General features: G+C 42.6%; 1 protein-coding gene and 1 pseudogene across 2 annotated transcripts; both read left to right on the forward strand.

The window, feature by feature from the left end:
• Positions 1–9,524: 9,524 nt before the first annotated feature.
• LOC118841004 lies at positions 9,525–18,337 on the forward strand (annotated as a pseudogene).
• A 28,359-nt stretch (positions 18,338–46,696) lies between these two features.
• CCDC166 (coiled-coil domain containing 166) lies at positions 46,697–48,902 on the forward strand. Of its 2 annotated transcripts, none has more exons than XM_036751249.1 (3): positions 46,697–46,807; positions 47,186–47,669; positions 47,984–48,902. In XM_036751249.1, the coding sequence occupies exons 2-3, from the start codon at positions 47,196–47,198 to the stop codon at positions 48,716–48,718; spliced, it is 1,209 nt and encodes a 402-aa protein (XP_036607144.1). In that variant the 5' UTR covers positions 46,697–46,807; positions 47,186–47,195; the 3' UTR covers positions 48,719–48,902. The 2 variants fall into 2 exon arrangements, with proteins under 2 accessions (XP_036607144.1, XP_036607154.1); XM_036751259.1 differs by lacking the exon at positions 46,697–46,807 and having other exon boundaries at positions 47,196–47,669; positions 47,984–48,485; positions 48,576–48,718.
• The last annotated feature ends 23,187 nt before the right edge of the window (positions 48,903–72,089 follow it).

Genomic DNA, 72,089 nt, shown 5'->3' on the forward strand with positions numbered 1-72,089 from the left:
TGCAAATACAAAGAGTCTCTACCTTCGAGAATCATATTCTCTAACAAAAGGAGACAACATATGAGTGGAGGGAGGTATCTGAGGAAGAATGTTTTGGACTGGAAAGTCACCAGGATGCTGAGTGAGCCATACAGGCAGTTAGATCCTGTGGTGCTTAGAGCTCTGTTCAATTCCTGCGTCAGATACTCATTTGCTGTGTGACCCTGGGCAAGTCACTCAGACTCTGTCAGCCTCAGTTTCCTCAGCTATAAAATGGGGATAATAATAGCACCTGCCTCCTGGGGTTGCTGTGAGGACAAAATGAAATAATATTTGTAAAGCACTTTGCAAACTTTAAAGAGCTATGTGGGAGCAGCTAGATGGCTCAGTGGATAGAGCACCAGCCCTGGCTTCAGGAGGACATGAGTTCAAATCCAGCCTTAGACACTAGCTATGGGACCTTGGGTGAGTTACTTAACCCCAATTGCCTCCTTTATACAGATATATATGCTAGTTATTATTAAATGTTATCAATTAAATGACTTCCTAAAACAGGTGGAAAGGGGCAGGAGGTGACAGTTTTACTATGACATGGCAAGGTGGAGTATATCTGGGAGTTTAGGGGCTGCTAGATAGAGTGGAATATATGAGTTTGTACTCATGCAGTCACCAATGAGGAGCATAGCCCCAGGGCAAGAGTTCTAAAACAAGTGACTTAGCTCCTCTGGGAGTCTGTGGGTCCAGTGATAGGAAGGCAAGAGACTGGAGAAAGACCAGTGGCTTCAAGACTGTTGTAATAGTCCAGATGAGAAGTGATGATGGCATGAACTAAGGGTGGCTGTGGCAATGAAGAGGAAAAGATAGATCATAGTAATGTAGATGTAAAACTAGTCCAATCCCCTCATTTTATAGTTGAAGAAACTGAGGGTTAGAGAGGTTAGATAACTTGCCTCAAAGTCCCAAGAGTGTTAAATGACTCACTAGAGTTTGAACCAATGTACTTTGACTCTAGAAACAGCATTTGTTCTACTGTACCATGCAATAGCCTTTGAGACAAATTGGTTATAGAGTAGATAGAGAGGACAGAAGAGAGGGAAGAATCAGAGGTGGAAAGAGAGAATAACTGTACCAATGATAGATGATGCACTTGTCACCTCCAGAGGATGGTACAGGCCAAAATGTAAGTAAGGTTAAAAGGGTCTGGATGACAGGTCCTGAGTGACAGAACGGCCCTGAGTCTTCAGCATCAATATGCAGATAAATGTTTAACAGTGAGCTTGGGTGGGGCAGAGTGGGGGGAGGAGAGATGAGGAATGTCTGCACAACACAAGTTTGATCTGAATTATTAACATTTGTTCCATTGCTTAGATTGTCTGGACAATTCACAAAATTCAATTTAATTCAATAAATGTTTATTAAGTGACTACTATGTGCCAGGCACTGAATTAAGCACTGGGGATACAAATAAGAAAAAGAAAGACAATCCTTGACCTCAAGGAGCCTACCATCTAAAAAGGGAAGACAACAAACAAGAGAAAGCTGAAAAATGGTGGGGGGTGAGAGGAGAAAGGACACCAGGTGGTACCAGGGACAGAGGCATCTTGTTTCATGGAGTACAGACCAAGCAGAGCTGCAGATAGAAAATGAAGAGAGCTGCCAAGAGCAGGCCTAGTCTTGTATAAGGAAAGCTTCGGGTAGAGTTTAGTGCACCACCCTCCAGCTCTCCAGTCTGAGGGAAGAGGAAGCTGAGGGATTTGGAAGGTGCTGAGTATCCAAAGTTGAGTTAAACAGCATGATGAGATTTCCAGTGATCGTCTTATCTTGGGAAGGGCATCTTGTTCCACAGAGTTCAAACCAAGAAGAGTTGCAGGTAGAAAGTTAATACAATCCCATAAATCCAGCCCTGATTTGTAGCATGTGCACATTTCTGAGGTTTAAATGCTCACACCAAAAATTTAACAAATGGCTTTCAAAAGGCAGCTTGAGGGGCTCCAGTACATACCTGGTTATGTCACCATGTTCTGTGGGTTGGGAAGAAGCTGAAGGACAAAATCCAAAAGCTGGTGATGCCGAATTTGAGAGCATTCTCTCTAGTAGTGGCTATAGGATTCTGTCACTTGGTTACATTGTGGCCAACATTTTGTCGTTGACTTGGCTAAAGTCATACATGGCATGCTCATGAAATTTACAAATGGAAATTTACCATGATGGATAACAGAATCGAGAATCAAAATAGGTCTTGTCAGACTAGAGTTGTGAGACACTAACAAGATGCAACTTGATAGGAATCACTGTAAAGTCCAGAATTTGGGTTAAAAAAATTAATATATGTGCAGGGTGGAGGAGAGATTGCTTGCCAGCAATTCATGACACTACAGACCTAGAAAAGCTGGTAAACTGGAAGCGCAATGTAAGTCAACAACAGAATCCAAGGAGGCTAATGTAATCTTAGGATGCATTAACAGAGGTAGAGTATGCACAATGAGAGAGGTACTAAACCCATTGTTCTCTGGCCTGGTCAGACAACATGGAACATTGTGTTCAGTTATGGATACCACATTTCAGGAAAATTGTTGACAGTATGGAAAAAAATCATGTACCCTATATTTTAGGCACCAACCAAGTACAATTAGTTTAGATTATTTCTGCAGAGAAAGACAAAGAGACACAGAGAAAGGGAAACAGGATGAGGGAGACAAGGAGGGAGAGAGAGAGAGAGAGAGAGAGTGCCAGACATGGAAGGAGCTGCTCAATGACTTTGAAAATCTCTCACACAAGTCAGTTCAAAACTGGCCTCAGACACTTCCTAGCCCTGTAACCCTGGGCAAGTCATGTTTGCCTCAGTTTCCTTATCTATAAAATTAGCTGAAAGAGGAAATGAAAACTATTTCAGTATCTTTTCCAAGAAAATCCCAAATGGCGTCATGAAGAGTCAGACACTACTGAACAACAACAACAAAACAACAACCTGGATGTTCTTACTTCCTGGTGCTTTTCACATCTATCCCTCTTTGGTCCCTACATTGCCTCTCCAGTCACATCAGGCATCTTATAGCTCCAAGGCCTGGGATTCCTCCTCTGCCTGTTGAGTCTGCCTGTTTCTTGTCCTTGTGAATTCCAGGCCCAGTCAGTGGCATTGAAGGAACCCTGACCTCAGAAAAGATTGTTTCCAAATCAAGATCTTTCTCACTTGTGGATTCTGCATTAGATTCCTGCCTCTACTCCCTGAACTTGAACTTATCAGGAGGACCCAGCCCCTGGGCAGAGAGATGTAAGAAGGCAGTGGCAGCGTCCTCCTCCCCAGGTCCACGCTGAGCTGCCACCATAGCACCCACAGTGGCTGTCCTGCATAGTGAGAACAGTCAGTGCACAGACTGCTGGGTCAGCAAATAAATCATACTTACACAAGGCTTAGTTAGGTTCGGTAAGGTTCACATAATTGAGGAAGGTTTAGGAGGTAATCCTGGTTTCCATTCTCAGCTATCCCCCTGCTTCACATCCACCTTTGTCTCTCCCTGTGTCTCTTTCTATCTTTCTCTCAAGCCCTTAGCCCTGATAGAGCAAGGCTTTTTTCTGACTGGTCATCTAAGCATGGTTCTGAACTTTGACACCAGTATATGTGTAGGTTGTCTTCCAGATAGAACAGAGTATTTATATGCTTAGATCCTACAGAAGGTGCTTATTAATTCATTGCTAAAGGGTTAGGGACTGGGAGATCTTAATCTGGGACTGAGAGTTTTAATCACCTAAATCACCTAAAACACTGATGGGATTAAAGAGGTTAGGGATACTTAGAGGACTGGGGAGGCTGAGGTTCTGGGACTGGGGAAATGGCAGACATCTTGCATATCAACTATCAAGTTATTCTATGTGACCTATCCAGGTTGTCCCTGCAAATCCATCTTCACCCTGTAGCTACAGGAATAGTATAGCCTTTGGACAATGTGGAGAAGCCAGTGAGGGGAGCACTCTCTGGGAGGAGAGATGAGAGAAACCAAGTACACCAAAGGAACAAGTGGGCCAGGGCCTGAGGGTGATGGGAAAGAACAAAGTGTGGTGGGGTTCCCTAGGACCAAGAACCATCTCCAGGGTTTGACAGTTGATCACATTCAGTTGCACAAGAGAAGAATAACGTTGCAAAGTTATGGAGGTATTGGTATATGACCAACCACTTGAGTTCGTCTTTGAGTTTTCTGTGTCTTCTTAGTTCTTCAAAGCCAACACAGCATGGCCTCTTCCTCCCTTATCTCTGAGGACTTCTGCACCCACTCTCCTTCCCTTTAGAGGAAACACAGGTGCACAAAGGTGATAGTGATAGGCCCCTGAGAAAATAAACTGTCACACAGGGAGAAATCAAACATTTGTTTCTATTTCAATTTCTTTTTCTTCACATCAAAAAGAGCTTTCTCTAACACATGCTTTATCTTTTCCACTGTCCCTGACACCATGGACATCATCCTGGCTTGTTCCTGTCACAATCCTTGACACCCCCATCCATGTCCCAGACTCCTGTCACAGTTATTGATTTTCATGTGACCCTCTCAGGTATGATGGAGATCATCAGGCCTGCAGGTTCTTTTCTCTCCTCTTTCCTAAGCCCCTTCCTCCGCCTCTTTCCAAAGCTACTTTGGCCAGAGGAGACACAGAGCAGGAGCAGAGAGCTGTCTGCGTCAGGATCATTGGCCCACAGACCTGCAGCCACAGGGCTCAGAATTAAGCCCAGGATCAAGATGAAAACTTTGTTGCCCAGCCACCCCTTAGGACTTGAAAGTGGGGGCTGAAGCAGCGTTAAGACTTGGACTCTGGAGAAGGAGGCCTTTACTTGGACACTCTGTTTGGACTGAGGGGATTGTAACCTACTATGACCTAGGGGTAGAGTTTAAGGGAAGACCCTGGCCTGGGAATGTGATTGTAGAAACAAGTATTTTGGGACAGTATGTTATATATTGAACGATTTGTTTAAGGCCATGTGACCACCCTGGTAAATAATGTTGCTATCAATGTTATACTTTAGTTTCTTGAATAAAGTTTAGTTTTAAGTAAATAGAGAATTCATTATACTGTGTGATTCGACCCTAAATAAATATATCACAGCAGCAACCCTCAAGTGTGTTGTGTTGCTTGGCATTACAGGGATGTCAGTTAAGTTTTGAGGAAAGCCAGGAGGAACAGATAGGGAGAGAGAACATTCCAGGCATGAGGGACAGTCAGTAAAAATACCTAGAGTGGGGAGATGGTGTTATGATTAAGCTTATGATTAATTGCTTATGATTAAGCAAGGGGCACCATTGGATCACACAGTAGGTAGGGATGGTTAGGGGTGTAAGGTGTGAGAAGACTGGAGAGGTTGGGGGCAGGCCAGGTTGTGGAGGACTTCAAAAGACAGAAGATTTTTTTATTTGATCCTGAAGGTAACAGGCAACTACTGAAGTTTAATGAATAGTACAGGGTGTTCCTAAAGTCTGGACACATAGGCAAAAATGCATATTTTCAAAAGATGAAGCGAAAGAAATTTTCAAGAACATTTTATTTAATTGGAATATTAACAAATAACATCTTCAATATGATTTCCATCATTTGTGATGCAAAGGTTGATGCGCCTTGCAAGATTCACGTGAACTCAATGCAATAACTCCACGTTGCCATCAGTTTTAGCACGTTCACTCTTGATGTGTTCCATCAAGAGTGTTGCATCTATGATTTTCGTTGAGTACACCTTCTCCTTTAGAATACCCCAGAAGTCGCTGAACAACACAGAGTCTTCAGTGAAACGGTTAATGAGATGTTAATGAGATTTCCTATGTGTCCAGACTTTAGGGACGCCCTGTAGATTCCTGCATTTAAGAAGATCAGTTTGGTGGATGAGTGAAGGATGGACAGGAGAGAGAAGAGGTTTGGAGCAGGGAGAACAAGCAGCAGAATGTTGGAACAGTCCAAGCACGAGGTGATGAGGGCCAGTGTCAGAGGACAAGAGAAGATAGAATCAATAGAAATTCACCACTGATATGATATGGGGAGTAAGAGTGAGAGTCAAGATGACACCTAAGTTGTACACTTTGGTGACTAGGAAGATGGTGGTGCCCTCAACAGAAATAGGGAACTTAGGAAGAGGGGAGGTTTGGGAGGTCTCTAGCTTCCAAATTTTTTTTTCTAAGGTTATATCACATTCAGCGTTCATTCCACCAATCCAGAGATATGTCTCCTGCGTACATAGCAGCACGTAAAATGTTCTAGGCTTGGATGAAAGCCAGGTTCCACCTGTTTGGCATTTAAAACCACATTCTGGTTCCAACTCAGCAACAGTATTTCTATGCCAGATTGCACCTCCTCCCTTCCCCCTAGCAACTCTGGCCCTCCACTTGCCTGCCAAAGTGATTTTTTTAAAGCATCAGTCTGACCATGTCACCGCATTGCCTTTCAACTACAAATTCCTCTGCTTGGCATTTAAAGATCATAACCTGGCCCCTTCATTAACTTTCCAGGCCTCTTGTACTTTACTCTTATCTATTCACTCTCTGATCTAATCACACTGGCCTGCTTACACTTCCTTGAACATGACCATCTCTCATCTCTGCCTTTGCATAGGCTGTCCCCCAAATCTGGAATGCTCTAGCCCCTCACTGCTACCTCTAGTTTCCCTGACTTCCTTTAAGACTCAGCTCAGTTCCCGCTTTCTCTAGCAGGCCTTTCCTTATCTCCTTTCCCCTTGCTGCTAATGCCTTCCCCTCTGAGATTACTTTCCATACACTCTGGATGCAGCTCATATGTACCAGGTTTTTCCATGTTGTTTCCTGCAGTAGAATGTAAGTTCCTTGAAGACAGGGTCTGGTTTTGCCTCCCTTTGTATCCCTAGCACTTAGCACAGTGCCTGGTACATAGTAAGCATTCAGTAAATGGTTTTGGGGTACTGACTGACTGATCACCCAAGACCACATCATTTGAGTACCTGCTATGTGTGAGACACAGTGCTAGGCCATTCTGTGGTTGACACCATGAGATGTAACAACTCCCGACTTCTATTTCTTAAGACTTATAAATTGCTTTCCTCATATAAAGTCTATGAAGTAAGATGCGCAGATATAATCACCAGCTTTGGCCCCAGCTTTACCCACCTCTTAGGTCAATCCAATGCAATGCAGTCTAACAGCATCTAGCAATGTGCATGGAACATGGTAGGCATTTAACAAATGCTTGTTGACTCGAATAGACTTATTAAGTTCCTTCTGTGTGCCAGGCACTTTGAGAGGTACTAGGAATACAAAGACAAAACCCCAAACAGTTCCTACCATTAAGGAGTTTACTAAACACTCTCCCAGAGGAAGGCTTGTGTAAACAGGGATATCACCGCTCAGGCCCTAATTTCCACCAATGCCTAGGTCTGGGTCAGGGTGGATTGTATGCATCAGAGGATCCTAGAAGATGCTGCAGCTTTGTTTCAGGTAAGGAGGTTTAGAAGGCTCTGGTGTCAAGCTTCCTCATTAGGGTCATCACCGTAAATTGCCTGGCACATTGTAGGTACTTAAGAAATGTAGGAAGGAAGGAAGGAAGGAAGGAAGGAAGGAAGGAAGGAAGGAAGGAAGGAAGGAAGGAAGGAAGGAAGGGAGAGAGGGAAGAATGGAGGGAGGGAGAGAGGAAGGGAGGGAAGGAGGGAGGGAGGAGGCAGGGAGGAAGGAAGGAAAGAAAGAAGAAAGGGAGAGAGGAAGGGAGGAAAGGAGGGAGGGAGGAAAGGAGGGAAAGGGGTAGGGAGGGGGGAGGGAGGGGGAGGGAGGGAGGAAGTAAAGAAAGGAGGGAGAGAGGGAGGAGGCAGAGAGGAAGGAAGGAAGGAAGGAAGGAGGGAAGGAAGAAAGGAAGGAAGGAAGGAAGGAAGGAAGGAAGGAAGGAAGGAAGGAAGGAAGGAAGGAAAAAAGGAAGGAAGGAATGCTTTTTACAAATATTATTTCATTTAATCTTCATGACAACCTGGGGAGATAGGTAGATTAGATTCAAGATTGAGCATTGCATTGATCAGAGTCCTTAAAGAAATCAAAAGTTCATAGAAAACCTGTTGAACAATGGAACTATGGAAAAAAAAAATTGTCCTGCTTGGGAAAATAAAGACCAAAAAAACAGAACTCACAAGCATTTGATGCAAGACCACTATTAGCACTATCCCAGCAAAGAAATGGGAATTATCTTCTGCTACAGCTGTGGCCTTGAGGATACTTGAGGGATGAAAATATTCAAAAGAGGAAGGTAGAGTCCATGTGTGTGAGGCTAAATTCAAAGGAATCAGCATCAAGCAATGAAGATGGGGCTAGAGGCATAGGTCATTCTAGACACCCCCCCCCACCAACAGTAACAAGATCAATTGTATTAACACAGGACGATGGAAACATGTTTAGACAGCCATTTAGGTTTTAAAAAAAGGAATCTGGTTGGGGGAGAATATCAACTATATATAATAGAGACCCAGAAATTCATACATGATCCTTTTCTGTTCTTTGTATAGGGAAATGTCCATTCATTGATGTTTGTCAAGTTGATTGGAGAAAAAAAGAAGACATTTTAAAAGAGAAAGAGAAAAGATCTGAGGGTGCCAGTGATTGCGAACTCAACAGGAGTCAGCCGAGTGATGAGACAACCAAAACAGCTAACTCTTAAGACTATATTAATAGAAGCCCAGGGTCTAGAATGAGAGACATTCTGTTTCCTCTGTTTCTGCTCTGGTCTGATCACTTCTGGAATATAGTGTTAAATGCAAACCTTCTTTTCAGGAAGGACATTGACTTGACAAGTATGCCCAGAGAGGGGTGACCAGGTTGTTGAGGGTTCTCAAGCATGCCATACAAAGATCAGCTGAAGTAGCTAGAAAATCTTTAGCTCAGAGAAAGAAGGCTTATGGGGAGATTGATTAGAGTTGTCATGTGGGAGAGGGATTAGGCTTTTTCTCTTGTCCCCAGAGAACGAGACTAGGAACAATGGGTGAAAGTTGCAGAGAGGTAGATTTTGGCTCAATATTGGGAAGAATTTTCTCAAAATTGTAGCAGTCTCAAAATGGAACATTTCCCATCTTCAAGTGGTAGCTCGATGACCACTTGTCAGGAATGTGACAGAAGAATTCCTCTTCAGGTATGGATGGATTGGATCAGGAGATCCATGGGGTGCCTTTCATCTTGAGATGCTCTGATGCTCTTAGTCAATATTCTGTCCATTCTGCTTCCCATTGTCCATTATGCTTATCTTTGTCCATTCCCAACACTGTCTCCTTAGCCCATAATATGCACCTCCTAGCTCCCAAGTCCCTCACTTCACACCTCCCATAAGCAATGCCTTCATCCTGCTCCAATGGACTCAGTCCTAAACCTGTTCTTGGTCTGACTGGTAGCATAGACAGGGGGTTTCCACAGAAGACGTTAATTTAATATCAAATTCATTCTTGCTACTGATCTCTGGATTATGTCTCTCTGCTCATGCCATTGGGTTAAGCTTATCAGAAGAACACAGCCCCAGGATGAGGGGTGGGGTTTCAGGGGTGGGGATACAAGCTCCAGAGGAGAACAGAAAACATAACTGTGGCTGTAGAACCAACTTCTGAGACCAGTGGCATCCCCAGAACCACCTTCTGCCACCAGTCCCAGGACAGGAGTGGATTTCCTGAAGTGTGAGAACACAGTGCACAGTCCTGCACAGGACAAATTCTAGAGATACAGTAGTCACACAGGACAGCTCAGTGGGACCTCTGGGGTAAGTCTAGCATACCACCTTAGCTATCCTAGCACTCATTTTGCACTGAGTCCAGTCAGGCTCTCTCTCTCTTGGGAGAAATTAATCTTCCCTTAGTTCCAGATATCTAAGCCTCCCTGGCCCCCACATAAGAAATGAGTGGTGAATCACTGTGCTACATTCATCCTTAGGTGAGAGCCAGTCAAAACAGGCTTCGTAAAGGGCCAAGGCTTGAAGAGAGGGAAAGAGCTGAAAGGAAGGAAAGGGTAAGTCCAAGGCATTGCAGGCTGAGGAAAGAGTAGGAGAAGGAGTACAGAGGTGGGGGAAAATGAACTTGGAAGAAGAGAATGGGAGGACTAAGCTGGGTGGAATGGAAGGTAGATGCATCAAAGGCTTCACTTTCTAAGTCCTCCCATTATCATGGGCCTGCCTGGGTAGGACGTCATGAGACTCTGATGCACTGACACACTCCCTCTCTTACATAAATACCCTATCTCTGATGTATTTTTTCCCTCAGGTATGATGGAAATTGTCAGTCCTTCAGGCTCCTTTCTCTCCAGCTTGTTCATCTTCTGCTTCCTTGAGACATACACATTGGCCTCAGGTAGCAGTATTTACTTCTATCTGGCTCTCTGGATTTAACAAATTGGTTCTGAAGTATAAACCTAGAGAAATTTTGCCCTCCCATCTCACCCTCATTACTTTCCAAGTCATTCTCTCATTAACTACCAACCCTTCCAAATGCTTCTTTTGTCTCCTTCCTGAAGGCTTCTCAATATCATCATCATCCTGCCCCTTCTTCTTTGATGCCCTCCATGGGCTCTGTCCCTTCATCTTTCCAGATGCCTTCCTCTCTCCCATTATAGGTTCCCCACTCCCCCCCACAACTTTCTGCATTTTTCCTCTCTGAACACCTCTCTCTTCTTCCTTTCTTCTTCAATAGGGCAGTTCTCAGTGATTGGACCTACGGAACCCATCCAGGCCCAGGTAGGGGGAGAAGCAGCCCTACTATGTCACCTTTCGCCCCAGGAGAATGCTCAGCACATGAAAGTGATTTGGTTCCGATCACTACAAATTGTACATCACTATGAAGATGGGAAGGATATATTTAAAAACCAAAGCCCTGATTACCAAGGGAGGACAGAACTGGTGAGAGACAGCCTCACTAGTGGAAATGTCACCCTGAAGATACAGAACATTACAGCCTCAGACAAAGGATGGTATAAATGTCATTTTGACAATGGCTCTCATCAAAAAGAAGCTGATGTGGAGCTATATGTCTCAGGTGAGGAGCTAGGAGTGTATTTCTGGAAATCTGGAACTCCTATATGAAGGGTTGGGAGAGTGTTTTTCCCATCTGAGTCATGACAATTTGGGGCTAGTGGCCAGAGGAGGCAGTGCAGTCCCAACTTGGGGTCTGAAACACAGAAACAATGGCAAGAAATTGAAAACAGCCTTGCAAGACTGGTTGCCAGAGATAAAGAAAAAGAAGAAAGGACATGAACAGGGGGAAATGAAGAAAGAGAAAGAGAGAGGGGACATTGATGGTAAAAGAGGGAAAGCAGGGAAGGAGGATTTAGAGGAAGAACCGTTATCTCTCCATCTTCTCCACAATACTGGTATGAGATACTTGGTCACAAGTTACTAGGTAAACTAGATCCACAGCATTTCATTCATCTACTGGTTTAGTAATCCTATCAAAAAAGGAAATGAGGTTAGTCTGACATTACTTGTTCTCAATGAAGCCATGCTGGTTCTTTGTAATCATTTCTTCCTATTCTAAATGTTCACCAACCATCTCTTTCATTTTTTAAAAATTTTCCCAGCCTACTATTTTCAGACTCTTCCCTTTTTTTGAAAATCAGACACTTGTCCATCTCTTATCTTATGGTACACTCTTCCTTTTCCTGTGATCTTTCAAATGTCACTGGATATTAATTCTTATGAATTGCATCTGCCAGTTCCTTCAGGACATGATGTAGTTCATCTGCACCAAGTGACTTGCACTAGGTACTCATTTACTATCACCTTACCTCACTCCTGTCACTATTTCCTTTGAGAGATAGCTATAAGGGAAACATAATCCATGACCCTTAAGCCTTCAGTTGGTTGTCCAAGATGATAATTGTTGGCAATACTTTTTACATTCCTTATGGTTGGATTATTTGTGCTGAAGTCACAAGAAATGAACAGTTGCCATCCATTTTGATAACTTGAGGGAAGTTCTCTATTCTCTCTTGGGTGTGTGTGTGTGTATGTGTGTGTCTTTTCAAGGAAAACTTCAAATCTGTATTTGAGCAGTCATCATATAACTGTCTTCTTCCTTCCCTTTCTCCTCTGTGTTACCCTGTTCCATTCCCCATTATCCTGACAAGGATTAAGTCTCCCCATCATCCTAGATCGCTTTTTTTCCTTCAACAAATTTCCATATGGTATATCTATTAATCCCTTCATCACAGAGGCAGTTGGTGGGGTAGTATTGGAGTCTTGGAGTCAAAAAGGATGGAATTCAAATCTGGCCTCAGATAGGAGCTGTGCTAAGCTGGGAAAGTCACTGAACCTCTGCTTTCATAAGATTCCTCAACTGTAAAGTGGAGATGTTGTTGTTCAGTCATTTTCAGTTGTGTCTGACTCTTTATGACCTCATTTGGAGTTTTCCTGGCAAAGATACTATAGTGGTTTGTCATTCCTTTTTTATAGATAAGGAAACTGAGGCAAACAGGGTTGAGTAACTTGCCCAGATTCACACAGCTAATTGGTGTCTGAGGCTGGATTTGAACTCACATTCTCCTGATTCCAGGTCCAGCTCTATATCCACTGTACCACCTAGCTGCCCATGCAAATGGTATAACCCATCAAAAACTTAGTAGATAAGTCTTAGATAATCTCCTGAGGCTTAAAGAGTTTAAATGACTTTTCCGTGGTCAGGTAGCTTAGTGTAAGAGACAGGATTTGAACACTTCTTCCTGACTTCAAGTCTAGCATCAAAGGGATGCTACTTATTTTCATAAGAGTCTCTCTCTATACTATACAACACTACTGCATCACCCCTTTTATCTAATCTGTTATTTTTTAATCTATACTTTTCAATCACTGTATTCCAGTCATGGGTTACGTCCTGTTAGATTCCAATAATACCTATGCAGATATGTTTTATCTCCTTGCATTGAATTCTCTAGTTCTGGTACTAGATTAGTTGGTACCAACATATCTGAAGCCATGAACTTTATTGCTGTTCTTGTTCTTGAGTGCTGTAGCCTATGCATCAGAAGGAATCCCCACTACTATTTTTCCTACTTGTGCCATTCTTGCCATTCTCTCTTGCATCCACTGTAGCAGTTCTATGGAGACAGTTTGCTCTCACTCTCTTTCTCTTGATTTTCAATTTAACACCTTCTTTATATATGTGCATATATGTGTGTGTACACACATATATGCACATATACATACATATATGAATATGTACATGCATACATATATATTCAGGAAAATATATATTCTTCATAGTTCTTGAAATATACTCCATTCCTGGCCATGGATCTATCATTCTTACATCATTACTTGTTGCTCAGAAAGCCAGATCCAATTCACAATTTTCTCAGGCACATTTGGGAAGTTCAAAGTTGATTTTCTGTTCCAAATCTCCCCACTTTAATTTAATGAGGAATGAGATACCATCGGTGTCCTTAAATTTTCTTGCCTAGAACTTTATCATTCTTAGAAATCTCAGTGCCTTCTCATGGTACAATTTGCACCCACATGAATTACCAGTGGTGAGCAACAGTTATGGGTTTGACAATCTCAGGTCCTCCATCATATCATGGACACAGACTCCAAGAAGACAGTAGACCTCTCTATTAATCATTTTAGGTTGGTACCCCTCAGCAAGGAAACTCCAATCAATGCTACTTATCTCTGCTTTCTCTGATGAGGACTAGGTGACTCTCACCTGGGAGCTTCTTTGGCTCCTCAGCAACATTCCATGGATCATGAGTAGTTCCTTCGTCTTCAAAGAGTATAGCCTCACATTCCATAGCAAGAATTTCATGACCATCACTCAGATCTGAATGTTTAATAATCACTTTCCTTCCTTCTTTATGACACATTCTTTATACTCCAACCTCCTTCCATAGTATATGATTCCCCTCAACCTCTTGGAAATGTTTTTCCTACTTTTTCTCCCATTAAAGCATTTCTGTTCATTCAAGGGATTCTTCATGCTGCCTGAAAAGCTAGAGAGTAGAGGGGTTATCTCCAACCCATTGTCCTACTTTAGAAGGGAAAACAGCCCTTGTTTCTATTCATGTAGTTAGTGATTAGTTGGCTTTTTGAGAAATTACAGAATTCTGTAAATTACAGAAACTTTCCTCAACAGATGCTGAAACTAAAACCCTCAGTTCTTTATTGCTCTTAACTGCTATCTCTCCTGAGTTTTCTCAAATATTCACTATAACCAGGGCTGCTAAGCAGACTTGTTCCTTTACTCCAATTATCTGCTACTTGTCAAGATGGGTTCAATCTGTAATTAGTATATTGCTTGGCAAAGCCCTAACGAAGACAGAAGCTGTCCTCAATTGTTCTCTGTGAGAAGGTGTTATGCAGAAATCCAACTTCTGGTCACCTCTCACCTCTTCCTTTCTCCTTTCTCCTTTCTCCTATCCTCATCTCTTGGTTCCTTCCTTTGCCATTGCATTCTGGCCAAAAGCCCAGGATGTCACCTGTGAGGGATTTTTATAACAGAAATTCCTGTCTTTTTTCCCCTTTATCTGATGCCATTTGGCCAAGTGCCCTTAGCTTCAATTAGATGTCCTAAAAGTCATTTGATCTGGGCCTATACTTGGGCAGATAATGTGGGCCAGACCATCTTGGGATGGGGTGGATATCATAAAAGTTGTGTTTTAGCATCATGGAACCTCAGAGCTAGAAAGGACCTTAGAGGTCTTCTTGTCTAACTCATGCTTTGAATAAGAATCCCTGCCACAGAATCATCTATAAGTGGTCATCAAATCTCTACTAAAGGCCTCCACAGAAGGAGGAAAGTAGAGGATATTTTCACTGATCCTCTGATGATGTAGTCTCCAATACCCTCCAGACCCTTGGTTCTAGTCTAGCTTTTCAATGCCTTTTGTGACAAAGAGGGAAAAGAGGGAGGAGAATTGAAAATGAATCAGAAGACCCATGGACCCCATTTCCAATCTTATGTGATCATGGACAAGACATCATCTCTCTGAACCTTAATAAGAATACATGCCCTACTGATCTCAAAGGGTTGTTGTGAGGAAAGTATTTTGTAAATTATAAAGCATTATTTAGATGCATTTTTATTAGTATTATTGTTATTCCCAATATCAAACACCTCATCCAAATGTGGTGCAACCAGAATAGATGATGGTGAGAATATCGCATTCTTCATTCTGGAAATTATCTTGTTTTTATTGCTAAAATACTAATCTCTCTGTATTTCCCCCAATGATGAAAATTGCAACCAAATACAGTACTCTGTACACAATCTCTTCTATCACAATTCTGGTCCTTTTGGCCAACATAAACTTCTCAGTTGTATGCCTTACCTAATCAGTGTTTGTGATCAGATCATCATTGAACAATATTATTTCTATCACTGGGCCTTCCAAGGAATCTTAGATGATTTTGATCAATGGAGGGGAGACATTTTGTTGTAAGAGAAACTTATGATTGTGTTTTGTTCTACCAAATTAAATGCTTTTTTGTAATCATCTAACAGTAAGTCCTATAGCATCTCGTATTGGCATAATTATAAAGATATGATCCATCATTGGCCTAAAGCCTTTCTTTGCCATACTAATGCCCTCATCAAGGATGCACTTGAATGATGTGTACATGAAGCTCATAAATATTGTGTGTAGATGGGAAAGTAGGCTGAGAAAAGGAAGAGAGCTATGGGATAACAGCAATGAGGAACAGTACTAATGAGAGTGAGAGTTTTTGAAAGGTTTGGGAGGCTTGGTTGTATTTGTAGGCAGCAGAGAAGGAACCAATAGAGAAGGTATAATTGAAGATCCTTTCTCTGCCAAGCAAGTCAAGCAGACAGGGAGCTTTTTAGGCGATTCTGGCCTCCTTTTTATGTCAATGGAATTGCTTCCGTATAAAATTATTATAATCTTTCTATTAATGTAGTCTAATGGGCTGTCCTGTGACTAAAAGCTAATGTTCCAAGGTAATAATTAAACCATTTCCTCTTAGGTGAGGTTGCTGAGCAACAGGTGCAACCGTGGTTGACCATCTTTACTGGGATCATTATTATAGAGTGGATTCTGTCATTTGTCTTTTCTGTACTTTTCATCCTACGAGACAGAGGTAACTATAAGGGGGAGCTGAGGGCAGGGATTACTCTCCAGTATACTTGGACAGATCTGAGCAAGAAGAGCAAAAAAGTAGATGAGAAGTCAGAGTCCTGGCTTCTTATCCATCCCTCAACTACTGATGACTCCACCTCCTGGAGTCCCCAAAAATCTCCCATAGCTCACTCCCCCCAGATCCCTTCACCCATCACACCCATCCTCTCAAGGTTGTACCTCATCCCCACCTTCCCCTTCTCCACACATACACAGTACCTGGTCAGCAGAGGGGCCCTGAGAAGTTTAAGAATTCCCATTCATCCTATAGTCACAGAATCACAGAATTTCAGTATTGGAAAGGACCTCAGCAGCAATCTAACGCAACTTGGATACAAAATGAAGTACCGCTATGACATATACAACATGTGATCCATCGCATAGACTTCACTACTTCTCAAGGTGACCCATTCCATGCTTGGGTAGTTTTCATTATTGGGACAAATCTAAATTTGTTTCTTTGAAATTTCCATGCATTGTTTTGGGTTCTGCCTTCTGGGGCAAATAGAACAAATCTAATCTCTCTCCTACAAATTAACCCTTCAAAAACCATGAAGGCCACTCATATGGCCCCCTGAATCTTCTCTTCTCCTGGCTAAACATGCCCAGTTCCTTTATCTGATCTTTATATGTCAAGGACTCCAGGCCCTTCACCAGTCTGGATGCCCTCCTCTGGATACTCATCAGATTATCAACATTCTTCTTAGACTACAGTGCTCAGACTGAGCATTATTCCAGATGAGGGCTGGTGGAGGCAGAGTGCAGGAGCATGATTCCCTCCATGGTCCTGAAAGCAGTCTCTTAATGCAGCCCAAAATCTAATTGGTTCCTTCAGCTGCAACATCACATTGCTTACTCATATTAAGTTTGCTGTCCACTGTAGATGGTCTTTGATAAACTGCTGTCTAGCCTGAATCCTGTTCTAGTCAAGACTTTTCCCCCATTACTCCCCTTCATCATTATGCATTCCAGCACAGAAGTGTTCTCTTAACTCACCATGCTATTTCCCACCACCATATCTTTACACAGGCATTGCCCATGTATAGAATACACTCCTTCCACACTGCTTCATTGTCAAATCCTTAATATCCTTCAGAGATCAATCACTTTTATTCAGCCACTGTGGATGAAGCCCCAACTATATATGCAAAGTGTCTGCTGTGTCCTGGGATAGAGTGATAGAAGATCCCTGTCCCTTTCTTCAACCTCAATCTGCACAGGAGAGGAGGGAGAGCATTCCAAACATGGGGGACAGCCTGGGCAAAAGCATAAAGAGAAGAAGTGTAAGAAACAGTGGGCAGGGCAGTATGGCTAAGTGATAGAGTAAGTAAATGAATGTCAGGACTATGTTTAGAAGATGAAAACATAGGATAGGGCAAGGTTGAGAAGAGCTTTAACTGACAAATATAGGAATTTACTGAATAGGGGGTGACATAGACTTTTGCTTTAAGAAAAACACCTTGGCAACTCTGCAAAGGATGGATTTGGATTAGATTGTGGCATGATTTGAGAGAGGGAGAACAATTAGGCAACTATTGAATTATATCCAAAATGTGTGAGAAAGAATACAAGGCATTTTAAGGGAGAGGCACTGCAAACTTGGAGTGGGGGAGGACATAAAGAGGAGAAGTCTTTCCTTAACTGATGGGGAGGAGAGGTATGGAGGAGAATGAGGGATGTCAGAGCTGTTACTGTCACACCCCTTGGGATTTCTTTCAGAACACATTCTCCAGGTCTTTCCCTGGTTATGGGAGATAAATGGGATCCTGGCTGTGAAGTCAGCATTTGAAATTGGCCTCATCATTTGTTATCTGTGGATGTCGCACACATGTGGAGGTAAAGGGCTGGAGGGAGATGGGAAGGTGTTTGGGGGAGGGAAACAAGATGAAATTAGAGCCCAAAGCTCCCCAATTCCTATGCAACCCTGATCCCTTATCTTTCTCCCAATCACTCCACTGCCATGTTGCCCTGACTTAGAATGCCTTATCCAGCCCTGTCTTAGGTCTGTGCTTATCAAGGAGGCTGGGGCTTGCCAGATCTGTCATAGAAGCAGAAACCAGTGACCCAGACATGCTTAGGACAGGGCTCCAGCTGATGGGCTTTGGGGTTTGATCCCCAGGATTTGTTTACAGAGAGAAGTGGAACTGGATGGACTATCTCATTTGGATAATTTTCGTGGTCTATGTTGTTCTCTCTGCTGTTGAACTTGGGATTGAACTCCTATTTGTCACCTGCCTATGTCTGCTATATATGACCACTCGCTCCTTCTCCTGGGTCACTGAAAAGGTAATATGACCCTGAGAGAGTATGCTGCTCTCTCCCTCTCTTTCATCCATCTTTCCTCTTTCCTTTCCTCTCTATCACTTGTTCTCACTATAATTTGTCCCTGATTTTTTCCCCTTTGTCTCTCACTATAGAATTCTTTCCTGTCTTCTCTTTTGCTTCTCTCCTCCTTATGTTTTTCTCTTATTCTGTCTCTGTCTCTTTCTGTGTGTGTGTGTCTGTCTGTCTCTCTCTGTCTCTGTGTCTCTGTCTTTGTCTCTGTCTCTCTCTGTCTCTGTCTCTCTCTGTCTCTCTGTCTCTCTCTCTCTCTCTCTCTCTCTCTCTCTCTCTCTCTCTCTCTCTCTCTCCTGCTGCTGCTGAACTTGGCATTAAACTCCTATTTGTCATCTGCCTATTTCTGCTTCCTGTTGTAGGGGAGAGATGATGGAACCTCTGCCGAATCCTGGCTCTGATATTTACTGATTATGTGATTTATTAAGCACCTACTATGTGCCAGGGACTGCGCTAAGTCAAAGTATAGACACGGATAATAGTAGAGAATAGACAGTGAAGATAATCACCTGAGGGATGGCACAAGCCTTAAGGGGGATTCAGAAAGGTTGCTTTTGTTATGAGTCCTGACACTAGGAAGTCTGGTGCAATAGAAAGAAACTTGGATTTTGAATCAGGAGACTGGGTTTGAATCCCACTTCTGCTGTTTAATAGTTTTGTGACCTTAAGCAAAGCACTTAATTTCTATTAGCCTCAGTTTCACCATCTGTAAAGGGATGGAAGGGGGAGTCCACTCTCACCCCAAATAATGTAATTACAAAAGGCTCAGACAACTCAGTTGAATAAATCAATATATATGATTAGGTTTTCAGAGATAAACATGATATAACTATACCCTGATATCAGGAGTGTTAAGCAATTTTCCTACAAATGTGTGATTAAGTTTTTAGTCATTTATAGAGAATTATAGGCTTTTGGCCACTGGATGAAGGCAGATGACACAAGAAACATCTTGTGATTGGCCAAAAGAATCAGACGTATTCCTGGGCCTATGCATAAAAACAGCTAGCATTTCAGAGATGAGTCAGGTCAGTCATGGGGTGAAAGCATTCCAGTTCAAAGTTCATCAGTTCTAGAGTCAGAAGCAGAGAAAACAGGCCCCTGAGAGGGAACTTTTCTCTTTCTCTCCACCTACCATTGACAGTATCAGGCATCCTAGCATTCAGCTAGGATCAGAAAGACTAGACTTGTAGAAGACAATGCCTCCAGCCTTGAGCAAAGAAACACTAAAGACAAAAAGATGCAAAGATATTTGTGCAAGGGAAGTCACATGAGGACTCTTCATAGAAAGAAAGCACTTCTTGTACCAGATGATGGGAGGAAAGGCAATGGTCCAGAAGGTGACTCTTTGTGACTGAAAGAAGTATTGGCTATAGACTCTAGAAAGTCACAGAAGGCCCTCAGAGCAGAAAGCTCAGCTCATGGGGAACTTCATGAGGTATCCATAAAAAAAGAAAGGACTTCAAGTACCACTAAGTGAGACTTATGCACATATGTTCTCTATGCATGTCTCACTATATCATGCTCTCAGCTTGAGCCAACCCTTCTCATAGACATATCTGGGGGAGAGTGTGCCCCAGGTTTTGTGTGAGAAATGTTTCATATGAACTAATCTAGTGATACCTTATTGATAAATACCTTTGTTAAGAGTTAATTGGGGCTATTGACTGATTATTTAAGGAAAACACACTGCTGGGGGCTTATGAACAACAATATAAGAAGGAGAGCCCCTCGGAGTTACCCCTAGAATACTGACAGCTGTAATCGCTTCCCTCTGGGAGCCCAAAACAATAAGTGCCAGTTCAAGTTAGGAAGAATATATCTTATATGTACATAGTTATTTTCAGGTTGTCTCCATTACAGTGTGAGTTCATTGATAGCCGGAATTGCGTTTTTGTCTTTCTTTGTATGCCCAGTGCTTAGTACTGCACTGGGCACATGCTAAGTACTTAATAAATATTTATTGACTGATTGATTTGCTGAGAATGTGGTACATCTAAAATGAAGGGCTTGAACTAGATAATGATAGCAACAAGAATAACAAGAAATAGCTACCATTTATATAGTGCTTTAAGATTAACAGAGTGTTTTATGAATAGTATCTCATTTTATCCTCACTACATGCCTGGGAAATGCTATTAATTTCTCCATTTTTACAAATGAGGAAACTGAGGCAGACAAAAGTTCGCTGATTTACCCAGAGTCACACAGTAAAGTGTCTGAGGCTAGATTTGAACTGGTCTTCCTGACTCCAAGGCCACAGCTCTATCTGCTCTACCACCCAGCTGCCTCTCAAGTTTTTCTCAGCTCAAAATGCTATGTTCTTATGAAAATTAGCTGAAACAAAGCTTATCAGTTGCAAGGGAGTAGAAAAGGATAAGAAGCCTTGCAGCCCCTGTTTCCTGGCTAGTGCTTTTAGTATCTCACTTGCCTTCTGGATTCTCTAGCCTCTGATGTACTGCGAACTCTTAGAAACCACATCCCTAATCAACCAATGGTTGTGTTCCCTCCCTGTGCTCTGGGCAGCCTTGGTGATTAAGAGTTGTATGAGATGTGACTCACTCTCAGGTAACTTGCAGTTGCCTTGGTGAGACAAGATAAACACATGAAATAACATCCTGTCCATCCCCTGCTCTGAGAACCATCTGTGACTCCTACTGCCTGCAGTAGAGAATCCAAACTCCGTAGACTAGCATTCAAGGCCCTCCAAAATCCAGTCCCAATATACTTTATTTCCAGCTGTCCCCATTCACATACTCTATGCTTCAGCTAAACTGGTCCATTCACTGTGCCCTGAATGTGTATCATTCAGTCCATCCTCCAAGGCTATGCTTGCCCTGTTCTCCTTGACTTGAATATGCCTCCCTTTCCTCCTCACTTCTCCAAATCTTATCTATCCATCAAGATTCAGCCCCAAACCCACATCCTCAAAATCACTCAGATCTTCAGAGATCCTTCTATCCTCTGGCCTCCTTTGCCCTTAGTTGTATGGACCTCTCATTTATCAACCTGTGTTATTCATCTTTCTATACATTTGTATTGTGTGCTTTCTTACCCACAACTTAGTCCTGGATAGGGTCTCACAAATATTTCATCTTCAGTATTATGCAGAAATATTTCAAGAGAGGTAAGGGTGTGTAAGAGCCTCTCTGGGGTACAACACTCTCCCCTCAGGTAGCCTCTCTGTATCCATGTCTACCCTGGGGTAGGGGTATCTGTGCTCCTAGATGCATGTATTGTCTCCTATTGGTCCAATAGGTCCAGTGACTTGGTTGTTCCCCCACCCCCACCCCCAACTCCCACAAGGTCCTCCCCAACAAAGCACTCTCAAGCCTAGACCTGAATGGCTTGCTGTTTTCTTTCCTCTTTTTGGAGGGGAAAAGGCAGGGCAATTGGAGTTAAGTGACTTATCCAAGGTCACACAGCTAGTAAGTGTGTCAAGTGTCTGAGGCCAAATTTGAACTCAAGTTGTCCTGATTGCAGGGCTGGTGCTCTACTCACTGCACCACCTAGTGCCCTGACTTGCTGTTTTTTTATAGAGGCTCAAGGAATGTGACTGATTTAGCCAGTCACAAGAGGCTTCCTGTGTGGTATCATTTTCCTTCATCCAATGGCCAAGTCCCTATAGTCCTGTAAAATTGCTTAAGGACTTATTCAAACATTGTAGGGTTATAGTAAAAATTCCTTAACACTTGCTTTAACTTTGTGATTTCATTTGGGGCTCATTGAATGATTAGCTGATAGATTCTGTGCCTATTCAGCTGAGGAGGGGAGGAAAGCTCCTTACCTCGCCAAGTAATCAATAAGGATAGCACCAGCAAGGGAAACCCTAGTAACTAAACAAAACACCTCTCCATGTGTTTGTTGAAGACAGGAGGCCAGACATGAGGGAGTGGGAGCCTGGTTCCAATACATCTCTGGTCTTGTGTCTTTCCCTAGATGGATGAAGCATATCATGCAGAATCATAAATGTGCTGACTTTACCACTGAAGTGTGTCTCTGATGGGAACAAGAGGATTTCTCAAGATTCTTTATCACCTTTATTTGTATCCTGCGGAGAGTGAGCCAGAGGAAGTTTGTCCTCTAGTGTGTTTCTCCTCCCCTCAAATCTCTCCCCACTCAAATCTATCCTCCACACAGCTATCAAAATGTTCTTCCTAAAATTCAGTGGCCAAAAATATTCTATCTCCCAACTCTCTCTGTCTCCCATGCCCGGCCTGATCTGCCTCCCCACCTCCATCTCCTAGCTTCCCTGACTTTCTTCCAGTCACAGCCCAAAATTCACTTTCTGCCTTTCCTGGTCCATCCACCCATTCCCTAACTGGTAATGTGTACCCTCTGAGATTACTTTGTATATGTCTTGTATTTACAAGTTTTTGTATGTTGTCTCCCCTCTTAGAATGTGAGCTCCTTGAGGACAGGGTCCCAATTTTTTTCTTTTCTTTGTATCCCTAGTGTTTAGCACAGTGCCTAGCACATAGTAGGTACTTAATAAATGCTTGTTAATTTGACTTGGCTTTTTTCTACCTTCTTGTCTTCTTAACATTGTACTCCTCCTGCCCCCATGCACTCTATACTCTAGCTGTACTAGCCTGGTCTTCCAAACCCCAATCTCAGTGCTCTCTCAGAAACAGCTGCTGGTGCAGTAGATAGAGTGTTGGGCCTGGAGTCAGAAGACTTGAGTTCAAACCCGGCCTCAAACACTTACTAGCTATGTGGCCTTGGGGAAATTACTTAACCCAGTTTGCCTCAGTTTCCTCATCTGTAAAATAAGCTGGAGAAGGAAATGGCAAACCACTCTAGTATCTTTGCCAAGAAAACCCCAAATGGGGTCACAAAGAGTCAGATATGACTGAAATGACTGAATGACAACAACATAAAGGGGATGATAATAGCTACCACCTCAAAGGGTTGTTATGAGTCTCAGATGAGATGATTTATAAAAAGTGCTTTGCACAGGTCCTAGCACATAGCAGGCTATATATAAATATGTATATATAAATGTATATGTACATACATACAAACATACATATATATGCTTATTACTTTTCCACTGTGTCACCTAGTTCATTAACATGGGCTGTTGCAGGAACGTTAGCACTGTCCTGTCCATTAGCACTGATTGTCCCCATCACCTTTCAGAGGAAAATCAGCCCTTACTCAGATTCATCGCTTACCTAAACACTGAATATTTGAAACAATACACCAAATATTTATCAAGTACCTACTGTGGGGAGCCAGCTATATCCTGTCTAGGCCTCTTAGACCTCTGCAAGGCAGGGTCAATTGAGAATGGGTCTACGCATGGCAAGACCAGTTTTGGGATAAGAACACTTGGCAAAGAAAACCCACCTTTGTAGTTGATTACCTGTATGGGTGATGACAGAAATGTTTCAGTCTGGTTATCTATATGCAAGAGCACATAAATGTTTCAATTTGGTTAGCCTTTAGGAAAAATAGTGTCTCACACCTAGGAACAAGGAGATAAAAAACTTAATCAATGCTTTATTGTACTCTTCTTTGAATTCTGGATGACTCAGCAACTAACCTGTATAAAATACTGTCAGTAACTCCATTAAAATCAGTCTATAACTTGACTGTACAACTCGCCTAGCCCCATGTCTTTGTCTTTTTGTGTCAATTACTTCATCATAAATTCATGCCACTGTGGGCACAGCTTACTATCTAATTTATATCTGGTCAAATCCATAACCAAACAGAAACTCATTCTACAACATCACTGAAAAGTGGCCACCAAACCTCCACTTGAAGACACCTGGTTAAGAAGTTTACTTTTTACTTCCTGGGGCAGCCCAACTGTGATGCCAATCAGTGATTAAAGATCTTTCCTGCCCATTCAGTAGGCCTCAGGCGAGGCTACGGGAGGCTTGATTAGAGGCAAGCCTACACCCTTCAGTTACTAAATGCTAAGCCCCAGGCATATACCCTTTTGATGATTGGGCATGAGGCCCTCTGGCCCTAAAAAAAGTGTATATATCCAGAAGGCACCCATTAAGGTCAGAGTTCAGCCCAAGGAGAAGAAGTTAGAATTCTGAGAGGACAGAGCTGAGAATCTGCAGACTAGCAAGCTGCAGAACTCAGAGAGCTGTGGAGAGATGAGAGAGAGCTGCAGAGAGAGTGAAGAGCAGAGAGTGGAAACCAGGGAGCTAAGGAGACCAGAGAACTGAAGGGGGAGAGAATGCAGGCAAGCAGACAGTTGGGGATCCTAAGTGTTTATGGGAAGGCCCAGTGGGAAGGAAGGTTACAGGATGACTTGGTTCCTTGCTGTAATACTGTGTTATAATTTCCTTATTGTTACATTGAGGTGGGCTTACTGGTTTGGGAATTGGATTACTGCTATAGCGAATTGGAATTACTGGTTCTGGGATTTGATCTTCTGGTGTCTAAATAAATTTTAGACTTCCTCTGCCTTCTACCTAGAGAATCTCTTACACTTTGCAATTCTGAAACTACATAGGGATGTTCATGGTCATCTTTGAGTCATAAATCTTGCCTTGCTGATACACCAACCCACTTTCAGAGAGCTTTCAAGTTGAGGACTATTTCTTGTAGAGGGCAACTCCAAACCCATGAGGTTTGAGGGCAGCCACTTTTGATGAGAGAGACAGGAATTTAGAACAAAGAATTTGAGGAGGGATGAATAGACTTCTAGTGACTCAGCTTAGGCTTTTGTTCAGGATTTCTCCTACTCATTCATTCACTTGGCCATGGGAAAGGAGCCTAATGACATTTAAAACCTCTTCAACTTGAAAAGGCTACAAGCCAAGACCAAAGTGGAAGGAGAGTTGGTGCATGATTTTCTGTTTGTAGATTATTGTGTACTCAATGCAGCCTCTGAAACTGAGATGCAACAAAATATGGATCAATTCTCTGCTGTTTGTGCTAATTTTGGCCTAACAATTAAAATTTTTAAAAAACCACAGGGGTTCCATCAGCCACCACCACACCATCCATATGTGGAACCATTGGCTGCAGCAAATGGAGAAGTTTTGAGTGCTGTGGATAAGTTCACTTACCTTGGTAGTGAACTTTCCAGGGATGTACAAATTGATAATGAGGTTGAAGCATGCATTGCCAGAGCTAGTTCAGTGTTTGGGAGTCTCCAAAGGAAAGTATGGGAGAGAAGAGGTATTAGACCGACTACCAAACTGAAGGTCTACAGAGCCATGGTGCTGACCCCATTGCTACATTCCTGTGAAACCTGGACAGTATACCAGTGCCATGCCAGGAAACTGATTTGCTTCAATTTGAATTGTTTTAGGAAGATTCTGAAGATCACCTGGTAGGATAAAAGTACCAGACACTGAGGTCCTTACTCAGACTAAACTGCCAAACATTCAAACTCTGCTTTAGAGAGCAGCAACTATGATGGGCTTGTCACATTATTCAAATGTAAAATGTACACTTGCCAAAAAGACTATTTTATGGAGAACTCACACAGGGCAAGCACTCACATGGTGGTCAGAAGAAATGATACAAGGACACTCTCAAGGTCTCTCTTAAGAACTTTGGAATTGATTGCATGACATGAGAGACACTGGCATGGAATGCCCACATCAGAGAAGGTGCTATTTTCTATAAGCAAAGCAGAATCGAAACAGCTCAAAGGAAATGCAGGATGTGAAAACTTAGAGAATCCACCCCAAATGTTCACACAGACTATTTGTGCCCAACCTGTAGTAGAACATTCCCAGCTCAAGCTAGTATTCATCTGATTAGCCACAGTCAGACACATTGAAACTTGACTCTAGAATAGCGATGTCATTTCATCCTCTTCGAGAATGAAGGATGACAACCAACCAACCAACCACTCACTTAGCAGACCCTGAGGATTGGGAGCCTAAGAAAAGCTGTGGTGCCTCAGAGAAGCCCCTTTGCAGGTGTATTAGAATGTGACTCCCCAAAATGGTTTGAGGAAGAACACTGATAAGATGATGAGTGTCCAGAAGAAAGCAACCAAAAATGGTGAGCAGCCTTAAATGTATGACATAGGAGGATAGGTTGAAAGAATTAGACGTATTTAGCCTGAAGCATAGAAGACTCAAGGGGGACAGGATTAAGGGTTGTCATTTGAGGAAGGATTTGACCAGTTCTGTTTGACTGGGTAGGGAGGAAGGGCGGGAACCAGGAGTAATGAGAACAATTTATTCTTGATATAAGGAAAAACTTCTTAACAGTGAGAGCTGTCCAAAAGTGAGATGGGCTAATTCAAAAGGTAGCAGGGCTCCCTTGGAGCTGTTCAAGCAGAGACTGTACAACCCCTTGTCAGGTATGTTATAGTGGGAATTCTTTCATGTGTAGGTTCGACTAGATTATCAGTTCTTAATCTTTTGTGCCATGCACCCCTTTGGCATTTGGGTGAAACCTATGGAGTGCCTTTTAGAATAATGTTATTGAACACATAACATAAAATATATAGAAATGCAAAGGCAACCAATTATGTTGAAACACATTTATCAAAATGTTATTTAAACAAGTTCACTGACTCCAGATTAAGAACCCTTGGACTAGAAAGATGCTCAAGTCCCTTCCAACTCCTAAATTCTATGATACTGTGAATGCAGGTTAACAAAATCAAGAATTGACTAGAACTTAAGGGATTTTCTAACCCTAAATCAGATAAAGGTTTGAGATAAATACTTGGGTCCTGCTAGCAGGAGAAAGTGAGTCTAAAAGATAGACTAAATGCCTAAGGGTTCTAATTAGCTGACTGCCTGATCTAGGTTCCAAAAGAGGTTAGGTCCTGGTGTTGAGGTTCGGGGTGTACCCCAAAATGTTGGGATGCAAGGTCAGCTCAAAAGAATTCACTCAGGCTGTCTCCCAATCAAATGAAGGCATTTATTGTGGATAACACAACACACCAAGCAGGTTCTTTCACCCCTTAAGGGAGACACAGCTTAAGGGAGACCCCAGCTTGAGGTGGGGCAGCCCCCAAGGGAGTCAACCTCCCAATGGAGAGGGGGACCCTCCCAAGGGAGAGGGCCCCTTCAGGGAAATGCTTCTTTAAGGGAGATGCCCCCTATCCACTTAAGAGGGACAGTTGCTTAAGGGGAGCACCCCCTAAAGGACGATGGCTGAGTAAGGGAGATGCCCCCCATTTAAGGAAGATGCCCACTAGCCAGCTGGAGAGGTTAGGGATTCTTATAGAGGAAAACCTGCCATGGGCAGGGAGATGAGGTAACCAGGGATGGTAGTTCAGAATTTCAGGCATTATCTATCTATCTATCTATCTATTATTGTTACTATTACTACTCCATGGTTGGGGGGGGCAGGACTGTTAGTTGTATTTCATTGACCAGCCTACTTAAATTTCATTGTCTCCTAAAGTGGCTTTAAGTGGCACTTGAGATAATGGGCTCTTTGTTGAACACTCTATTTGAATCCCTTCATTGTGACCAAGAATCCCAGAGCTGACAGAAGAATAGCTATATGTTCTAAGTGCAATAACCTGGTGTGGATGTGATCGTTCTGGAGTAACCTCTAATAAAAGAGAGACAGATGGCTGAGTCAAGTCCTTCTCTTTTTGAGGAAGAGGCTGCATCTCAGATGAAGACTGCAGCTAAGGAGGTAGCAGTAGTGAGAAACCAGTGAAGAGAAAGGGAAATGGGAAACAATAGAGAGGCAGGACAGGCCTAGCAAAGCAACACAATAATAACACAACCAAGAAAACACACTCTCCCCCCCATGACTATAATGCTTCCGTATGTATATGACCACATATTTATGCTCCCCATTGTGTGATGCCTAAGAGCATCTGCTCTTCCCTCTGTGTATCTGTTGAAGAGTATACCCAAGGTTTACTAAAGTAATGTTCGATTGCTACTTTTATTGATATGTTATTTCATTAAAATATGTTGCTTTGAACTAATTGTGTATGGCTGGCAAATAAAAGTAAGACTATCAGTAAAAACTTGTGAGTTATTATTGTAAGTGTGCATTCCCACAGAATCTATTAAACCTAGAATAGCTTTTCTTGGGGACTCACATGAAAAAGGGGCACCCCCCCCCATACGACTCTTATATTTAACCAAAATGTTCCTTTCTAGGACTTCTGTTGTGGTCTAGGGGTGCTCAAGGGTGCAGGGTGGGAGTCTGCCTCAAAAAGAATTGAACAACGCAAGCCTTCTTTCAGTCCAAGTAGTGAGTTTATTAAGACATGGGTTGGGGTGGGCAAGATTCCTGGTGAGTCTGTGCTACTCCTGATGCCGATACAAGCAGGCCAGATTTTAAGAATCTGAGCATTTGAGGAGGGCAAAATTGATATTTTATACAGAAAGACTGTGGGAAGATCTGGATGTGATTAAGGAGTAGTAAGTAGCCTGGAGTGAGCCAGGGGCAAACAGTTGAGGAAGTTAAGTAGCTGGAGTGCTACAGTGAAAGGACCGTTAAAAGGATTATTGACTGGGATGGGCCAGGTGCCTCAGGGGAATACCAGAGATCTGGGTTCAAGAGCTTTGGGGTCCAGGTCCCAAAAACATGGTCTTTTCCTTTTAGGGGTCTAGATCTCATCCCCATCATTCCCCTCTCAGACAAATGGGACCCAAAATCTTTTAGAGTAAGGGGCAAAGGTCTCAGCTTCTGAAACTGCTTCCTGTTGGTAAGGGATGTCGCTGCCTTGAGAGGATCTCAGAGAAGAGGTTGACTGGAACTGAGCATAAGCTGCATCTGATGAGGGTTTGGGGTGAGAGGTGCTCGACACCCCAAAGTACAGAAACACCGGGTCCTGCCGAAAGAATTCGACTCAAGCCTTCTGAGCCAAGGGAAAAGAAAGTTTATTAAGAGTTAGCCACACAGGCCTGCCCCCAGAGATCCCATCCCTTGTGATGCCTGTAAGGAAAGCGGGCCAGACCAATCTGAGCTAGATTGGATCTGATCTGACCACCTTCACGGAGGCAAGATGGAGATTATATACACAAAGGTTGTGGGAGGGATTGAGGGGTGGTCTGGGGTGGCCAGAGGAGGGGTCTAGGGAAGGACTTAAGGAGGAGTCTAAGGAGGAGCCTGAAAGGACTGGGATCAGATCAGACTCCCGGGTGGGGGAAATAGCTGAAGGCTATATGGAAATGACAACCCATAAAGGGCTGGGGTAGCTGAGCTAGGGTATAGATATTTTGATCAGGTTTAAGGATGGGAAACAGGATGAAGGGCGGGAGGTCGTTGGGAAGACAAGATTAAGGGTAGGAAACAGCTGGACAATAGAGGACTGGGCAAGGTAGGCATTTGGGCTTAATGGTTATAGCCTCAGGCCAAGGCCAGGTAGAGTGGGAAGATTCAAGGAGAGTTCAAGGGTTCAAGGGGTTCCCAGAGACTGTGCCCTCATCATTCCCCCCTCAAACAAATGGGACCCAAATTCTTTTGGGGTCAGGGACGAAGGTGTCAGCTTCTGAAATTGCTTACTGCTGGCAAAGGGGCGTAGAGCTGTCCCTATCTGGATGGGTTCCATTCAAGGGGTACAGGGGCTGGGCAGTCTTCTGGAAGTTGATGGCTTGGAGTCTCCTTTTATCTCCCTTTCCCCGGAGTGTGCTGGAGTCTTTTCAAAACAGTAGCTTGAGGTCCTCCAAGGGCTCACAAGTATATTCTGGAGTTTCTGGAGGAAAGGCAAGAGGTGACATTGGTTTAATCCTAGAATTATGAGTCCAGCTGGGGAGGCCTTTGAGTTTTACTGCTGTGGGAGTGGTGAATATGACTAGGTAAGGTCCCTTCCAGGAGACATCTAGCTGTTCTCCCTTTTGGGTTTTCCATGATTTTAAATAAACCCAATCTCCTGGTTGTACTGTAGCAGGACACTCTTTTTCATTGTCCTCAGGTCTCGGAAGACACTTCTTGGTATGTTCGGTTAGAGCATTCCTGACAGCCCCTAACTGAGTTGCAAATTGGGTGATTAAATGCTGTTCTGGGTCTACGAGGATGTCAGAGGTTAGAAAGGGCCTCCCATAGAGAAGTTCGAAAGGACTAAGCTTGATATTTTCCCGAGGCATGATACGCACTCTGAGAAGGCCAATTGGAAGATTCTTAATCCAATCTTCTTGAGTTTCTATGCACAGCTTAGTAAGGACCCATTGAAGGGTATGATTCATCTTCTCTACTTTACCTGAGGATTTTGGATTCCAGGCTAAGTGGAGGTGATAAGTGATTTTAAGTGTCCTTGCCACAGCCTGTGTTATCTGTGAAATAAAAGCTGGGCCATTGTCACTCCTTAAGGAACCAGGTAAGCCAAAACGAAGTATAACTTCCTTTAATAGGGGTGGGATCTCATGCTTAAGGAATTTTTCAATTAGTGGTTGTAGTCCTTCCCAAGCCTCAGGCTTAATTGGATATGGACCGCGGTTGGGAAACACATTAGGGTCTCTAAGGCGAATAAGGACTGGGGTGGCATGAGTAGCTTTCCCGGGAATTCCCTGATCCCAAGCAATTGGCTTGACCGTCTCCCACACTTCTGGAGGAACGTGGGGAGGCCTGCTAAGCAGGGGGAGAAGGGAGATGGGAGGTTCAACTATAGAAAATTGGCTTCCCAATTTCACCATCAGGTCCCTTCCCAAGGGGGCAGGGCCAGAGAAGGAGTGTTCAGACAACAGATCCTTGATGCCCATGACCTGATAGGTCGAGGGGCATGTGGGGCCAGAGCCACTAGTTAAAGCAAGAGAACATAGCCGTGATAAAGTGGGTAACCTTACCTTCTGCCTCGATTTTGCCCAGGGCTCCGCGAGAGAGGTGGAGAAAGTGGGAGCACAGCCAAGTCCCAGGCTTTCCCCTCCTTCCGAGTCTTGAGAAGACTGGAGGACAGGGTGCTGGGAGGAGGCTCTACCACTTTTCCAGCCTCGGGGACACCTCCAATGTCCCTCCTGCTTACATGCTGGGCACAGTCCTAGTGATGAGGGCACAGTCTCTAGAAACCCCTTGAACCCTTGAACTCTCCTTGAATCTTGCCACTCGACCTGGCCTTGGCCTGAGGCTATAACCATTAAGCCCAAATGCCTACCTTGCCCAGTCCTCTATTGTCCAGCTGTTTCCCACCCTTAATCCTGTTTCCCATCCTTAATCCTGATCAAAATATCTATACCCTAGCTCTGCTACCCCAGCCCTTGATGGGTTGTCATTTCCATATGGCCTTCAGCTATTTCCCCCACCCTGGAGTCTGACCCCATCCTTAAGTCCCTCCCTAGACCCCTCTTCTGGTCACCCCAGACCACCCCTCAATCCCTCCCACAAGCTTTGTGTATATAATCTCCATCTTGCCTCCATGAGGTGGGTCAGAACCAATCTAGCTCAGATGGGTCTGGCCCTTTTTCCTTACAGGCGTCGCAAGGGGTGGGATCTCTCGGGGCAGGCTTATTTGGCTAACTCTTAATAAACTTTGTCCTTTCCCTTGGCTGAGAAAGCTTGAGTCGAATTCTTTCGGCAGGACCCGGCGTGTCGGTACTTTGGGGTGTCGAGCACCTCTCACCCCAAACCCTCATCATTTATGGTTCCCTGAACCGGGAAGCACTGCTAATCTCAAGTTCTTCTCCAGCCAAGACTGAAGGTATGTGAGCCTCCCCCTCTCCCAATCCCCCTCCTCGCTCTCCAAACATTTTGGATGTGCTTCTCGGGCCTGACCTCAGCAGGTCCCAGTGGGTTGGACAGCTTGGTCCAGTGGTCTCAGTGAGTCGGACAGTCACACTGTCCTGGTCAACCTGACGCTCTCTGGTGGTTCTCGGTGGGTCGGACAGCTTGGTCCAGTGGTCTCAGTGAGTCGGACAGTCACACTGTCCTGGTCAACCTGACGCTCTCTGGTGGTTCTCGGTGGGTCGGACAGCTTGGTCCAGTGGTCTCAGTGAGTCGGACAGTCACACTGTCCTGGTCAACCTGACGCTCTCTGGTGGTTCTCGGTCCACTCGGACACCTCGGTCCAGTGGTCTCAGTGAGTCAGACAGCCAGGCTGTCGTGGTCAACTCAACCTGACGCTATCAGGTGGTTCTCGGTCCAGTGGTCATGTCGAAGGACATGGACGGATGCCCCATCCGGAAGCATGTGCCAGATCCTTTCAATTGTTTCGGCGCTGGGAATTTGGGAAAGTTTCAGGTACCTTCTGTATATTTTGTTTTCTTGTTTTATTTTGTTTGTCTCCCGACAATTACTCCTAACTTCTCCTTTACTAAGGAGGAAGGAATTTCCAGCCGAAGGGACCCCATGCCCTGCCTCTACTGCAGGCCCTGCAACATCTATCACCATGGGCCCTACTCCCAAGGCAATCCCTACTCAGGTTCCAGCCTCGGGCCCTGCCCCCACGGCAATATCTCCTCCCCTAGCCCCTCTCTCTGAGATAGCACCCACTTGGGTCTCTGGGGTATCTTCCCCTCTGACCTCTACCCCTCCTCAGGTACTAGCTGATCTCCCTTGCCAGGCAGATGCCCTGGCCTTGCAGTCTAATCTACTTCAGCCCCAAGCTCCAGGTCCCACAGCGCCTTCAAGGCTTTTTCCCCTGAGGGAAATGCCTACCTCCCCTGCTGGGACAAGGAGATTGTATGTTCCATTCTCCATTTCAGATCTCATCCAAATTAAAGAAAAACTGGGGAGATACTCAGAAGATCCCACTAAGTTTACTGAGGGTTTTAGGGATCTGTCCCTGCAATTTGAACTTTCTTGGTGTGATTTGCATCTCCTTTTCTCTACCTGTTGTACCACTGAGGAGAAGAGGAGAATATGGGAACACGCTCAAAGATTTGGGGACAGTTTGGCTAGCAATAACCCCATAAAATATCCCCCAGGAACAGCTGCTGTTCCAACTAGTGACCCAGGATGGCATTATCAAAGGAGTGAGGATAGAGAAAAGAGAGACCATATGGAAATTTGCCTGTTAGAAGGCCTAAGAACTGCATTTCAAAAGCAAATAAATTTTCAAAAAATTAGGGAGATTACTCAGGGAGAAAAAGAAAACCTTGTCCTTTTCCAAGCCCGGCTAGTAGAAGCTGTTAAGAAGTATTCAAATTTGGATCCTGATTCTATTGAAGGGGCGGCAATACTTAACATGTATTTCATTAATCAGTCTGCCCCAGATATTAGGAGGAAACTGCAGAAATTGGCAATGGGACCCCAAACACCTCAGGCCCAATTACTGGAGACAGCATTCGGAGTGTTCAATAATAGAGACTTAGTCCAGGCAGAGGAAAAAGCCAGAGACAGAGAACATGCCCAATTCTTGGCAGCTGCCATGGCCAGGAGATTGCCGGAGGGTGCTTCTGGCAACTTTAGCAAAGGGGAAACCTGCTTTCGATGTCACAAGGAGGGTCACTGGTCTAAGGAGTGCCCCTCTAGGGCGCCCCCCTGGAAGAAGCCTCTAGGATCCACGCCTCCAGGACCATGCCCAGCATGTCCCCGAGACTGGAAAAGTGGTAGAGTCTCCTCCCAGCACCCTGTCTTCCAGTACTCGGGAGGAGGGGAAAGCCTGGGGCTTGGCTGTGCTCCCACTTTCTCCACCTCTCTCGCGGAGCCTTGGGCAAAATTGAGGCAGAAGGTAAGGTTACCCACTTTATCACGGCTATGTTCTCTTGTTTTAACTAATTGCTCTGGCCCCACATGCCCCTCGATCCATCAGGTCATGGGCATCAAGGATCTGTTGTCTGAACACTCCTTCTCTGGCCCTGCCCCCTTTTGGGGAAGGGACCTGATGGTGAAATTGGGAAGCCAATTTTCTATAGTTAAACCTCATAACTCCCTTTTCCCCCTGTTTCCCAGACCTCCCCATGTTTCCCCAGAGGCGTGGGACAGGGTTGAGCCAATTGTTTGGGATCAGGGAATTCCTGGGCAAGCTACTTCTGCCACCCCAGCCATAGTTCCCCTCCATTGCCTTCAATATCCAATTAAGTCCAAGGCTTGGGAGGGGCTGCAACCATTAATTGGCACTCAAGGCCCTGACTCACTCCCTCTAGAGTGGGGCCCCTACCCAGCACAAGCTTTTGGGACTTTGAAAACTAAACTGACCACCACTCCAGCATTAGCCTTACCTAATCTAGAAAAACCCTTCACTCACTCTGCTGAAGGAAGGAGAGGACAGGCTTTGGGAATTCTAATCCAGTCCTTAGGATCTGACCCCTGTTTTCCAAAACAATTAGATTCTCTGGCTGCTACAGCCATTCCAATTGAGGAAGCTTCTAAGCCTCTAGCAGACCAGCCCCTAGAAGCTCTGCCTTGCCAGAGCACCCTGGAAGCAGGGGGCCACCAGTGCCTGGCTAACCACAGGCTCACCAAACATCAAACCTTGCTCTTAGATATCCCCGACCTAATTTGGATGTGCTACACACTTCTGAACCCCGAAGCAGAACAAGTGGTTAGGGGAGCTAGGTATGAAATAGTCATCTTTAATTCCCACCAGGGATATTGTCCTTTCTCTGTACTCCTGTGCTGTCTGTTTTGTTGTTTGCTTAACTTCCTTGCCAGGTTTGTCTCCTCCAGTCTCCAAGCCATCAACTTCCAGATGACTGTGCACCCCTTGAACTGGACCCATCAAGCCAGCTCTACGCCCCTTGTCAGCAGGAAGCAATTCCAGAAGCTGAGACCTTCGTCCCTGACCCCAAAAGAATTTGGGTCCCATTTGTTTGAGGGGGGAATGATGAGGGCACAGTCTCTAGAAACCCCTTGAACCCTTGAACTCTCCTTGAATCTTGCCACTCGACCTGGCCTTGGCCTGAGGCTATAACCATTAAGCCCAAATGCCTACCTTGCCCAGTCCTCTATTGTCCAGCTGTTTCCCACCCTTAATCCTGTTTCCCATCCTTAATCCTGATCAAAATATCTATACCCTAGCTCTGCTACCCCAGCCCTTGATGGGTTGTCATTTCCATATGGCCTTCAGCTATTTCCCCCACCCTGGAGTCTGACCCCATCCTTAAGTCCCTCCCTAGACCCCTCTTCTGGTCACCCCAGACCACCCCTCAATCCCTCCCACAAGCTTTGTGTATATAATCTCCATCTTGCCTCCATGAGGTGGGTCAGAACCAATCTAGCTCAGATGGGTCTGGCCCTTTTTCCTTACAGGCGTCGCAAGGGGTGGGATCTCTCGGGGCAGGCTTATTTGGCTAACTCTTAATAAACTTTGTCCTTTCCCTTGGCTGAGAAAGCTTGAGTCGAATTCTTTCGGCAGGACCCGGCGTGTCGGTACTTTGGGGTGTCGAGCACCTCTCACCCCAAACCCTCATCACTAGAGGCCTGGATCCCGGAGGCTTCTTCCAGGGGGGCGCCCTAGAGGGGCACTCCTTAGACCAGTGACCCTCCTTGTGGCATCGAAAGCAGGTTTCCCCACTGCCCAAGCCAATGGGCTTCCAAGGGGGCTCCCTGGAGGGGTGCTCCTTGGGTCTTTTCCTGGCCATGGTACCAGCTAAGAATTGAGTGTGTTCTCTGCCTCTAGCTCTTCCCTTGCATTTTCTTTCCTCTGCTGCAACCAGGTCTCTATTGTCGAAAACTCCAAAGGCCATCTCCGGCAATTGGACCTGAGGTGCTTGGGGTCCCATGGCCAATTTCTGCAGTTTCCTCCTAATATCTGGGGCAGACTGATTAATGAAATACATGTTAAGTATTGCCGCCCCTTCAATAGAATCAGGATCCAAATTTGTATACTTCTTAGTAGCTTCTACTAGCCGGGCTTGGAAAAGGGCAAGGTTTTCTTTTTCTCCCTGAGTAACTTCCCTGATTTTTTGAAAATTTATTTGCTTTTGAAATGCAGTTCTTAGGCCTTCTAACAGGCAAATTACCATATGGTCTCTCTTTTCTCTAGCCTCACTCCTTTGATAATTCCATCCTGGGTCACTAGTGGGAACAGCAGCTGTTCCTGGGGGATATTTTATGGGGTTATTGCTAGCCAAACTGTCCCCAAATTTTTGAGCGTGTTCCCATATTCTCCTCTTCTCCTCAGTGGTACAACAGGTAGAGAAGAGGATATGCAAATCACACCAAGAAAGTTCAAATTGCAGGAACAGATCCCTAAAACCCTCAGTAAACTTAGTTGGATCTTCTGAGTATCTCCCCAGTTTTTCTTTAATTTGGATGAGATCTGAAATGTAGAATGGAACATGCACTCTCCTTGTCCCAGCAGGGGAGGCAGGCATTTCCCTCAGGGGAAAAAGCCTTGAAGGCACTGTGGGACCTGGAGCTTGGGGCTGAGGTAGATTAGACTGCAAGGCCAGGGCATCTGCCTGGCAAGGGAAATCAGCTAGTACATGAGGAGGGGTAGAGGTCAGAGGGGAAGATACCCCAGAGACCCAAGTGGGTGCTACTTCAAAGAGAGGGGCTAGGGGAGGAGATATTGCCGTGGGGGCAGGGCCCATGGTGATAGATGTTGCAGGGCCTGCAGTAGAGGCAGGGCATGGGGTCCCTTCGGCTGGAAATTCCTTCCTCCTTAGTAAAGGAGAAGTTAGGAGTAATTGTCGGGAGACAAACAAAATAAAACAAGAAAACAAAATATACAGAAGGTACCTGAAACTTTCCCAAATTCCCAGAGCTGAAACAATTGAAAGGATCTGGCACATGCTTCCAGATGGGGCATCCGTCCATGTCCTTCGACATGACCACTGGACCGAGAACCACCTGATAGTGTCAGGTTGAGTTGACCAGGACAGCGTGGCTGTCCAACCCACTGAGACCACTGGACTGAGCTGTCCGACTGGACCGAGAACCACCTGATAGCGTCAGGTTGACCAGGACAGCGTGGCTGTCCGACTCACTGAGACCACTGGACCAAGCTGTCCGACCCACCGAGAACCACCTGATAGCGTCAGGTTGACCAGGACAGCGTGACTGTCCGACACACTGAGACCACTGGACCGAGCTGTCCGACTGGACCGAGAACCACCTGATAGCATCAGGTTGACCAGGACAGCGTGACTGTCCGACCCACTGAGACCACTGGACCGAGCTGTCCGACTGGACCGAGAACCACCTGATAGCGTCAGGTTGACCAGGACAGCGTGACTGTCCGACTCACTGAGACCACTGGACCAAGCTGTCCAACCCACTGGGACCTGCTGAGGTCAGGCCCGAGAAGCACGTCCAAAATGTTTGGAGAGCGAGGAGGGGGATTGGGAGAGGGGGAGGCTCACATACCTTCAGTCTTGGCTGGAGAAGAACTTGAGATTAGCAGTGCTTCCCGGTCAGGGAACCATAAATGATGAGGGTTTGGGGTGAGAGGTGCTCGACACCCCAAAGTACAGAAACACCGGGTCCTGCCGAAAGAATTCGACTCAAGCCTTCTGAGCCAAGGGAAAAGAAAGTTTATTAAGAGTTAGCCACACAGGCCTGCCCCCAGAGATCCCATCCCTTGTGATGCCTGTAAGGAAAGCGGGCCAGACCAATCTGAGCTAGATTGGATCTGATCTGACCACCTTCATGGAGGCAAGATGGAGATTATATACACAAAGGTTGTGGGAGGGATTGAGGGGTGGTCTGGGGTGGCCAGAGGAGGGGTCTAGGGAAGGACTTAAGGAGGAGTCTAAGGAGGAGCCTGAAAGGACTGGGATCAGATCAGACTCCCGGGTGGGGGAAATAGCTGAAGGCTATATGGAAATGACAACCCATAAAGGGCTGGGGTAGCTGAGCTAGGGTATAGATATTTTGATCAGGTTTAAGGATGGGAAACAGGATGAAGGGCGGGAGGTCGTTGGGAAGACAAGATTAAGGGTAGGAAACAGCTGGACAATAGAGGACTGGGCAAGGTAGGCATTTGGGCTTAATGGTTATAGCCTCAGGCCAAGGCCAGGTAGAGTGGGAAGATTCAAGGAGAGTTCAAGGGTTCAAGGGGTTCCCAGAGACTGTGCCCTCATCACATCCAGAGGATGATTGGGTGAGTATAGGCTGGTATCCACTGTTTACTGTACGTGAATGGTCTGTAGTCTGGAAGACACAAATCTGACAAGCAAATCTGACAAACTAGTTTAATATGTAGGGCCCAGATGTAGGGAGAAGTAAAAATGATGTTCGAATGGGAGAAAACAAAGACTGGATTATCTTGTTACTGTCTCAAAAGTTTCCACTCTGGTTCCAAATCCTTTAGGAGGATCAGATGCTATTGGGAAGTAATAACACTTTTGCAGGTGGAAGTTTTCCAACCCTGGCTTGAATAGTTACACAAATGAATTTCCCAGAAGCTGACTTTTACTCCAATTATAGCAAAAGACTTGGGAGGATACTTAAATAATGACTAGGCCAAATAAGTTACCTCCCTCTAAGAAAATTGATTGCGCTGAAATTCTCTTCCCCAAACCAAACTGAAGATGTTTCTGATTTAATTTCATTTGGGATATGGAATTACTACACATTCAGCTCAAAACAGCAAGATCTCACACATTTGCACTGTGCTTATATCTTTTACTGACCATTTGCTCTGATTATAGAAATTTGCTGTAAAAGGATAAAGCACGGACAAGATTTATACCAGGTATGACAGGATAAAACATCCTTAGATTCAGATGATTCGGTTTTTCAACTATGTAGTATCAATTCCAGAGAAAGGCTAGGTAACCTAGAAGTCCACAAAGAAATAGAAAGAATTTCGAAATTAAATACTGAAGACCCAAACCAATGATTCTGATCTCCCACATGGAGATGTGTGTTAGGGTGTCCAGAGTCAGAGATTATATACCCTGGGTAAAGGCCGGACTCCCTGGGGCATGGCCTATCTGTGCCCTGGGGGACAGGAAGACCAACTTTAATCCAATGAAGGTGAAAGCCACTAGGACCTGAAGGAAGGCTCTGAAGGCTTTCCCCCCACCGCTCAGGTGCTTTCCTCCCTGGCCTGTCCCTACCCTGCTCCCTATCCATAGCTGCCCTGATGTTGTCTCCCCAGGTTTCTCACCCACCCCTTCTACAGGCTCCTGACCTCCTTGTTTACAGCTTTGACAGTAATTCATCATATGGCCTTTGCTAAGTCCTTTCTCTTTCCTACACATCATTTTTTTTTCAAACCAGGCCTATTATTTCATTGATAGAAGGAGCTTATGAATATCATACCCTTAGTTGTCTGAGCCCCTGAGGAATTAAATGACTTGCCCAGAGTAACGTAGCCAGTATGTATTAGAGGCTAGCCAAGTCTTCCTAAGTATCCAGCCAGCTCTCTATCCTGTGTCCCACTGCCTCTCAAACATCAGTTTACCTATCTCTGAAATGGAGGGGTTAGATTAGCAATTATCAAAAGCCCCTTCCAACTCTTAAACTTTGTAGTTTTCTAGGGCAGCAGTAGTGGCGTGTATAGAAGGAGCACTAGACTTGAAGAAAGCATCTATGTCAATTTCCATGCCCACAGTAAACACAGGCGGGCTGCATAAATTCTCACTGTGGGACGCACTTTGAACAGCCCTAACCAAGAGAATGGTAACCAATTCAACCAACATTGATTCAGAGCCTACTGTGTGCCAGGTATCACTGTAGCATACTACTATTCCAGGCAATGCTTCCAGAAGGATTGGGTTCTAAACCTTCTCTCAATCACAGGAAATAACTGAATTTTGTAGCACCAGTCAATGGCTCTCTGTATTTCTTTTGCTTTTAACATTTTTTTTTTAATTTTGAGTTGCAAATTCTTTTCCTCCTTCCTTCCCCTTCCACCTCCTTGAAAAGGCAAACAATGTTATAGATTATACATGCAAAGTCATGCAAAACATATTTCCATGTTAGCAATTTTGTTTAAAAAAAAAGACCAAAAAAAAAGTTAAAAAAAGTATGCTTTGATCTGCATCTTCAAACTCCATCAGTTCTTTCTCTAGAGGTAGGTAGCATTTTTTCATCATATATCCTTCAGAGTTGTCTTGGATCATTGTATTGCTGAGAATAGCTAAGTCTTTCACAATTGACAATCATACAGTATTTCTGTCACTGTGTAAAATGTTCTCCTGGTTCTACTCACTTGACTTTGGATCAGTTCATACAAGTCTTCATACAAACCATCCTGCTTGACATCTCTTATGGCATAATAGTATTCCATCACAATCATATACCACAACTTGTTCAGCCATTCCCCAATTGATGAGCATGCCTTCAATTTCAAATTCTTTGCCGCCATAATTATACATATAGATCCTTTTCCTTTTTCTTCGATCTCTTTGGGATACAGACCTAGTAGCAGTATTGTTGGGGCAAGGGTATGCATAGTTTTACAGCCCTTTGGATATAGTTCCAAATTGTTCTCCAGAACACTTGGATCAATTCATAGCTCCACTAACCATGCATTAGTGTAACTAGTTTTCCAAATCCCCTCCAACATTAATCTTTTTCCTTTTCTGTCATATTAGCCAATCTGATAGGTATGAAGTAGTACCTCAGAGTTGTTTTAATTTGCATTTTTTAAATCAATAGTGATGTAGAGCATTTTTTCATATAACTACAGATAGCTTTGATTTTCTTCTGATAACTGTCTATTCACATCCTTTGACCATTTATGAATTGGGGAATGACTCATAATCTTATAATTGGACTCATTTCTCTAAATATTTGAGAAATAATGACTTATCAGAGAAATCTGTGGTAAAAAAAATATTTCCTCCAGTTTCCTATTTTCCTTCTAATCTTGGCTGCATTAGTTTTGTTTGCTCTCTATCATCATAAATTCTTCCCTTATCCATAGATCTGACAGGTAAAATTTTCCATTCTCCTTTAACTTGCTTGTCATATCACCCTTTATGTCTAAATCAAGTACGCATTTTGACCTTATCTTGGTATACAGTGTGAGATGCTGGTCTATACCTGTTGTTGTTCAGCCACTTCAGTTGTGTCTGACTTTTCATGACCCCATTTTGGGTTTTCTTGGCAAAAATATAGGAGTGGTTTGCCATTTTCTCCTCTAGCTCATTTTACAGATGAGGAACTAAGGTAAACAGTTTTCCAAGCAATTTTTGTCAGATAGTGAGTTCTTTTTTATTTATTTTTGAGGGGAGAAGGCAGGGCAATTGGGGTTAAGTTACTTGCCCAAGGTCACATAGCTAGTAAATGTGTCAAGTGTCCAAGGCTGGATTTAAACTCAGTTCCTCCTGACTCCAGGGCTGGTGTTCTACTCACTGTGTGACCTACCTGCCCTAGACAGCGAGTTCTTATCTGAAAAGCTTGAATCTTTGGATTTCTGAAATGCTAGATTACTATGGTCATTTACTACTGTGTATTGTGTACCTAATCTGTTCCATGTATTCACCAGTATTTCTTAGCCAGTACCAAATTGTTTTGATGATTACCACTCTGTAATACAATTCGAGATCTGGTACTGTTAGGTCAACTTCCTTCACATTTTTTTCATTGATTCCCTTGATATTCTTGACCTTTTGTTCTTCCAGATGGATATAAGTAAATTAGCTTAGACACAACTTTCATTTTTATTATATTGGCTTAGCCTCCTCATGAGCAATTAATATTTTTCCAATTACTTAGACCTGTCTTTATTTGTGTGAAAAGTTTTTTGGAATTATATTCATATAGTTCCTGGTTTTGTCTAGGCCGGGAGACTCCCAAGTATTTTATTGTCTGCAGTTATTTTAAAATGAAATTTCTCTTTCTATCCCTTCCTCCTGGGCTTTGTTGGTAAAATATAGAAATGCTGATGATTTATTGGGGTTTATTTAACATCTTGCCACTTTGATGAAGTTAATTGTTTCAACTAGTTAAAAAACTAAAAAGTTGATTCTTTAGGATTCTCTAAGTATTCCATAAAATCATCTGCAAATAGTGATTGTTTTGTTTCTTTATTGCCTATTCTAATTTCTTCCATTTCTTTTTCTTCTCTTGTTACTATAGTTAGCATTTATTTTTTATTTTTAGTTTACAGCACTCAGTTCCATAAGTTTTTGAGTTCCGAATTTTCTCTCCCTTCCCCTCCTCCCCACTGCTCCCCAAGATGGTATGCAGTCTGATATAGGTTCTACATATACCTTCACATTAAACTTATTTTCACAATAGTCAAGTTGTAAAGAAGAATTATAACCAATGGAATGAACCATGAGAAAGAAGAAACAAAACCAAAAAAGAGGAAAAAAAGAGTGAGGAAATAGTTTGCCTCAATCTGCATTCAGACTCTGTAGTTCTTTCTCTGGATATGGACAGTTCTTTCCATCATGAGTCCTTTGGAGCTGTCTTAGAACCTTGCATTGCTGAGAGGAGCAAAGTCTATCAAAATTAGTCATTACAGATACAGTATGTCTGTAACCATGTGTAATGTTCTCCTGGTTCTACTCTCCTCACTCAGCATCAGATCATGTAAGTCGTTCCAGGTTATTATGAAGTCCATCTGCTCCTCATTTCTTATAGCACAATAGTTTTCCATTACATTCATGTACTACAACTTGTTTAGCCATTCCCCAATTGATAGGCATCCCCTTGATTTCCAATTCTTTACCACCACAAAAAGAGCTGCTATAAATATTTTTTTACATATGGGTCCTTTTCCCACTTGTATGATCTCTTTGGGATATAGCCCTAGAAGTGGTATTGTATAGCTAGTATTTCTAGTACAATATTGAATAATAGTCATGATAATAGCCATTCTTGCTTCATCTCTAATCTTACTGGGAAGGCTTCCAGCTTATCTCCATTATAAATAATGCTTGCTAGTGATTTAGATAGATGCTACTTATCATTTTAAGGAAAGTTGAATTTATTCCTATGCAATCCAGTGTTCTTAATAGGAATGAGTGTTGTATTTTGACAAAATTCTCTTTAATGAAATTATTAATTGTTTCTATGATTTGTTCTTTGACCTACTCATTCTTTAGTTGCCAATTAATTTTTAATCTATGTTTCCACAGCCCTTTATTTTATTTAATTTTTAATGCATTGTAGTCTGAATAGGATGCATTTAATATTTCTGCTTTTCTACATTGGATTGTGAGGTGTTTATGCCCTAATACATAGTCAATTTTGTGAAGGTGCCACGTACAGCTGAGAAAAAGAAATATTCCTTTGTACTTTCATTCAATTTTCTCCAGAAGTCTATCATATCTATTTTATGATTGGATTTGTCTAGTTCTGAGAGGAAAATTTAAGGTCCCCCACTAGTATAGATTTATTGTCTATTTCCTCCTGTAACTCATTTAACTTTTCCTTTAAGAATTTGGATGCTGTACTATTTGGTGCATGTATGTTTAGTATTGATGTTAATTCCTTGTCTTTGGTACCTTTTAACAAAATGTTGTTATCCCACTTATCTCTTTTAATTAGACCTATTTTTGTTTTTTCTTTGTCTGAGTTCGTGATCACTATCCATGTTTTTTGTTTGTTTTTTACCTCAGAAGAAGCATAATAGATTCTGCTCTGGCCCCTTATTTTTAATCTGTGTATGTCTCTCTGTTTCAAGTGCGTTCTTGTAAACAACATATTGTTGGGTTCTGGTTGATAATTCATTTTGCCATCCGCTTCTGTTTTATGAGTGAATTCATCCCATTCATATTCACAGTTATGGTTACTGTGTTTTCCCCTCCATCCTATTTTTTCTGTGTTCTCTCTCTCTCTCTCTCTCTCTCTCTCTCTCTCTCTCTCTCTCCCCCTCCCTGCCCCCAACCCATCTCAAAAGTCTGTTTTGTTTTTGATCACTGCTTCCCTTAATCCACCCTCTCTTTTATTAGCTCTATCTCTTCTCTTATCCACTTACACTCCTACTTCCCTATAGGGTAAGATAGATTTTTATACCCAACTAAGTGTGTATGTTACTCCTCTTTGAGCCAATTCCAATGAAGGAACAGTTTAAGCAAAGCCCCAACTTTTTCTCCTCCACTGTAAAAGCTCTTCCTTTCATGCTTCTTTTATGTGAGATAATTTTCCCCATTCTTCCTCTTCCTTCCCTTTTTTTCATTGCATTCCTCTTCCTCACCCCTAAATTTTATTTTTTTAATCATCTCATCATAGTCAACTCATACCCATGTCCTCTGTCTATGAATATGTCTTCTATCTGCCCTAAAAATGATAAAGTCCTTAGGAGTTACAGTATTATCTTGCCATGTAGGAATGTAAACAGTTTTACCTTATTGAATCCCTTATGATTTCTCTTTCCTGTTTATATTTTTATGCTTCTCTTGAGTCTTGTATTTGAAGTCAAATTTTCATTAGGAATGGTCTTTTCATTAGGAATGTTTGAAAGTCTTCTATTTCATTAAATATCCATTTTTCCCCCTAAAGTATTATGCTAAGTTTTGCTGGGTTGTGATTCTTGGTTGTAATCCTAGCTCCTTTGCCCTCCAGAATATCATATTCCAAGTCCTCGAATCCTTTAATGTGAAAGCTACTAAATCCTGTATGATCTTCACTGCAGCTTCATAGTATTTTAATTGTTTCTTTCTGGCTGCTTGCAATGTTTTCTCCTTGACATAGGTGCTTTGGAATTTGACTATAATATTCCTGAGATTTTTCATTTTGGAATCTTTTTCAGGAGGTGATCAGTGGACTCTTGCAATTTCTATCTTACCCTCAGGTTCTAGGATACCAGGGCAGTTTCCTTGATAATTTCTTGAAAGATGATGTCTGAGCTCTTTTTTTTATTATGGCTTTCAGGTAGTCCAATAATTTTAAAATTATCTCTCCTCAGTCTATTTTCCATATCAATTGTTTTTCCAATGAGATAATCCAAATTTTCTTCTATTTTTCATTCTTTTGACTTTTCTTTTTCAGCCTAAGACCAATTCATATTTTTCTTTGAGGCTCTGGATGTAGCAGTTTTGACTTTTTTGTCTTTTTCTGAGTTTATATTTTGATCTTCCCTATTACCATAGTAACTGTCTAGGATCAGAATCACTTTTTGTTGTTTGATCCTTTTTCCAGCCTATTTCTTGACTTTTCACTTTATATTAAAGTTGGGTTCTGCTCCCAGAGTGGAGGGGACACTGTCTCAATCTTCAGGTTTTTTGTACAGCTATATTCAGAGCTAGTTCTGGAGGGGTCTATGAGCTTTCAGTTTTTCCAAGGTGTATTATCTAAGGAGATGTCTGTTTACTACTCTTTTGGCCTGTGCTCTGGTCTGTGAGCACTCTTTTTCATAATGGAGTTGTAACCAGGGTCCCCACTCCACTGTAGCTGCAAACTCTTGTGTACCAGAGGTCTCCCTTGCCCTGGAACTGTGACCCAGGACTGTGACCCAAATCCCTGTATGGACAATGCAACAGAGTCCTGCATCTCGTGCCAGCAAAGGGACGCCTGTAATATCCTTCTGACCAGTTGTCCAACTGCCTTATCATTTGCAGACTGAGAGATCCAAAAGCCACTGCTGCCTATTCAGTTGCCCACCAAGGCCAGTTGCTGGTTTGTCAGGAGTTCTCTGCACTATACTGTGCTCCACTCTCATCCCAGTACAACAGATCTTTCCTACCAACCTTCTAAGTTATCTTGGACTGAAAATTGTTTCACCTTATCCTTTTGTAGGTTCTGCCACTCCAGAATTAATTTTGAAGTGTTATTTTAAAGTTGTTTGGAGGGGAATTTAGGAGAGCTCAGATGGGTCCACACCTTTTCTCTGCCATCTTGACTCCACCATCTTCCCCCCACTACCTAAGGAGACCCTCTGAGCTCTATACCCTTCATGAATGATTGGGATCAGTCCTGAAGGAACCTAAACTCCAAAGACATAGGGCAGGTGCTTTTTCCTCAAAGTGTTTGGTTCTCTATACCTCCACCCCAGAACCTGAAGTGGATAGGAGGTAATTATTTTAAAACTTAGGGTTGTTTCAAATCTAGAGTTTTCAAAAAAAAAAAAGAACAGTAGAAAGGCACTCAGTGCTCAATGTATATTTGATTCTGAAGGTAATACGGAGCCACTGGGATTCATTGAGTAGAGACAGGATGTGATAGGAAAATCACTTTGGCTATGTGACAGTTGGAGTGGGGAGACACTTGAGTCAGAAAGATCATTTAGGAGATGATTACAGGAGACCAGATGAGAGGTGATGAAAGTCTACACTGGTATATGGCCTTTGTGAACACAGACTCCTGATCACCACTGCCCTCACCCTTCTACCCCAACCCCCCAAAATAAGTCTCCAAAGGCATTTAACAACCAAGGAGCCTCTTAAGGGACCCAAATTCTTCTATTTCAATGCTGCCAGTACTAGGGGAACATAGATAGCCACAAACCTCACTGAGAGTCTCTTCATGGATACACACGGGGTACCAATACCCCACAGGCATCCACATGCAAAAGTACACAGGGGCACTCCCTTCATGTGATCACTGCATAACCAAGGATTTGTGGGGAGGGTGAGTAGAGCTAGGATCTAGACTGATGCAATAGTAATAGTGATCTTTAGAGGGTCTTGGAGTTCCTTTCCCTTCTCTATAGCAACAGAACTCCAAACCCTTCTAAAGGGACTGGCTGTCAACATCCACAGGAAGGGATCTTCCAGGTAGTGAAGAGCTAGAAATGAGGTGACCCATGAACTCAATCAGGGTCCAGCCAGACCAGGAAAGAATAGGTCAGTAACCTCTGACCCTTCAATATCTGTCTGCCTATTCCTACTGTTGAATCCCTGCCCCCCTCTCTCTTATTCCTATGAGGCACAGAGGAATGAGAGGGTTGATCCTGGAGGACTGGGGTGGGGATGGAGGAGGTGATGGGATGGCAGGGAGAGGAAAGAGTGACCATGGGATGACAGGAGACTAGATGGTGTGACCTTGGAGGATACGGGAGTGGGTGACAACCTCAGAGGGATAAAGGAATGGGTGGGATGACCCCAAGAGCACAGAGTAATTGGTGGGATGATCCTAGAAGAATGGATATGATGACCCCAGGGCACAAGGGAGAAGGCAGAATGACCTGGGCAGTGCTCCTGAGTTCTCACATATCCCCACAGGCCCTACCCCATGGCCTCAAAGAAGAAGAGTGGGGGCTCGGGCCGCCGGGGTGCAAGGGGCACAGGAGGCACAGGGGGTACAGGGGGCACAGGCACAGATGGCACGGAGACGGTGGTGCTGTCGGATCGCTACCAGTTTCTGCAGCGGGAGTTTGCAGCGTTGACTGAGCAGCTAGATACCTATGAGAATTGTGTGAAGAATATGCTATGGGAGAATGATTTCCTGGACCGGGAGGCTGCCCAGCTACGTGAGGAGAATCGGCAATATGCATCTTACATGTCCTCACGGGCCCAGCGCTGTGCCAACTTCATCATCACACTGGATGCACAGAACCGTGTAGACCTGGCCCAGGTTCACTTCCAACAAGAAGAGCTCACTGCTCTGTACCAGGGTCGCGAGGGCGCAGTACGCTCCCAACTCACAGAGATGGAGGCCCGCTCAGCCCAAATGGCACACGAGGTGGAACTGCTACAGCCCTACAAGGTCAATGACCCATAGGTGACCAGGGGTACAGGTGGGGGATGCACACAGGGCTGGGGAAAAGGGAGAAGACACAGATGAGGGGTCAGATAAGGAGGACTCAACAGAGCCTTCAGAGATGGTTTATAAAAGCCATTAAACTCAATTGGCCTAGTTGTTCTTATCCTCATATACTTATCTGTCTCCTGAACCTCAGAGATGCTGGCTCAAAGGTCTGGACATGGGACAACCTATATAAAACCCTAGGGGATTGCATGAAGGGGACTGTCCATGTCAACACCTTGGGGCTGATCCTATGGTCCTCTGGACCTTCCCAGGAACTACAACTGGAGCAGTTGGCCAGGATCAAAACCCTGGAACGAGAGTTACTGCACATGAGAGTGGAGCACACCCAGCTACTCCACCGTGTGAAAGGACGTTTCCTGGAGGACAAAGCTGCATGTGAGCGTGAGGCCCGGCAACAGGTGCAGTTGCTGGTGCGCAGAGCAGAGCGTGAAGCCACTCGCTCCCTCCTCATACACATTCAATCTATTAAAGCCGAGAACAGGCGTCTCCGGCAGGAGCTCCTGGAGCTCCTGCTCCGGACAAAGCTGCTACATGATACCAGGCAGGAGCTGCTGGAGCAGCGGAGGCAGTTGCGGCAGGAGCATGAAGACACCAGAGAACTGGCCAAAATCCATGGCTGGCTTCGGCGGGGCCCTGATGGGCCCCAACTTTGGGAGCCACCACTTCATGAAATCAGCTCAACTTCATCCTCATCCTTGCTCGCACCTTCCTCACTCATGCCCACCTCTTCATCTTTGCCCACCTCCTCACCCATGGTCCAAGCCTCAACCATGCTCCATGCCTCACCCATGCCCCTAGACTCGACCATGCTCTATGCCTCGCCCATGTTCCTAGCCTCACCTGCTCCCCTAGCCTCACCTGTTCCCCCAGCCTCACCCATACCCCCAGACTCTTCAGAAAACGTTGCAAGTCCCAGTATGCCGGCTGGTAGCCCTGATGCCTCTTCATCTGCCCCTACAATCTCCAATACCAAATCTCCAACCTAAGGAGGACCTCATGAGGTTCCCCCTTAGTCCTCTTTACAGAGCCATGGCACTTCCCATGATGAGTCTAAGAGCATGGGACCAAAAGCAAGCCCCTGAGCAGGGCCTCGGGAGCTAGAGAGGGCTGGGGGCAAAAGGGAAAGCCAGAAAGGGAGAGTTTCTAATAAAGGTCTATGTCATGTCCCACATCCTGCCTTTATGATGATCTATGTATGACCTTTAGCAATCTGCTACCCTTCTCTGTGCCTCAGTTTCCTCATCACTAACAAGAGGGAGGTGAACCAAGTCATCTTTAAGATCCCTTCCAGCTCTAATATTCTATGATTCTAGGCTTATTCTTTGTTCATTTATTTACTGATTTATTCATAATGTGGATTGTAGCTAGCGGGGCCAGTAGGTAGAGCACTCTGCCCAGAGCCAGGAAGACCTGAGTTTAAATGTGGCCTCAGACACTTACTAGCTGTGTGACCATGGTCAAGTCAATCAACCTCTATCTGCCTCAGTTCCCTAATCTGTAAAATGGGGATAATACTAGCACCTACCTTGCAGAGTTGTTGTAAGGATCAAATGAGACAATATTTGTTTAAAAAAAAAAAACACTTAGCACACAGCACCTGGCACATGGTAGGTACTATATATTCTCTTCCCCCTTTCACTGAGCCAAAAAAATGGGACAGTTGGGGTGGGTTTATTTCTCTGCTGTCTTCAACCTACAGAAAAATAGGGTGTCAATTAATTGGTTAACGAACTAGGAAGACAATGGAGTATATAACTTGGCCACCAGGTGGCACTAGCCTCTAGCCACTACCCAAAGGCTTTAACCAGGTATTCAGAGCAGATATGCAGGTTTTCCCAAAGGCCTCAGTATTTCCACTGCTCATCAAAAGTCTCTCAGTCTACCAACTCTTAGATTTTTTCTTCTCCCAGAGATGCAGTCCCAACTAAATGTTGGTCTATGAATATGGAATAAGAAAATGGTGAGTTGCCCTGAAATGTTAAAATTAGAGAAATGTCGATGGCTCTGCCCCCACCCAACATGCAGGACAACTGTTCTCATTGGCTTCATAAGACTCAAATTTTGACATTTTTAACAATCATATGATTTATTCAAACAAATGAAGGTAAATGTTTTAAATTAAAAGAACTATCAGGCCCAACCTTTCCCCAAAATCTTCTACCCACTCCTGTTCCTGGAGATATGAAGAGAAGTTACACATCTGTGATGCCAGCATTTAACTCAAAAGGTAAAAAAAAAGCACATAAGAGAAAGGTAGGCCTTCCTTCCCCTCCCACAACTAATTGTTCTCTTAACTCTGTGATAGAAGTCCACCCCAGCACTCTGGAACATGCTGCAACAGCAATACTCCCCATAAATCTTGGCCCACAACTTCCATCTCCAAGCCAGATCCTGACCTCAGTTCTGGCTGGTCTCAGGCCCAGTAGTTAGCATCTCAGAGGCCAATGAAACAGCAGCAGTCATAATACCATTACTTGCTGCTACAAGCTGTTCTCCCTTTTCCTTCCTTCCCTCCCCTCCCCTTCCTCTCTCCTACCCTTCTCTATTTCCTTCATCTCTCTCCCCCCCCCCACCCTCTCCCTCTCTCCCCTAGATTGCACCCTAGTGGGAAAGAAAGTTGGGTCAGTCATATGAAAAGATTCAGATGGAATTAAAGACCAACAAACTCTCCCCATGAACAGCCCAGGAGTAAGGGCTGTTGCAAGTTTGTATGAATAGTCTCATCCTATCTCCCAAACTTGTGACTAAGCAGTCCTGCTTTCATGTCTTGAAGTCTCAGTTTCTCCTGTGCCTGCCTTCAGAGTCCCTCAAACTCCCATAGAAATATAATACATTATAAGCCCTGATCCGAGGCCATGGGTTAAAATGTGGGTCTCTACCTAATTAGGAAAGCTTGGGCTACTTTCTCTAACCTTTACTTTCCTCATCCATAAAATCAGGAAGTTGGGATAAGTGATCTATAATGTCCCTTTCATCTCTAGAGAGTACAATTATTCTTAAGCGACATAGTAGCCTACATGATGCAAAGATGCCCACTCTTTTCACTCTTATTTGATATAGTTTTGGAAATTCTAGCCACAGCAATAAGACTAGAGAAAGAAGTCAAAGGCATAAAGATAGGTAAAGAGGAGATAAAACTATCCTTATGTGCTGATGCTTTGATGGTATACTTGGAAACTCCTAGGAAGTCAGCAAAGATACTGATAGAGAATTAATCTCTTCAGCAACGTTACAGGCAACAAAATAAATCCTCAAAAAATCAACTGCATTTCTATGTGATAATAACAAAACCCAAGAAGCACTAATAGAAAGGAAAATCCCATTTCAAATAACCACAATTACGCATAAAATATTTAGGGATCAAACTACCAAAGCACAAGAAAAGACTTGTATCAATTCAATCACAAAGTGCTCCTTTTTAAAAAAATTTATTTTCAATTCATAAACAGAAGAAGCATTTCCATAAGAGTAAAATAAAAAAGATGATTGCACATAAAACTGCAAATCTACCATGTACAACAAGCTATTCCCTGAAGTTATCATGTAAATTTCTTTTTTTCTTCCCTCTCCCCCCCCATCAAGATGGCTACCATTAGACACAAATAAATATGTATATGTAAAATTATTCAATATGTACTTCTATAAGTTCTTTCTCTGGTTGCAGATGATATCTTTCTTCATATATCCTTTATTTTTAATTTGTGTGTTTTATAATAGTCAAAAATACTTAGTGCTCAAAGTTGTTCTTAAAACAATATTGCTTTTACTGTATATAATGTTCTCTTGGTTCTGTTCACTTCGCTCTTCATCATTTTGTGCAAGTTTTTCCACACCTTTCTAAAATCATTGAGCTTTTCATTTCTTATTGCACAGTAGTATTCCCTCACAAATATACACCATGGCTTGTTCAGCTATTCCCCATTTGACAGGGATCCCTGTAATTTCCAGTTCTTTGCCACCGCAAAGAGAGCTGCTATAAACATCCCATTCACATTCAAAGTTATAATTACCATTTGTGAATTTCCCTCCATCTTATTTTTATTCACTATTTCCTTTCTGGGTCTCTTTTTTTACCCTATCCCTATTACCTTATCTTCTCCCCCCACACTACCACCCCCCATTTCATCCACCCCTCCAAAAGTCTCCAATCCCTTCCCCTCATCTCAATCCAAACACCCCTCCAAAAGTCCTCCCCATCCTCCTAAATCCCAATCTAAACACCCCTCTTAAAGTCCTTCGCCCACCCTGTCCCCAGTTTTCTCACCTCTCTACATGTTCAGGAGACTTCTACACCCTTCCAGATATACATGTTGTTTCCTCTTCAACCCAGATGAGAGTAAAGTTCCAACATTACCAGCCCTCAACTTCCCCTCCTTCCTCTGTATTAGTTCTTCCTTTCACACCTCATTTTTATAATGATTGCTCCCTTTTACCTTTTCCTACTTAATTTTGTTTTTTAGAATCACCCCATCATACACAACTCAGCCCCAACCTTTCTTTCAAGCTACTTTAGTAATGATGACAGCTTTAAGAACGCTGATAACATTTTCATATATATGACAAATAGCTTGACCTTAATAAGTGCCTCATAATTAGTCTTTAATGTTTTCCTTATATTCCTTCTGGATCTTTTATATCGAACTTTCCATTGAGTTTTTGTTACAAATACCTTTTGGTTCATTGAATATTCATTTTTTTTTCATTCAAGATTACACTCAACTTTGCTGGGTAAATTATTCTTGGACACAACTCTTTTGTGCTTCAAAATACAATGTTCCAAGATCTATGGTCTTTTAGAGTAGAAGCTACTAGGTCTTATGAAATCCTGACTGTGAGAAACATGGTTTTAGGGATCACTGGACTTCCCCAAATTGTGAGAACATGCAGCTTTGGGGATCATTGGACTTCCTAGGCAGGGCCAAAGTCCTGAGGAAGAACCCTGTGATAATCCCTAGGGAAGGCTGTACAGACCACAGGACTCCCAGAGAAAGACCAAGTGGTAGCCCCCCTTAATCTGTGGGGACCACAGGGCCTCCTAGGGGTCAGACCGTAAGGAGGACCCAAGTGATAGCCCCTTAGGACGGCAGTAAGATCACAAGGCTCCCGAGACAGGGCCGGAAGTCTCAAGTGATGTCCCCTTAAGAAGGCTGTGCAGACCACAGGGTTCCCCAAGGGAATCCAGAGTGGTAGCCCTCTTAACACCGCAGGGGGGATCACAGGGCAGTGGGGATCACAGGGCACCCCAAGGCAAGATCCGGGAGTAAGCCCAGGACAAGCTTCCGCTGCCTATTGCTTCCCTTCACCTGACCTTAGGAAGATCCATGTGATTTGCCCAGTCTCACCCAAAGAACTCAAGACCAGAGTGGGCAGAGGAAGGCATTTTATTACGCTCCTGGAGAGAGCAGGTGTAGTGCTCATGGGAACACTCACACTGATACAGCTGCAGGAGAAGGGATAACCATTCCCTCCTTTCCTTCTAGAGTTATGGTTACTTTACAATCCTTATTTTTTTACATAGTTTTCCTAGGTTATACAGTTTATTTAGATAGGATAATAAGGATACAGAAGCAAAAGTAAAGTTAATTAGATTTTCCTTGTCTTAGTTTAGGATTAAACTATATTCTTTTACTTCCCCTACTTTCCCTCTTTAACATATGTGAATTATGCAAATCAGTAGGCCTGGATTCTTGACCAAGACCAGACCCTAGATAAGTTTCAACTGGTTCAAGTGGGTTTGGCCTCTCTAATTCCCCAGACTGTCTTCTCAAAAAGCATGCACATGCATACAAGCCTCTGACCTCTCACCTGACCAACCTTGAGGCCTGGTCTCTGCTAAAGCTGAGGTGGGGGAGGGCAGGGAAGCACACCTTTAGTTCTGTGGAAACAAAACTCCTCCCATTTCTTACAATTTCCCCCTCTTCTTTTAATCAAATTTTTGTTTCCACATTTTTAATATTCCCTTACTCTCTTTCTCATCTGAATTTTTCTCCTTAATCATCACCCCTTTAAATATGGGAAGAACTGATCGACGCATTGACAAATCAAAGGGGGCAGTCCCCTTTGTAAATACAGATACAGAGACCCAAAAGAAAATGGTAATGAAATTGTTCCTTTAAGATTCAAAAGTCTTCTTCCCATAAGGCTGTCTGGCAGGGAACAACATCAGTGAAGTCCTCTGGTCCTTGGTATTTGTTCCAGCCATCTCCAGCATCTTCTTCTTGCCTTCTTGTAGGAACCAGCTTTTTTCCATTCTCCTACAAAAGGTACCTTGGCACAATTTTCTAATCCTTATACCCTGATCATTTTTACAAATTCAAAATTGGAACTTTGGTCAATTGCCATGTTTAAGAAATTTACATCAGAACCCAGTTCCTCATACTTTACATTAACTCTTTACATACTTTACTTAACATACTTTACATTAACATTTCCTCACCAAGAGGATGATATTTCACTAAGGAATTAACAGCAGACTCTAGCACATACATAAATACATTAGATAACCAATTCTTAACACAGTACATATAACATCATAAAATTTTAGTCATGCCATGTTTCTTTGATGGCATTTACAAAATAAACCTCAAAACATTCTTCTTTTAACATTACTAATTGTAACAAAACTTTAGATAAGCATGATATTAACCAAATAACAAAATATTCTCACAAGCCCTTGACCTAATTATCTCCACACCATTGCCAAGAAAAAAACCTAACAACACTAGTCCCAGTCCTATAGTAATCTAAGATGTTCCATAATCAACTATTTTAATAGATTTACTAAACCTTCTGATTATAGAAATTTGCCACCAAGAGAGCAGGGACTTAGAGTAAGGGGACCATATTTTCCCCAGCTTCCTGTCAACTCCAGGCAGAGGCTATGTCAAACTGCAAGCTGCATTGAGCCAGGCTTAGTCTGCCAGGTTTCAGTTAAGTCAAGAGGGTCCCACCTCAGCATATGCTGAACAGTTGCCCCCTCAACTTTGCCAAAAAATCATATCTGCAGCTCATGCCTGCCCTCCCACAGGGCTGCTGGCATCTTGGGTCAGCCTTCCTTGATACTCACACCTGGAGTTAGACTCAGAGAAACAGTCAGCTAACAGTCCCATTAAGTCTTTGAATGGCAAGTTCCAGTGATCAGTGACGATTGCCTAAGGAACATCCTTAAAGCTAGCTCTAAATAGTTTGCAAGTCTTTCCTCCCTTGTTCATAAAATCTTCCCATTAAGATCATGTTACTGCTCTAACACATTTGCATCAGTTTCTCCTCTATTTTTCTATTCTTCTCTAATTGTACCTGATCTGAAAGAACTGAACCATATAATTTTTATCTTTGTTTTAGATGATGGAATGAATTCCAATCCACATTTAACTTTTTCCATCAATATATAAATATTCTACAACTTCTCTCCTAAAGAGGCTTACATTGAAATTCCTTTCCCTAAACTGAAGATCTCTGATTTAGTTCCAGTGATTAATTACACTATTTGTATTAATACCTAATTGCTCTTATATCACTTTAAAACATCTAAGGACCCTATCCCACATAGATACAATATAACTTTAAATCCCAGCCTTAGTCTATGGGATAATGATTCAACCTTACATTTGTAAGCAATATTATCTCATAAAACTTCTTTTCCCTTCTTTCCCAAATTATTCCCATTAATACTTTAGAAGCCATATTATCTTTCATTTGACTATACAAGAGTACCAATGTAACCAGTCACTTGATTAAAAACAACATATCTGCATTTATCCAATTTTCCATTTTTTTTTCCATAAAACCAACTTCTTTCACAATGGTAACAGATTCTAGCAGATACCTTCCCTTTTGTCACTACCAGCTTATTTCTGATTACAGAGATCTGCCATAAAAAAGCATCATATCATCTCACCCCGAAAGTGGGTTCTTTTACATCAGATGGCAAGTTTTACTAATGAAAACTACCAAACCAAACCCCATCTCAAATCTAACCTTATAAGTTCTGCTGACTTTAAGAAGCCAGGTTTGGAGGCTTCTGACCCCTACTGTAATGGTCCTTTAACCACCATCCCCCAAGGCTTCTATAGATAAGCATTAATTCTAACAATTCTAATAAGGTTCTCACCCAGAAACTCCGAAAACTCACAATAGGTTTGAACTGCAACCGATTAGCTTACAGGTGGAAATTCAGCAGGCCTTCTAAAAATTATACAAAAAGACTTTACAGAACACTTTTCAAAAGTATTTTCCCTTCTTTAAAACAGTTTAAAATTGATCCTGATATAAATAGGGATTGTCACTAAACTTTCATGAAGAAAAATTATTTGGACAGCTCTAAAATGAGATGTGTCTCCTTCTTAAAGCAAAATAACCTTTAGACATTGGGATTAATTCAAATTCCCAAAGTGCCATCACCAATTAGTCCATAAATCTCCAGATTAACATACATAAATATATCTTTAGATGATACAGGCTTGAAAATCACACCCCTGTATTTTTCAAAGTATTATAACAACTCAATTCTTTGTTATAACAGAACTTCCAGATATCACAAAATTCTTTAGTCAAAAAGGTGTTGTAATGGAGAGAACACATACTTTTCATACATTACATACCCAATTAAATTAGCTTTATCACAATTACAAAGTCTACCAGGACTTTAAAAGCTTTGTGCATAGGAATTCCTCCACCCCAAAAACTTCACACAAGATCGAATATCCAAAAGCCCTTGGTTCAGTTAACAACCTCAATTTCTTAATTAAGTACAATTCTTAATCTAACAACATCTAGATTACAAGAGGAATTATTTTAATCACTAGTGGTAACATTTTAATTTCTAAGGCCCAATACTCTTAGCACTGTAAGAAAATTTATAAAATGACATTTTTAACAGTTCACAATGTATCCTGAATTGACAGAGATTACAAGAGGACCCAACAAGGCCTTTGTATAAATAGTTGATTTATAGCAAAAACAATTTCAACTGAACTTCCAGACAAAACTTGGAAGTTATAACTTCTTAGGTTATAGCAATTGTCCAACTTCTTAACCTAGTGCAACTCTAACAAAATGTAATGATGCCCTAAACATTATTGTGTATGTAAAATTTGAACTACTCATTTCAGTGTAGGTAAATATATTTCTAAACCAAATATGACAGTTTAGAATTATCAAATTTTCATCACATCCTTTAAAGGCACCCAATTCACATGTATCAAGCTCAGATTAAAATCACATAATGGTCTTCTTAAATTTCACAATCTAAGAGAATTTTAGAAATACAGAAACAATAAATGTCAGGTGACATCAATTGCATTTCCAGGTTACCACATATGAGAATTGTTGATCCTATTACTTCTGGTATATATAAAAATTGAGCGAAAACCCGTTGACCCTTCCAATAGGTAGGGGTCCACAGAAATCCTCACCCTTAACTCCCATAACCTTTAGGGTTTTTCTCCCAATTTTTACCCCAATGGGTAGTGTACAAAGGGAAGATCTCTCTATCCCTGTGTCTATACCAAGAATATTATGTCTTCTTTATGATCCCCAACCTTTAGGTTTACTAGGGGTTCTCAGCTGGGTCTAGAGAGAAAGAGCTCCAGACCTCAATAGTCTTCCTCAAAAGTGAGGAGGGGAGCTACCTATTCTTCCTTCCTTAACTCAGGACACTCTCTCTTAAAATGTCCTTTATTACAATACAGACTGTCCTACCTGTCCATTTACCCACATCTCTCCGATGTCCTGAAGCCCTGTGCCCTTTGAGATTCTCCCTTAAGGATTGTTTATGATCACCTCTTCCTTTTTGTTTCCTCATAACTTCCCTCATAGTATTGGCCATGACCCGAGCTTTCTGTTTCTATCTTTCATCCTCCCGCCTCACATACACTTTCTGAGCCTCTCTCAATAATTCGCCTATTGGTCTCTCACTCCATCTCTCTAATTTTTGCAATTTCTTATTTATATCTGGCCATGCCCTGGTGACAAAGTTTACTTTTAGCATCCCTTGGGCCACAGTGATGAGGGCACAGTCTCTGGGAACCCCCTTGAATCTGAAATACAGTCTCTGGGAGCCCCCTTGAACTGTCCTTGAATCTTCCAACTAGATCTGGCCCTCCCCTAAGGCCATAAGCCTTACATTAGCATTAGGCCCAAATCTCTACCTAGCCTTGCCCTTTATTGTCTAGTTACTTCCCAGCCTTGATACTATCAATATCCATGTCTTCAGCTACTTCCCACCCCCCATTCCATTCTCTTGGTTGCTGGAGTCCAACCTCATCTCAAGACCCTCCCTAAAGCCCTCCTCTAGTCACCCCAGACCACCACTCAATGCCTCCTACAATCTTTGGGTGTAGAATCTCCATCTTGCCTCCATGAAGGTGCTCAGATTCAATCTAGCTCAGCCCAGACTAAATCTGGCCCGCCTGTGAAAACAGGCATCACAAAGGGTGGGACTTCCCAAGACAACCCGTCATGGTGAACCTCCAACAAACCCCGTCCCCTCCCTTGGCCCAGAAGGCCCGAGCCAAATACCTTCGGCAGGACCCAGTGTGTGGGCACCTTGGGGTCTTGAGTACCCCCAGAAACCAATGGTTCACTAACAACCATCATTTTGATTTAACCTCTTCAACAGGATCCTGAATATCTCCTCATTCTTTCTAGGAACTGAGGAGATTCATCATTTTTTTTTCCTGATCTATTTCAAAAGCCTTATATTCTGTGATTTTGGCACAGCTTCCCTCATCCCTTCTATTACCAATTGTCTAAGATCCTGCATATTCCTATGATGTTCTTTAATATTGTTATCCCAGTTTGGATCTTCATTTGGGAATTTTCTATCCACAGCTACCGCTCCTGGTCCTGGAGGGTATCTCCTTTCCCATCCCTCCATGGCTGCCTTTTTAATCATACCCTTTTCTTCTCCCATAAACAGGAGGTTGAGTACAGACATTAATTCTGCCTAGTTATTAGGAATATTTGCCTGGCCAAACTTATAAAAAAAAACTTTATTTCATATCATTATTTGCTTTAAGAACCATCCAGTTTTGAATTTGGCACCCTGCTTTCTCCAAGCTTCATCTTATGCATACTGGCAATTAACAAAATGCCTAAGGATTCTAAGGATTTTTGAGGGGGAAGGGATGTGGGTACTTCTCTTAAAAAAAATAAAAAAATCTTTTGGACTCTTAAGAAAGATAAGAGGGAGTGGTCCTTAAGAGCATGTGGGCTTGCAACTCCCCCACTCATTCTTTATACCAAGCTAAAATATTTCTCAGTTTCCTCTTCAGCCTGCTGCCTCTGATAAAGGGAAAAATCCCTTTCAGTTTTCTAAGGGCTCCTCCCTAGGTGGGGCCTGGCAGCCCCTTGAGAGCAAAAGAGGCTACCTTTCTAAGCACTAACTAATCAGCCCTTTTTTTCTAATCAGGTTACAAGTTTCTTTAGCTTCAGCTCCTAATTGACACACCCAGTCTTCTAAGGTGGAGTGGCGGGGAGGGGGGGGGGGGTGGCCAAGAGCACCTGGCAGCTAAGAGCAGCATGTGGAATGAATTCCAGGTGGTCTCAAGCTGCCATTCTACAACCCCCCCACCTAAATTCCTTTTCTATCTCCCTTTCTTTCCCAATCTTTACTGAATCTTTTTACTCCTCCCATTTCTTACACTGACCATATTTCTGCAGTATTCAAATTGGTTTTTTTTTCCTTGTTGTTTGCAATATTTTTGCCTTAACCTGGGATTTTTGAAAGTTGGCTATGACATTCCTGTAAGTTTTCCTCCTGGGATCTCTTTCAGGTGGTGAACAGTAGATTTTTCTTTTTTCTACTTTACCCTCTTGTTCTAGAACTTCAGGGCAATTTTCCTAAATAATTCCTTGCAGTATTGCATCCAGGTTCTTTTTTTTTTTTTAATCACAACTTTCAGGTAGTCTGACAATTCTTATATTGTCTCTTCTCGATCTGTTCTCCAGATCAGTTGTTTTTCTAATGAGATTTTTCATATTCTCTCCTATTTTTAATAGTTTTCTAGTTTTATTATTTCCTGGTGTCTCATAACATTATTCAACTCCTCTTACCCAATTCTAGTTTTCAAGGAGTAATTTTCTGTTTTTCCAATTGGTTAACTTTCTTTTCATAATCTTCTTGGATTGCTTTTTTCCCCTAATTTTTCCTCAATCTCTCTTATTTGATTTTTTAAATTCCTTTTTAAGTTCTTTCAAGAATTCTTTTTGGGTTTGTGACTATTTGATGTTACTCTTTAGGATAGGAGTGGCTTTTTTTTAACCTCACTATCTTCCTCTGTATATGAACCCAAATCAGGTTCTTTTTCCTTTGCTTACTTGTTTTTATTTTTATTTTTTTGTTTTATTTTAAGTGGCTTATTATTATAATCAGTTTTTAATCCCAAATTGTGGGTGTTACCCTAGGCTTCAGGTCCTTCTCATTGTTATTTTCTGAATTCTGACTGGGGGCTCAGCCTCAAGAACTCTTCTCCTCTAAGCCACAGTTATAGCCCCCAGCCACGCTGTCCCAAATATGTTCTTACTCCCTTTGGTACCACACTCACCAGGAGTGTGCTTGCTCCTCCTCACCCACAGCCACAGCCCAGGATCATTTCTGGTCAGCACTGCTAGGCTTGGCTTCTGGAAACACTGGGGCAGGGGTCACTCAATTTTCTCCCACTCAGCCATTTGCTGTTCTTTATGAGGTAAAAGTTTGTGAGGTGAAATTTCTTGAGATTATGAGTGAGGTGAAAATTGAGGTGAAATTTCTTTAGGCCTAGTCTGCTTCCCAATGGAGCTGCCCTCAGGGTCTACTGTTTGCCAATTCAATGGAGTCAGCCTAGAGGTATCTACACTTCACTCAGGCCGAACTCCAGTCCCTGAAATTCCTGTCTTTTCTGAGGTTCTCTCAAGTTATCTTAAAAGAACAACTACTTTACCCTTTTGTTTTTGCTGCTCTACATTCATTTCATGGTAATTTCCTGTCTATTTGTGGAGGAAATCTGTAGAGCCTGGAATTTTCTGACCTACTCTACCATATTCCCAGAATGTACTTTTTCAAAGTGCTCCTTGAAGAAATAAAGAACTAAAGAAGAAATAAACAGCTAGAAGAGTGGTCAGTGTACATGGCTAGGTTATGCCAATATAATAAAAATGTCAATACTACCACAGATAATTAACATTTTTAATGCTTTACTAATCAAATTACCAAGGAGATACTTTATAGAAGTTGATTTTTTAAAAAGATAGCATCGTTCTATGGATGATAGCAGTCCATCCCCAGCACTCTGGAACATGCTCTGGCAGCTCCATATGCCCTGTAGTCTCTGATCAAGCTTATACTTTGCAGGAAGTTTCTGCTGATAGCTGCAAGGGCACCAAAAAGGTATAAATTATAGATTCAAGGGTAGCGACAGAATCACAGGACACCATGACAAATTATTTTAATTCTCACCTCCTAACATCCCTTAACACCTCAATCAGTCAATTAACTATTGTGCCAGGCCCTGTTCTAAGTGCTAGGGATACAAAGAAAGACAAAAAACAGTCCCTGTTCTCAAGGAGCTCACAATCTAATGGAGGAGACAAGACACAAACAACTATAAGCAAACAAGAGATATAATACAGGATAAATTGAAGATAACCTCAGAGGAAAAACAGCAAGCAAGAATAAGAAGGAAAGGGATCTTACAGAAGGACTTTAACTGAGACTTGAAGCTAGCCAAGTAACCAGGAAGCAGAGGTGAAGACATGGGGGATGGGGGGACATCCAATGAAAATGCTTAGAGTCAGTATCATATTCAAGAAATAGCAAGAATAGCAATATCAATGGATCATAGAGTACATGGAGGGGAATGTGGTATAAGAATGCTAAAAAGGTAGGAAAAGGCAAGTTGTGAAGGGCTTTTAAAGCCAAACAGAGAATTTTATATTTGATCCTGGGGATGACAGGCAGCCACTGAAGCTCATTAAATAGAGGCGTAGCTGGAATTGTTCTCTCCTGCTCAGTCACTAGCTCCAGCTCTCAGATTCCAGCTCCTTGGTCCTATACAGTCCCCACAAGGCATTACCTATCTGTATGCCAAACCAAACAGACTTCCTGTCACACCAAAGAAGGTGTCCAAGGCTCATTTATGATCTAGGTGTATTCTCCTCTGATAAATGTATCAGAGCTAAGTGGAGTGGGGTGATTTCCCCACCAAGTGACACCTAGTTAACCCACATATGTTCTCATCCCATAAATGTCTCAAGAATGTAGCATCTTATCACTTACTTTAAATGGGGTGGGATGATTATCTGGGCTGACTATCCCACCCTTACATAAAAAAAAAAAAATTTTAAATAAATAAAAGGTAACTAATTAAAGACTGGGAGGTCTTGACAGAGTTGAGAGAACCATTTAGGAAGTGAGTATGAAGAGAACAAACCAGGGCTGGGAGAATAGAGGGAAAGGGCAAGATCATCTGCCATCCAGAATTTACAGAAAACAATAAATACCTACAGTGAGTCCCACCTAATGATCAAGTAGGATCAGACTGGATGAGATGCAAGTCTTTTCTCCTCCACTTTCATTGTACTTAGAGAACTATCAAAATGCCCCCACCCCCACATTCAAGTAGGAGTATGTGGGGAAATTCCTAGCCTAGAAGAAACGGGCAGAGAAGAGGAAAAACAAAACAAAACCAAGTAGAGATGCCAAGCTCAGCTTGCATCCCTGTGAGAGTGAGTGAATATTCAACTTTCATTTTTAATTTTACTTAATTAAATTACAGTAACCACACGTTGCCAACTTGAATTCTTTGGCACAGTGGTTTGGGGGGGGCGGGGAGGGGAAGAGGAGAGAAAGTGAGAGGGATAATTATTCCAAAGGAAATGAAGGATCAATCAAGGTAACCCCAGATTCTTTAAAATATTTTACTAACTCTCGCTTAAAAGTTGAATTCTAGCTGCTTTTTGTATAGAAATGCTCAGACTTTATACTCCCTCTAGTGGACAGAAAGGATATTTCAGCCTATCAAGAGGTTGAGAGCCCTTCCTGTGTAGTCAGACAGGGAATGGGCTCAAGTTGCCTTGCCACCCAGTGTCAAATTCAAATATCATTCTGAGGCATTCTCAAGCCCCTCGCTAGATTTTCGTACTGCCTTCCTTACACGGAAGGGAGGCAGCACCAAGCCCAGTGTCATGCTAATTATTCAGAAGCTAATTGCCAAAGGCAGGAAATGGCAACAGAGTCAGGGACAGAGGCTACTTCAGGGCCCCCCAAAATCTAATTCGTGCCCTTTTTTTATTGTTTGCACATTCCACCTAGACAGATGGAATGCATCCAGTAATTGTCTGGATTATTTTAATAGTCTCCCTCTGCAACAGTGATCATCACTTTGAAGATGGCATGTCCTGCTGTACCTGGACAAAATATTTCGAGGGACAATTATATTCTAGTCATTTAAAAAAAAAAGAAATTTACAGTACATACCTCTACAGCCTATACAAACGTCTGTGGACTAAGAAAGTCTACTGACATGTAACACTGACTACCTTGACCACCCCTACCTGAAGGCTAGGTCGATTAGATTTTACACACACACACACACACACACACACACACACCCCTACTCTAGTACCCTTAAGAGGGTTGGAAGTGTCTATGCCTTGGGCTCCAGGCCCCACTGATGGTATTCCTCCAAGTGTAGAGGGTGGTCTCCTGCACCTCAGTCCCATTTAGCTACTAACAATCACATTAGCTTTTACACAGAAATATTTACTTCAGAAAGTGTAACCATAACTATATAAACTTACTCCCCTACATGTCCCCCTTATATCTCAGTCTCTGGTGAGAGGAACGGGATTAGTTTCTCAGTTTAGCTCGGTTCCTATAGAAAACAGTCCTAGTTCCAAGTCTAACTTCTGCTGCCCTCCACCCACCCCCACCCGCAGTCCCAGGCGCCCTGACTTCCCACAGCTTCTATGCTAGGCTGGTTGGCAGCACCATCCCTGCCTGCTCCAAAGGCTCAGGCACCTGAAACTGAGGACAAACAACACAGAAAACACAGATACAAACACCGCCAGGCCCATTTCTTAGAGCCAGGGTAAAAGGGTAGCAGAAAAACTTTTCTGCTGTGGGTGACAGTTGATAAGAGCGGCTGAAATGGGAGCAGCAGAAAGAATGCAGAAAAGAATGAAGCCAGACCAGCTCAATCTTGCCAGTTATGAAGACAGAGGAAGCCAGTCAAAGGAGGCTCTCCTCACCCACATGGTAGGGGACTAAGAGACCTCCATGTTAGGCAACCTAGCCATGCTCCAAAGCTTCCTCAAGGGTGCCTCTGTCTTAGGTGAAATGGGTATGCCAAGACATACCCTAGTTCATATATATATATATGTGTATATATATATATATATATATATATATATATATATATATATATATATATATATATATATATATATATATATATATATACATATGGGTTATATTAGAGTGAGCTTGGATCCAGTAGTAAAAACCCATAGCCTCAAATGTCTGTTTGCAAATGCTCAAAGTTTAACAAACAGAATGAACTAGAGGTCTTAATACAAAGACGCGAATTTTGACCACACAGACACTATTGAGACTTGGTGGGATAAAGCCCATCACCATAATAAGACTCTGACTGGGTACAACTTCTTCATAAGAAACAGGACAGGTAAAGAAAATTTACTCATATTGGAAAATGTAAGAACCAGAGGAGGAAAGAATGATGAGGGGCATTGGAGTAAAGGTCAATGGATAAATAACAGAAGGAATTTCATCAGCTTAGTATGCTACAGAGCAAAAGAGGATAAATAAGGAGTTTGAGAAACAGATCACAAGCCCAGTATAGAGGTAGATATGGTAGCGACGGCAGACTTAAATTATCCTGACATCTGCTAGAGCTCCCTCTGCCAAAAGTAACTGATACCTTTTTTAAAACTTTAATTATTTCCTTTTATCTTTATATCACATACATTTCTGAATAGATCTTTTCCTCCTCTACCCCTTAAGGTTTTTTCTTTGTAAGCAAGATTTTAAAAAGAAAGGATATTTTAACAAAGTCAACCAACAGATCTGCCACATCTCTTTATAATTTTAATTGATGTTTTCTGTTTCTTACATCACCAACGTATACCATGTATTCCTCCTCCCCCCCACCCCAGCCAAACTCTATACCCATAGGCTTCTACTTCTCCAATGAAAGGAGAACAATAAGTAATAGCTTATTGACATACCTTAATAATAATTTCATCCTTCAAAGGGTAGAGGAACCAACAAGGGGGAAATTCTATTCTGGATCTAACAGTGGAAAACTGATAACTGGAGTGGAAATCATAGGAACCTAAGGAGTAAATGACTACTGTTTCCTAGAGTTGGTGGTAGAGAAGAAGAAAGTCAAGCATAGTCAGGCATGAACCCTAGATTTCTAGGAAATTATATTTCCAAGAGTTTAGATGAAGGATAGATCAGATCCCATAGACCAAAGTTATTCACTGAAAGTCAGTTGAGCATGGATAAAAAATTCTCAAAAATGAAATTCTGAAGTCACAAAAGGAAACAATTCTGGTGAAAGAAAAAATGGGAGTTATCTGAAGAACACAATGTGGATACATGGAGAACTCACCAACTTCCTCAGATTTTTTTTAAATACATGCAGAATATAAGAGCAAGGCAAGGTAACTGGATAAATACAAAAGCTTAACACAATTCTAAAAGACATGTGGCTAAACAACAGGAGGGATTGTGGGAAGATAGACATACTAATATGTTGTTGGTAGAGCTGTGAAATGGTACAACCATTTTGGAAGGTAAATTATTCAAATAAAGTGACCAAAAGGTCCATACCTTTTGAACCAATGGCTCCATCACTGGGCATATACCCCAAGGAAGTCATTAATAAAAAAAAAAAGTCAACATATACTCTGAAATATTTAGGGCAGCACTTTTTGGGATAGTTAAGAATTGGAAACAAAGTCAGAGAATGGCACCCGAAATTGTGGTACAAAAATATAATGGATTTCTACTGCTCTGTAAGAAGTGATACATACGATAAATAAAGCGAAGTAGGGAAAGATCTACATGAGCAGATGTAGAATGAAATAACCAGAACCAAGAAAACAAAATATGCAGTAATTTTGTTGTTTAGTTATTTTCAATCCTGTCCAACTCTCTGTGACACCTTTTGGGATTTTCTTGGCAAAGATACCAAAATGATTTGCCATTTCTTTCTCCAGCTCATTTTTTAGCTGAGGAAACTGAGGCAAACAGGGTTAGGTCACTTGCCTAGGGTCACACAGCTACTAGGGGTCTGAGGCCAGGATTGAACTCAGAAAGATGAGTCTTCCTGACTCTGGGTCCAGTGCTCTATCCACTGCACCACCTAGCTGCCCTTATACCCAGTAACTACAGCAATGTAAATGCAAAGAACACCCACAAAAATCAAAAGGAAATGTAACAAAATTATAAAGATCAAGCAGGACTCAAATGAAAAGATGTGAGAACACCACCTATCCCTCAGTGCAGGTGGAAAGTCCACAGGTGATACACGTTGCACATGCTTTCAGACTTTCTCAATAATTTTTCTTTCTCCTCTAAAAAAAATCACCATTTGTCACATGGGATGGCTCTCAGGGATGGGGAGGGGAGGGATAGATGGGATGCTATAGTGATCTAAGAAACAAAAAAAAATTTTTTAAATTATTTTTTAAAAAATAAGAAATGTGCCTTAAAGAGACAAAGCTCAGAATGAGATGAGAGTGGCAATGAGAACAAAGGACAACAAAAGAGAGGGAGTTTTAAAGCTAAAGTGGTACGTCCACTGCTTGGAGTTAACCTAAAGGGAGCTTCCAAAGCCAGGAAGCCAGGACTTCCCAAGCAGGCCAAATGAACATGAACATTTCTGCTTTTGCCACGGCATTCTATAGGAAATCTCTCAGCACCTTTGCTGCAATCAGTTCTTCCACTGGAAAAGTCAACCCTCAAGCCTTCCACCTCTGATTTGTTCTCCTGGATATAGGATGCGCTTTCACTCATTCCTCCAAACTCACTGGGCATGGTTGGGGCAATTAAACTACGCTTTGTTCCCTATTGCCACTTCCAGATTTTCCTTCTACCACCATAACTCCGCCACCTCTCTTACCTTGAGGTTTATTCAATATGTATTTATCATCTAATCAAAAGTATGGTGGCTGTTGCCTATAGACATCCAAAACACTCTTCTCCCTCCCTTAATAAGTTTGGTGACCAGCTCACAGTTTTCTCTCTTCCCCAACTCCTGCCTTCACACTAAGGAACTCCAGCACACATACTTCCTCAACTACTCTAACCTCCTAATTCCCCAACTTACTCATTCCCTATGAACATCTTCTCACCACTACAAGTATACGTATCAAGGGTCATACCTTTAATCTTTCCATCACTCACGAATGTTCCACATCTATGTTCACAAACTCTAAAATTTCTTTATCTGATCATAATGGGTTGTCATTCCACCTCTCCCTCTGCCTTGCAAAACCACTACAAGTTTATGTTACATAATCTCAAACTAGGAGCTCACCACTGAGAGGCAATCCTTTTATGCCTCCCTAATCTAATCACTACCCCACTTACTACAGTGGCTTCTCCATACCTTTTCTTCTCTCCTCAAACCTCCCCTAGCTTTCTCTATTCCTACCCTCTCATCTGAGAACCTTGCTTCATATTTGAGGCACTTTGGAGCAAAAAAAATAATCGATGCCATTAGCAAAGACCCCCCTTTTCTCTCTTGTTCCTAACTTCACACCACTCAGATGCCTTCTACCAGTATTTCCTCTTTCACCCTTGTTTCACATGAAGATGTGGTCTTTCTCCTCGCTAAGGATAACCCCTCTATGTGAACAAGTGATCCCATTTCACACCATCTTTCCTGGCAGATTTCCCCACCCCACCCTGCCTCACTATCCCTATTCTCTCACTACTATTCTGTCTACTGGCTGCATCTACACTGCCAGCAAACATGACCTTCACTTGATCCATCTATCCCCACTATCATTCTGTATCTCTCCTTTTATTGACTAAACTCCTTGTGAAGGCTTTCTACAATAGATGCTTCCACTTCCTTTCTTCTTAGTGTCTTAAGTCTTTGCAGTCTGACCTCCAACTTCATCATTCAACTGAAACTGCTCTTTCCAAAGTTATTAATGATCCCCAAATTGCCAAATCTAATGTTCTTTTCTCATCCCATTCACCTCATCCTGTTTGACCTCTCTGCAGCCTTTGACACTGCTAATCACCCTCTTTTCCTTGAAACTCTCTTCTCTCTTTCATAACACTACTTTCTCCTGGTTCTCCTCTTATCTGGCCATTCCTTCTCTATGCATCATGCTTGTCATGCTTGCTATATGTGGGTGTCCCACAGGGCTCTGTCTTGGACCTTCTTCTCACCTCTCTCTAAACTACTTCATTTGGTGATCCTCATCAGTTTCCATGGTTTCAATTATCATCTCTATGCAGATGACTCTCAGATCTACTTGTGCAGCCCTAACTTTTCTCCCAATGTCCAGTCTTTCATCTCTATCTGCCTATTGGGGATGTCCTGTAGACATCCTAAACTCAACATGTTCAAAACTGAACTCATCTTTCTCTCCAAACCCTCCTCTCTTCCAAACTTCCTCATTACTGTGGAGGGTACCACAGTACTCCTAGTTACCCAAGCTCACAACCTGTGTATCATCCTTACTCTCAACCCCGACCCCCACCATATCCAATCAGTGGCCAGGGCCTGCCATTTCCATCTTTGTAATATCTCTCATGTGTGCTCCCATCTATCTATCTATCCCACTCTGATTCATCACTAGACACCTGAACTATGGCAGTACCTATTGACTGTTCCTCTTGCCTCAAGTCTCTTCCCACTCCAATCCAACTTTCACTCAGCTGTCAAAGTGATCTTCCTAAAGTACATATCTAACCACATCACCTCCCTAATCAATAAACTCTAGTGATTCCCTATTACCTCCAAAACCAAATATAAATAATCTTCTGTTTAGTTTCCTAAGCCCTTTATAGCCTGGCTTCTTCCTTCCTTTCCAATCTTCTTACCCCTTACTCTTCTCCACATACTTTATGATCCAATGACACTGACCTCCTTAGTGGAGGCAGAGCCTCCAAAAGACTCCACGTTGTGATTCCAGTCATTTTCTCTGGCTGTGCCCCATGCCTGGAATACTCTCTATCCTCAGCTCCACCTCCAAGCTTCCCTGGTTTCCTTCAAGTCTCAGCTAAAGTTCTACCTTTTGCAAGAAGCCTTTCTTACTCCTCCTTAATCTTAGTGCCTTTCCTCTGAAGTTATCTCTGATTTATCCTGTTATCTTTTTTTGTACAGAGTTATTTGCATGGTTTCTCCCCCATTAGGCTATGAGCTTCTTGAGAGCAGGGATTGGTTTCTGCCTTTGTATTTCCAGTACTTAGCACAGTGCCTAACACAGAGTAGGTGCTTAATAAATACTAGTTGAATGACTGACAGGTTTCCCTCCTCCCCTCATTCCTAAAACATATCTACTCCACTGTACACTGCATGCTGACCTGTCTTTTCAAAGTCAGAGAGTGAGAAAGAGAAAGAAAAGTGGTAAACTAGTCTAACAGTTCACTTTTATATACCAAGAGAAGCAGAGGCAATGATCTATCCCCCAGAGTCTTAGTCAATCAAGTTCTCTGTATCCTATCAAAAAAGGTACTGGTAAGCATGCCCATATCCCATGGGGTGATATCCCTTAGATTGCTTCAAAGAAAGGATCAGACTCTATTTCTTTGTTTATTTGTTTGTTTTAAGCATGTAAAAAATGTTTATTGACTAACATACAAGAGTGTGTCTAATATAGTACTGCCTTTGGCAGACATCTCTCTTAATTTGGCAATTAAGTCAAAGGTTTGCTGGCTAAGGTATTTTCTGGGTTCCTCAGTCTCCATGTTGTAGCAATTAACTCACATTGGTTTAACTTCTATAGGAAATTATTTTAGTCAGTGTCAATTTCCCTTTTTTAACTTTACTTTTTCTTTTCACTTTATGAGTCAATAACTGATTTAATTCAGGACTATATCTTCTTAACAGTATACTGTATCATTTTCAAGTCATTGGTCCAACAGTGAGTGCCTAGAGAGCTAACTCATGGATAACTCCCATATCTAGAATGTCTTTTCCTGCTTGTTATAATGTACTTTTCCCAAATATTTTTCATCATCCTCACCTTTCCCCACCTTTGCATTGGTATATCAAATGTCAAAATGTCTATTGATTCAATTTAGAGAATCTTATCAATTTCTTCATAGAATTTCTCTACCACTCAAACAAACACTTAGGGAGCATCCAGTGACTCATTCACCCTTCTGCTTCTAGTACTCTAATTTTACTTTCAGGGTCCCCTGTCAGTGTCTTCTTTTCTTTAGTACAGGGTCTTCAGAGCTCTTGAAAATCAGCTGAACTCTTCCCTCTTTCTGAATACCCAAATATCAGCTACCTGAACCAGATACAGCAACTGTTGCAGAGGGAGAAACAGACTAGCTAAGAGGTAAAAGGTCTTCCAAAGACAGAGCAACTACCAGAAAGAAAGGCGCCCACTTGGCATTGATCTGGCTGTATTCTATGAGGAGGAAATGTAAAATGAACAACCAGGTTGAAAATGTCCCAATGAGGCCTGTGTGAGGGACTGTAATCATCCTATGATTCTTTATTGCTAAGTGTTTCTTTTCTATGTAGGATTAAAACCATCTTTCTATATTCGATTCCTGTTTGTATTCTCGGTGTTGTTTTGTTTTGTTTTTACTGTGCACACTTTACTCCATATTGAAAGAACCCCTTAGACTAGAACCAAAAATTTAATTGTTCTGCAAGAGCCTGAGAAGGGGTGGGTTGAGTTGGAACAGTGGGGAACCTAGTTCCCCTATTGAGGAGACAGGGGAAATAGGAACCATAATGATGTCACTACATTTTGATTGACTAAGTAAAGAAATTCTCCCCAACAACTTCTTGTTGTTCCGTGGTTTTTCAATCATGTCTGACTCTTTGTGACCCCATTGGGGTTTTTTTTTTTTTGGCAAAGATACTGAAGTGGTTTGCCATTTCCTTCTCCAGCTTATTTTGCGTATGAGGAAACTGAGGCAAACAGGATTAAGTGACTTGCCCAGGGTCATACAGCTAAGTGAATGAGGCTGGATTTGAACTCAGGAAGACTAGTCTTCCTGACTCCATGAACTCTATCCACTGAAGCACCTAGCTGCTGGTCCCAACAACTTAGTGGCCTAATATTAGAAAATCCCCAAACCCTAAGCATGGATGTGGTAAGGATGGTCTTATTTTAACAACTATTTATTGTCCTTGGATTAAAGGACCCTGAAGTTCTACCTAAAAGGACAATTTCTACAATTATAAAAGTGTTTGGTCTCTTCGCCCTTATCTTCTGACCTTGAATAGGAAATGATTTCTTACTCTTACAATAGATTGCATTCCCAATATTTCCCCTTTCCTTCCTTGGGTGATTCCCCCTCTTTCTCTACCCCTCCCTCTCTTGTGAAATGCTTTACTCATCTATACTGAGTTACCTCAGAATGCTGCTGATTGGCTGTGTACTCTAAGTGGGTTATAAAAACCAAATCTGTACCCCAGGAATCTGAATTTGCTATTAACAACAGCAGATTCATTAGCATGTTCATAAAACTCTTTACCTTTAGTCTGGCCTCCTACCTTTGACCCACAGTAATTGGACCACCATTGATGGGGATGCTTCTACCAAGAGGTTGAGAGAATTCTCAACACAGACAATCCTAGAGCAATGAACCCAGAGTAAACTGTGAGGGCAGTTATAGGACAGGGAGTGAAGAAAGTCTCTAAACCCTGTGGCTTCAGACTAGCAGTGTCTGCTAGAATAATATGAAAAAATTCAAAAATAGTTTCAGTGGCAAAAAGGGACAGATGAAAATAGAGGAGCATCTTATGCCACTTCTCTCTTCCTACTAGTCTAATACCTTAAATGTGACAATGTCAGAATCACAGAATTTCAGAGTTGAAAGGGAACAACACATTGGACTAGTCCAACCCATACCACCCCTCCCCACCCAAATCCCTACTGCAAGTGATCATCCAAACTCTCTTGAAGACCTCCAAGGAAGGGGAACCCTCCCCGCCCCCCCAGAGGCAACCCATTCCCCTTATACAAAGCTTAAACTGTTAGTTGCTTTTTCTAAAAAGCCTAAATTTGCCTCTGCAACCTCCAAACTCTGCTGCTGGTTCTTCCCTCTTAGGGATGAATAATTGAAAAAAGCGCTTACTATGTGCAAAGCACTTAACTAATTTCTGGAGACAATAAAAACAGAAAAGCATGACAGAATTTGCAAGA

The sequence above is a fragment of the Trichosurus vulpecula genome, chromosome 1 (genome assembly GCF_011100635.1).
Source record: "Trichosurus vulpecula isolate mTriVul1 chromosome 1, mTriVul1.pri, whole genome shotgun sequence".
NCBI classification, from domain to species: domain Eukaryota; kingdom Metazoa; phylum Chordata; class Mammalia; order Diprotodontia; family Phalangeridae; genus Trichosurus; species Trichosurus vulpecula.

Bases quoted from the DNA above. Each gene is read 5' to 3' on its own strand.
- CCDC166 (XM_036751249.1), top strand. From the start codon at position 47,196: ATGGCCTCAAAGAAGAAGAGTGGGGGCTCGGGCCGCCGGGGTGCAAGG. The intron at 47,670-47,983 runs GTCAATGACCCA...GGACCTTCCCAG, and splicing joins AACTGCTACAGCCCTACAAG to GAACTACAACTGGAGCAGTT.